Raw genomic sequence first — 72,089 nt, 5'->3', positions numbered from 1 at the left:
CACACGTAAGTAGCAAGTTAGTCACAAGTGAGAAGACCCGACCAAACAGAACTGAAGGACAAGGCTTATGTACAACAGATAATTGGGGAAACACAGGTGGATGGAATCATTAAATTAACAGGGACATGGAACACATGAGGAAGATAGACACCTGGGAACTAATCAAACTAAACACGGAAGACAGAAACTGGGTCACAGGCAAAAACAAGCTAAATGAGTCCAGGTGTGTGACAGAAATTTTGTTCAGTTGTATTTATTTATGATATTGCTAATTGATTTGTTTGTTCCTATCTTATTACTGACTGGTTACTTGTCTTTAACACTTTAATATTTTTATTAATTAGTTCTTTTTGCTATGGTATAATTCCTCTTGCAGTGTTTTGTAGGCTGCTGATTTTTGCTCATGTTATTCAGCTGCAGCAGAATGCTTTATAAAAAGACAGAAACATGTTTGACATCAAAATGTTTGACTTAATTTTTTTATATTGGATTTTTTATCTTATTGGAATTGAAACTAGGAATCAATAAGAATCGGAATCGATAAGCAGAATCGGAATTGGAATCAATAAAATTAAAATGATACCCAACCCTACCCACCGGATGCATCACATTTTATTTGCTGCTATTTTAGAAACACTGCATGATTATCTCAAAATATATATATATATATAAAAGAAAAGTTAACACACTTTGCAAAAGCACAGCGCAACGTCTTTGAGAAGTCACAGTTATCACACACACCGGACACATTCAACTATGTGAACTATGTGAACTATGTGGCATATGTGTTTGAAGTTCAGTGTTTAAAAAAAAAGAGCAAACGGAAAGAAAACGCGCAATCTGTATTACAGCTTTCTAGATGAAGCATACAGACTGTATTAGAGCCACAGAAAGACCAACGTTTTGCTGAAAAATGCACAATACATAATTTATAGTCTAGAGTAACGTCATTATGTAAATTTACAATGATTTGGGACAAATATAAAGTTATTTATTAGAAAACTATGTGAACGGTTGCATTTAAATTTGCGTTTGAAGTTTGAAGTGGCTTCTTTCATCAAAAGGGTAGCACCATCTGTAGTGCTGGCCATAGACTTTTTAAATGTAGGATATTCCAGGTCAACCTCAACTAAACTAATCACAGGCAATTTGAGTACATTACACAAATGAAAATGATACCTAAATAATCAATAAAAACATTTTTCACACAATTTTGTTTTTTATAGGGCCAGCAGAGAAAGCTCTGCTGCCCCTGACGGCCCAATACTGCTGGAACTAAAGGAAGTATAACTTTTTGGTATTTTACTTTGAAATAGCCATCCTAATAATATTTGGGGCTCGGACACACTTTTTTTTGTATTATTAGATTAAAAATACATAGTTTAGTATTTACACATCTAATAACCATGCACTCCAGTTATATGTGAGGAAATACATAATCTTTTGTCTGAAATTATATGAACAGCAGCAGCTAAGCTAAACTTTCTTCTTTTTATTTCCTCTTTCTATCTGAGGATGGACATCCCAAAGTTTCTAGAGTTACACCAGCTCCAGACTGAATCCAAACTCACTTGTGAAGACTTCAGATGACGCCAACGCTCACAAAGACTACAGACGACGGCGGCTGTAACATTAGACACACACAAAAAAAATTATCCTTATTTTGCCTATAAGGGTAAATTTAGGTGATTTTCAACCTTCTTTGTAATATTGCAACGTCTCTTATATCTGTAAATGAACAATATTTACTCTCTGAGTTATATGTATATGTCCCCTTTTATTTGTAAGCATCACTCTTTAGGATGATGCAAAATGAAATGACAAGTTTTGACAAAATGACAATGGATCATCTAAATGAAAACATGCTGTTTTGCATCAGTTTTGCAGGCAAATAAATGTTATCTTGGAGAAATAAACATTGTTCTTTTACAAATGTCACCTACAATATAACAATACAAAATGGATTGAACATTTTTTAACATACCCTTTAAAAATGTTGAAAGATAATGTTAATGTTAACTGAACACAAAACTAGAGACTTGTTTAGTAAGATTTTATCAGAAAATATTTTAGATTTTTTATCATGGAATTTAAAACATTTTACTTGCTTAATTATTGTTTGCCTGGATTTATTTTGTGTTTATGTAACTCTTTTTAAAAAGTTTTTGGCATAAAGTTGCTTTAATAAATGCTGACAGCACTGAACACATGACTTTTTATTATGAACTAGAAGATGGTCTTCCCAGTGAGTCTCAGTCATCTGGCTTTTTAAACTGTAACCTTGAAACATGCATTTCTGTAAACCTACTCTGAAATAAGTATTGTAAAAAAAAAAGTGCTATACTCATACAATATTTAACCATGCAAGTACTGTAGTAATGGTTATTTTTGTAGTTACTATGGTTTTACTGCAACAGTCATAGTTAAACCATGGTGATTGTAGTAATACTATGGTTGATTTTGTTTTTACTATGGTTTTACTGCAAAAGCTGTAGTAAAATCGTGGTTAATTTTCAAAAGACTACAAATAATCCTGAATTAATATCCACTTTTGATCAAAGCATCTTGTACATGTTAATGTATATGTGCATGTAATATGAAATAAAGGAAAATATTAATAAATACTAATAAAAGTTGCATCTGTTCTTGAGAGTGGTGGTTATTATAAACCAGCGGCGGTAGCCCCGGGTCCGTAACGATGAACAAAACACCGATGCATCGTCCCAGCATCGGTCGGAGAGCATTTTCGATCAGAGGCCGACGTCGCTGCGATATCTTCCCTATTAGCAAACGCTCTCTGAGCGATATCGTGCCGATTTAATTTTGTAGACCGGGTCGACGTCGGCCCAACGTATGCTGTCTGAATCATTTAAATGATTCGCGATCCCGCTTCGAACTCCCAAACTGATTCAAATGATCCGCGAAGCCGCTCCGAATTCCTAAACTGATTCGCGATCCCCAAACTGACTCAAATGATTCGCGAACCCGATTTGAACTCCCGAACTGACTCAAATGATTCGCGATCCTCAAATTGACTCGCATGATTCGCGATCCCGCTGCGAACTCCCGAACTGATTCAAATGATTCGCGATCCCCAAATTGACTCACATGATTCGCGATCCCGCTACGAACTCCCGAACTTATTCAAATGATTCGCGATCCCCAAATTGACTCAAATGATTCGCGATCCCGCTCCGAACTCCCGAACTGACTCAAATGATTCGCGATCCCCAAATTGACTCAAATGATTCGCGATCCCGCTCCGAACTCCCGAACTGACTCAAATGATTCGCGATCCCCAAATTGACTCACATGATTCGCGATCCCGCTACGAACTCCCGAACTTATTCAAATGATTCGCGATCCCCAAATTGACTCAAATGATTCGCGATCCCGCTCCGAACTCCCGAACTGACTCAAATGATTCGCGATCCCCAAATTGACTCACATGATTCGCGATCCCGCTACGAACTCCCGAACTTATTCAAATGATTCGCGATCCCCAAATTGACTCAAATGATTCGCGAACCCGCTACGAACTCCCGAACTTATTCAAATGATTCGCGAACCCGCTCCGAACACTCAAATTGATTCAAATGATTCGCGAACCCGCCTTTGTTTGTAGTAACTTAATATCACATTTTAATCATGCTGATTTTTGGAGAAAAACTGAAATGTCACTCTTCGTGTGATATTGATTAACTGCATAAAATGCAGTGAAAGAACGCACTCAAAATGCACACGCGCCACACGCACTAGTATGACTTCATCATGTAAGTTTACCTAAGCCTAGATGCCTGCACTTTTTAGGCACGATTTGTTTAGTTTTTGAATATAGGCTACTTGATACTGTTAAAAGGCACATCATTAAAACAAAAAATACAAGTTCACATATCACACATAAACACGCGTGGAAATCGTAATTAAAACTTGCTTCTAAATTAGTTTAAAATGCCTATCCATATACAGCTATGATCATCTGTTCCTTCATATGGGCTAGTTGCATATCTCCGCCATCTTGGATTTTTGTTTACAGGATTTATAATATCACTTCAAATGCAAATAAGATCTACACTGCTATTATTACCATTCTATAAATGTTAACTGAGACAGTGCATTTGAAACTGTGTATGTTTGGGTCCGGTGAATGAATTAAATAGACCCTACTGTTCACAAAATGAAAATTTAACTCTACTCACAGAAACATAATTTATTTTTACCTTACCAATTATGTAAATGTTAAAAATTACTTATTTATCGAAAATGTTTGTATTACATTGATCATTATTTTTTGTTTAATGAAATATTCACCTTGTGAGACATGGGCTGTGATTTATCTTCACATTTCTCAATTGTGCACATACATTAGTTTGTTTCATCATCATTAGGCCTGTATTTATGATATTATGAATGAAATGTGCGTTATTTGAAAGAAAGTCGAAGTGTGTGACTCCATTCCATTAGGGAGAGACCCAGAGGTGAAGCCCTTTCACCTCGCGCAGGTTCGATTTCCTTCGGACGCACTCGATCTTTCTCGCGCACGTTCGCTCTCTCTCGGACGCACTCGGTCTCTCTCTCGGCGATAGCATCACTTTTGTCCAGCCCTGCGCCAGTCAGCAAGCAGTGCGCAAATTTGCCAATTGCCACAGTGAAATGATAGATAATAGAAAACCACTTCGCTGCAGCGGCACAGATGATGATGATGATGATGATGATGATGATGATTATGATGATTATTATTATTTTAACTGCTCGTGCCGCCCCTTATGTATCATGAAAAAATGCCGCTACTGCTGGTGATCAATTTCACCCACCTGTGTAAATAAACAAAGAGAGACAAAGTTGTGCTGCTTTCAGTCATGAGCCCCTTTCACACTGCCATTCCGGCAAATACAGGGGTAAAGTGTTCCTGCAATTTTTCCCTGGTCGCTAGATTTGGCACTTTCACACTGCCAGTGATGACCCGGTATATGTGCGTGCTTTCACACACAACCCTTGAAGATCCCGTAACAACACGTGACATCAGCGCGTGACGTGTAATGTACGAGTCGACAACGCTTGGCACGTTATACTTTAACTGAAGCAAGCAAACGATCTCTGCGTCAGCGCGGAAAGTGAGGAACTAACTGATCTCTGCTTCATTACAGTTTGCACATATGTTTTCGTCCCGAATGTTGATCTTCCTTCAAAACAGCCGGTAAAAGAGTCGCGCGATAACGCGCGTCATCACTTCGATACGGAATTAGATCTGGCTTTTGGGGGGGGGTTTATTTTTTTTAAGCATCCCTGGGCGTCGCCATTAGCTAGCGGACCCCCACCTGCTGTTAGCATTCCATTGACTCCCATTCATTTTGGCGTCACTTTGACAGCGAATAACTTTACATCTGAGGCGTTTAAAGACTGCATTTGTCCATTAATTATTTCTAAAGAAACACGCAAATGTATAAAAAGGCTCCCTTACCTTGGATCTTACGTTGTGGTCCCATAGAAGCAGTTTTTGTAAAAATAGGCTAACGATTGCGTCATAACCAGCGACTCTCTGTCGCACAGTAGAGAAATTACCGTATGGACAGGAGGAGAAGCTCGCAGGCAATCTTTTACTGTCTATGAGGCTATCAGGGGGATGTGGAGGCATAACGTCAAGGGAGATTTGATAATTAATCAAAATACTTACCAAAATTTGCTCCTGTTCACGCTCGCCTTCTCTGCAAGACTCAGTGGGGGATTCAGATTTCTATTGGCACAGCGATTAGAAGATTTACAGATTCACGTGACATCTACATCATCAAGATCAGTCTGAGTCTGCGCAGTACGCTCGACCCCCAGGAAGTGTGTGCTTTTAATTACATTTACATTTATTCATTTAGCAGAAGCTTTTATCCAAAGCGACTTACAGATGAGGAAAGTGGAAGCAATCAAAAACAACAAAAAGAGCAATGATATAACAAGTCTCAGTTAGGTTAACAAAGTACACGTAGCATGGGATTTTAAATAATATAATACATATATAAAAAAGAAAACAGAATAAAAAAAGAATAGAGCAAGCTAGTGTTAGAGATCTTTACACACACACACACACACAATTGCATAATAAATGGGAAAAAAAGTAGAATAAAAAATTATTAGAAAAGGTAGTTAGATTAAAGAATAGAATTAGAATAGTGAGTTAAAAAAGTTAGAGGGTCAAATAAAGATGGAAGAGATGTGTTTTAAGCCGATTCTTGAAGATGGCTAAGGACTCAGCTGCTCGGATTGAGTTGGGGAGTTCATTCCACCAGGAGGAACATTTAATTTAAAAGTCCGTAAAAGTGACTTTGTGCTTCTTTGGGATTAACAATCAAGCGACGTTCACTTGCAGAACGCAAGCTTCTAGAGGACACGTAAGTCTGAAGTAACAAATTTAGGAAATGTTAAATTTTAATTGACTTCATTTTTCTCTGTTGAATCCAATGGGGTCGCTGTGTCCATTTCTTTTACTGTCTATGACTCCAAGTGGGTATAACTGCAGACCAGAGATTTCCAAAATGAGGCCTGATCTCCAAAATGGGTCGGAGTCTCCTTTCGCAAAGACTTTCATCATTGGCTGTGGCTTCAGCCTTTTGTTACCGACTCTAAAAAAAACTTTATAAATTAAACATTGTTTCTAGTTCATCTAAAATAAAATATGCTCTATAAATAACTATTCTCCATGAGAGCAGAGCCGTTAATCACACAGTCCCTAATCAGCACAGCGTCTCCCCCTACTGTCCACTGAGATTACTACACATCACCTTTAAACTGACTAACAGCAAACAATAGCCGCAGGAACTTTACCCAGGAGCTAGGGACTTTGGGCTGGTACTTGGTGTGTTTCCACCGCAAGAACCAATAACTAAATAAAGTTCCAGGTCAAAAAATGCCCCTCAGAAAGTCACTGCTGGCGAGGTGGTACTTTTTCAAAGTGCGGGAACTTTCGGGGGCGGGACTTCGGCGCTAAACATCCTGATTGGTTGAGTTCACACAGCATTGTGATTTCATTGCAAAGTGCTCCTGTGGTAAAGCATTGTATTAGCAAGCACAAAGTTGGGGGTTCGAATCCCAGGGAACGCATGAAGAAATTGTTAGCATGAATGCAATGTTAGTGCTTTGGATAAAAGCAACTGCAAGAAAAATAATTTTAAAGGGCACCTATGATGCAAAATGCACTTTTACAAGGTGTTTGGACAGAAATGTGTCTACACAACCATCTTAGTATGATAAGAATCCAACCAGTCTTTTTTTAAATCTTCATAAAACCATACCAGGTGAAAAGCAAGCGGTTTGGATCCTGTCTTCAATGTGAGGTGATACTGCAGTAGCCCCGCCCACCCCTATTGATTGACAGGTGCTTATAACCACATCCTCACCTCACTGATTTATTATATACATTATAATATATAACATTCTGCTGACTCGAATCCCTGAGCTTTCAAATAAAAGTCTGAGTATCTAACCACCATGCATGGTGCGTTTTCATATTTTAATATCTAAGAAAAAAATAACTGATATTCTGCGTTCATGTGAAGCTGAATCTGTCCAGCAGGGGGCAGCACATGATATTATCAGAGTGTGTTTATAATATTATAACAAAACATGATTCACAAACAATGAATGATTTATGATGTTTTATAAAGTTTTTAAACAAATGTATGCAATGATTATACACTGTATGCATAGGAAAATATGCTCATTTTCATGGCTTTTATACTTGCCTGGAAGATTTAGATCAACACTTATCGAAATCAATCTCTGCTCTGTAAGGCACGTGTGTAAAAGTCTGTAAAAGACGGTATTTTCACATTTAATAAACAAACAGCTTCACCTGAGAGTCTCAAATACAGCAGAATTCATATTTGGATAATCTTTGGCTCACATCTTCTGTATCTGTCTTTAATAAACACTTAAATCAGCTGGATTCGGTCTGATTTATCGCTCATAATCATCTTGGGGATTTATAATACTGTCTCTTTACTTGGTCTCTTGATGCACGTCCCAGAATCCTTTGCGTCAGGACTCATGTTCCTCTCTGTCTTTGACTGTTTCACGTGAGCGAAGCAGATTTTCCCTGAAGCTTATAATGATGATAACGAGCGACTGGCATCATACACGCGCTCTGGATATTGAGTATGAGTTCATAGCTGAATAAACGTCACCTGTGCCGGACACAAGCATGTTTTTGGTGTTCAGTTGTTCCTGTAAAGTGCAAATGTCACAGGTCGGGGGTCTGCGGTTCGGATCTATTTCTCATCGTTCCCAGAATCCTGTGCGCTCTTGTCGTCGGAGCTGACTGAGATCACGGTGCTGCTGATTTCACTGAATCGCTCCACGATGCACTGCGCCGTCAGACGCGCCTCAGGCTCGTGATCCCAGCACTCCTCTATACTGGAGCACAGCAGCTGGACGCCCTGGGGACGAGCGTAAAATACATTCATTTATGCATTTAGCAGACGCTTTTATCCAAAGCGACTTACATTGCATGGAGAAGTTTAGAGTGTAAAAATAGATAAATAATAAAAAGATTCCACTGAATACATAAATAACGATTCAATAATATATAATAATAAATAATGATAAAAAAATAATAATAACGAAGATTAAATTTTTAAATTATATTAAAAAGGATAATAAAAACAATGGATTAAAATAAAATAAATAATAAAAATGAGTTTAAAAACTGATTTAAATAAATATAAATACAAATAAGATTAAACTAAATATATTAATGATTAAAATGAATTAATAAATGATTATAATAAATGAAATTACTTTAAATAAATAAATAATAAAAACTATAGATTTAAATATACAATACAAATTAAATTTAAATAATTAAATTGATTAATAAATAAATAATTAATCTACCAGTTTAGTACTAGAGTGAGTATAATATATATATAATAATATATTTCATTAAAATCAATAAAAATTTATTTAAATAAATAATACAATTTAGATTTTAAAAATACATAATATACAATAATATACAATATACAATACACAAAATCCATACAAATAAAATGAATAATAAAATGTATATTTAAATAATAAAGTAGTTTAATAAATATTAAATCTGCCAGCACAATACTTTAGTAAGTAGATATTTAATATTATAGTTTTTGTTAATATTTCTTAAATTAAAATTGATTTTGATATATTTTTCGCTTTTATACTGATTTTAGTGAGTTTTATTAATTTTGTGGCATTTTTTTTTTTTTTTAGAATAGGTCTATATTGTTTTATTTAAGTCTAAGTTATTTTAGTTATGCATTAGTTATATGCTAAACTAAATTAAGATGAGAAATGTAGCTTTGGAAACTAGATGAAAAAAAAAAAAGTTTAATACTTATATTTTATTTCAGTTAACACTCATTTTATTTCAAGTAGAAAGTTTCAGTTCTAGTTAACTATTATAACCCTGCTGTAAATAAAAAGGTCTGAATCTGATCAGTTTTGTCGTTCCAGCAGCAGAAGGTTCTTGGCGTCTGTGGGGCGCTGGTTTAGTGAAGCGTCAGGCTCTGTGAGACTAGTTTAGCTAGTTACCGTGTGGTTAGTCCAGCTGGACGGGATCTCGGGTCTCAGTCGGTCTCTGATGATGTCATCCTTCATGCTCTCCACACACAGATGATCCTTCAGCTTCCCGAACGGAGGCTCGTACTCCCGCACATCTGCACACACACACACACACACACACACACACACCAGCATGAGCTCTGTGCTCAGAGCGGCGGGGAATCACTGGAGAGATGCATTGTGGGAAGTGAGTCAGCAGGGTTTTAACCAGCCATTCACAACAAGCAACACAAATCTGGTAGATTCCCACCGCAAATACTCTTGAATCTGAAAGACCCTTAAATAACAACAACAACAACAAAGAGGAAGTGCATGGTTCAGGTACAGGAAGTGGGCTGTGGGACATGACACGTGTAATGTTTCATGACAGCGGTGCTTCCTGTTTCTGACGCATGCATTTCCTGGGAACTTCTGAACAAAGCTTGACTGGTGCTTTTCAATAATTATATATGTTAAAGACAAAAAAAATGTATAACACATTTATTAATATTATAACAATATGATATAATTACAACTATTTAAAATACACAAATATAACCTTTTTTTATTTTTCTATTATAAAATAATTTATTATATTTTATGTAATTATTATAATTAATCAAATATACAGAAGTTATAATATCATCATATAAATGGTATATATAAAATACATGTAATATAATTATGTACACACATATATATATATATATATAATATAATATTTAATGCATTTGCTTAATATAATATATCTGATTTATATAATTATTATAATTGTATTTTTATATTCTCTTTCTCTCTCTCTCTCTCTCTCTCTCTCCCTATATATATATATATATATATATATATATATATATATATATATATATATATATATATATATATATATATATATATAAATTATTTGTAAAATAATATTTTTAGGTATTAAATTAATATTCAACTATATATATTTATTATATATATATATTTATATATATATATATAAATATAAATATATATATATATATATATATATATATATATATATATATATATTACATATTTATGTATTTTATTTTAATATAAATATATTAAGATATTTTAAAGGTTTAAATATTATATTAAATATTACATTAAGATTGTATATATAAATAGAAATGTTATTAAATATTTAAATATTCAATATTTAAATTTTACAGTGTTTAATTATGGATTATTCTATTTTATAACATTATATAGTTATAATATATTTACAAAAAAAATCATATTTAATACTGTATAATATAATATAATATAATATAAATTTTGTATACAATTTTATTAAAAAGAACTACATCTTTTTCTTATGACTACGTATTTATTTTTATTTGTAAATCCGACAGGGGAAGGGGTGTTTTTTTTTTTTTTTTAAGATTTATACATAATTTCTATGACAAATTCTCTGTGGAGACCATGAGGAGGATCTGCTGTGGTCTGTGGACTGGGATCAGGTGAGATGGACGGAGATTTGTCGTTCAGTGTGTGTGTGTGTGTGTGTGTGTGTGTGTGTGTGTGTGTGTGTGTAACCACTGAAGGACGTGTCTCACCGCCGATGGCGCTGCATCTGGACGTGATTTCCCACAGAACCAGAGCCATGGAGTAAACGTCGGCCTGTTTGAAGGACTCGATGTTCTCCAGGTCCATCCTGGACTCCAGCACCTCAGGAGCCATATATCTGGCCGTTCCCACCTGAGAAAGACAGACAACACGTCCTGAAAACACTCCCAACTTATTTAAACACTCAACTTATCTAATGAGAACTTACACTCAACTTAAACACATTAAGATAGATTTAATATGTTTAAGACGTAATGTAAAATACAGACTTTTATTTTGAAATGCTTGTTTTTCCATCTGTACAATGAGTTACACAGAACTAAAAACAAATTCTATTGCTTTAAATTAAATGCTTTCATTTTAAAAAAATTCTAGACTGGACTTCGAGAAAATATGAGCATTTGTGGTGCACTTTCAGTTCATTTCAGCTTCCTCTTTAAATATAATGCTTTAATTCCTCCAGAATCATCATCATCATCATCATTATTATTGAGTGTGTGGTTCAAACAGACATTACTTTCTCTTTCAGTTTTGGTGTTGTTTTATTATTTTTACACTTACACTGACCTCATCACGCTCAGTAATCGTCATAACTAACCGTAAACCATCACTAAAAACAAACTATGGCATAAAACCAAACACTGATTGTAATTAATGCGTAAACTGTTTTGTATCTGCTAGCTATGAATTTTATTAGAAATTTAGCACTGACATTTTCATAACACAAATATTTGAATAGAGAAATGCAATGAATTACTAATACTATATAAAAAAACAAATACATAATAATTATTTTATATATATATATATATATATTATATAAGAATAATTAAATTTTTTGTTTTAAAAGTAAATTTCTATGAAATTTCTATAATATTATATATATATATATATATATAATATTACATTTAAATATTTTAATAATCATATATAATTAATAATATATTTATATTTATATATATTATATATATATATATATATATATATATATATATAAATTAGTTATTATGATTATAATTATAAACTAATACAGTTTTTGTACATTGTATATTTTTTTAAACAACTTTTTAAAATGAAAAAAAATGTAATGGAATAGTATTATTAAATAAATAAAAGACTAACAATTAAAATCTTTACTTATAAACTATATATATATATATATATATATATATATATATATATATATATATATATATATATATATATATATATATATAAACAATTTGATATATAATGTATTATTATTATTATGATTATAATTATATAATAAGACCACATACTATGTAAAAAGTTTTATGATTTCATATATATAAACTACATATTAAACATATAAATTACATTATTATATTAAGTTATAATATAACAATACATTTATATCTAGTTTTTATCGATTTGTTGAAAAACTGAGCTGTATTAGCATAATTCTGGTGGGCTGAGGTGGCAAGATTCCTTATCATTTCCTGAAGTTTTCCTGAAGACGCCGCAGGGTTGCTAGCACTACACTGATTAGCTTCTCACCTGTCCGCTGTTGGCCAGTTCTTCAGGAGACATGGAGTTATGGAGTCTCAGACTGAGACCGAAGTCGCACAGACAGCAGCTGAGGTCTGCTTTCACCAGGACGTTCGCGCTCTTCAGGTCCCGGTGTGCGATGGGCACTTTGGAGTGTCCGCACGGCGTCCGGTCAGCATGGAGATGAGCCACGCCCCTCGCCAGAGACCCGCCCAATCGGCACAGCTCGTCCCAGCCAATCACGTGCTGCGTCAGGAACTCCTGCAGGTTTCCTCGCTCGTGATAGGCTGTTATCAACCAATAGCGTCGCTCGGCCTTCCGGTCCTCGGCGGTTAGAAACTGAAGCACGTTCTCGTGCCGTAGCTCAGTGTCCGAGAAAATCTCCCACTCGGTTTTCCACGAGGCGTATTCTTCGTACGGAAATATCTTCACCGCTACCTTCTGGAAGGATTCGTCCGTCGCTCCCTGCTTGAGTTTGGCTCTGTAGACTTCAGCGAAGCGGCCGTTCCCCACAATAGCGTCCAGCTGGATCGGGAGTAACTCGGTGTTGTGGTTCAGGCTGTTGGCCGAGCTGCTGGCGGATCGGTTGTCGTCGCTCACGATGATCGCGCAGGTCTCGCTGTCGATGCCGCTGGATTTGGGCGCTTTGAGGTTGTGTTGGTCAAACACGTGAAAGCAGTAGAAGGCCGAGAGGAGAACGACGACAGCGATCAGGACGGGGAACAGACTGACCAACAGCATCGACGGGAGAGTCCTCTTACTGAGAGAAGATTCGGTTCCTGGAGGAGGTGAAACTGGAAAATGACCACACACCTGGGTTATTACCGCTAACTTAAAACTATTACATGTTGCCTGAAATGAAGTTAAAATTAAATATAAATATTAGATGAAATACTCAAAGTAACGGAACATTATGAACGTCGGCTTGGCAAAAAAAATAAAAAAATAAAATACGTTAAGCTGTAGCTCTTAAATCACCAACTTAAAATTAAAATGTGAAAAAAATAAAAATAAAATAGCAATATACAAAAATCATCAGCAATACAAATAATACAATTAAAAACATTAACAAAAATGTAATTAGTATACAAATAATAATAATAATAATTTATTTCAGAGGAAAATTATAAGAATGTTAGTCATTAAATGTTATAATTTTGAACACAATTATTTCCATTTCTTATTGTTTATTTCCAGCGTTTGGAAGCAACTAAACTAGATATTCACATATATATATATATATATATAAAAAAATACATTACATTTTCCCAAATTAATTCAGTGTTTTGATCTTGTTTTCCAGTACCAATATATAAACATTATTAAAACAGGAAACTGATCCAAATGAAGTAAGTTTATGCTTAAAATGAGAACAAATATCTGTCAGTGGAGTCAGAGAAAATGTAAGAATTAAGTTGATTTTTCTCACTCCACTGACCGTAATCTGTTATCGCTTCATTCTGAATAATTTCTCAGAAAACCAAACCTTTTATATCACCGTGCTTTTATATATTTAGATATACTGGAAAGCAAGACCAAAATAGACTCTTAATGTCACATTTGCAGTGTTTGCATTCAGACGAACAGATATTTTCTGCACCAAAAGTTTCCTTCCAGAATCACATGATGCAGCTTCCTGTTTAACCTCGTCTAAAACCAGATTCTGAAGCAGAAATAAACACGAGTGGTGCTTTCCTTGTGCAAAACCACATAATGTTATGCATTACAGTTAACAGAGTGATGTGCGGTCCGAGACAAACTGCACACGTGCACACGCAGAAATAACACACGACTATAAAAACAGCATTTCGGCCAGCGATGATCTATAAACACAGACAGGAAACCACACGTCTGAAGGCTCCAGCACCTCTACAGAGACGTTTTAGGAAACCACTTACACAATTTAACCAACTATTGCTTTCAAAAGGACTTACAAACAGTGTGAAAGAGACAAAACTGTGACGTGAGGGTCTTAATATTCTCATTCTGTTTGAGAACGACACACTTGTTTTTGAAAGAGTCTCCTCTGCTCACAAAGGATGCATTTATTTAATCAAAAATACTGTAAAATTGTGAAATATTATTATAATTAGAATAGCTGTTGTCTGTGTGAGTATCTGTTAAACTGTAATTTATTTTGGTGATGCACTGCAGTATTTTCAGCATCATTCCTCCAGTCTTCAGTGCTAACAGTTGTGCCGTTTAATATTTTCGTGGAAACTGATGCATTTAATTTTTCAGGATTCACAGATTAATAGAATGTTCTCAAAAGAGCAGCATTTATTTGAAATAGAAATCCGTTGTAACATGCATCCTTGATTAATTAGTATTGAGCGTCTCACCGTCAGTGAAGAAGAGCCGATCGTTGCACTCTTCCTCATTGCAGGAGCAGATGTAAACCTCCTCCTCCGTGTCCTCCACCTGCTTCATCTGACAGACGGTGTTGTTGTAGTCCGTCAGATACTGGCCGTAAAACGGGAGCGCCGGATTGTGACACAGCGTTTCGATGATGGCGTTCCCTTCGTTTCTCCTCCTGAAACACAACATGCACACTGTGAGCGGATCGGCTGTTTCTCAGCTATGTTCACTTCAATCAGAAGTTTTTAAAGTCTAATAAATGTTCAAATTGAGATGTACGAAGAGTTGAACGGCTGTGCTACTGGACAGTGATATTTCAGCACCGTTGAGATTCAGATTTGCAGATCGAGTCTGTAAACAGAGACACAGATGTAAAACACGTACCAGGCGCTGACGCACACCTCGTCGGGACTCTCGCAGATAGAGGCGATGTTACACGAGGTTTCGCAGACGCCGGTGGCGGCACACGCCGTGGATTCAGCGTCACAGAACTTACAGAGCTGAGAGAGTCTGAAGACCTTCGTTTCTGAAGTACGCACTGCAAAACACAGAGAGAGATGTTTCCATATTATTCATCCCCTGCATTACAATCACTTCTAATCAATTACACTTACACTATTCACTCAAACTGGAAACCAGCATGTAGAAAAAGCTGACACTTTTGACAAATCTTTACCCAGCTCTATAAAACTAGCCGTTTTATAAACATATTTATCTGGTAACACTTTACAATAAGGTTTCGTTTTTTAAACACTAGTCATGTTATGTTAGTTAACATTAATAACCAACAAATAGAATTTTACAGCATCTTAATGAATGCCCACTTCAACATTTACTGTTACATTTCAGAATCCAAAACAATATTGGTTGATTTTAGTTTAATTTAATATGGTATTTTTTTATTTTATTACACACACACACACATTCATACATACACACACACATATATTCATACACACATACACACACATTCATACACACATACACACACATTCATATACACACACATATTCACACACACACACACACACATTCATATACACACACATTCATATACACACACATATTCACACACACACACACATTCATATACACACACATTCATACACACACAAACTCACACACACATTCATACACGCATACACACACATTCATATACACACACACACATTCATATACACACACATATTCATACACACATATACACACACACACACACACACATATTTATACACACACACACACATAAATATACACACACAAATATTCATACACACACACACACCCACACACACACACATTCATACACACACACATACACTCACACACACACACACACACAAATATTCATACACACACCCACACACACACATATTCACACACACACACATATATATATATATTTGGGGTGTAAGAGGTCATGTTTCGGGATGCACCTCGGTTTTGGAGTAGTGCTACACACACACACACACACAAGCAGTTGTTTTTGTTTTGTTTCGAATTAGATTGTATCAATTCAGGACTGAAATTCGGTCTGAATGAAAATGCACATGCACTCTCTGCCAGCAGGTGGCGCTAATGTAACAGCAGCGATACAGCGTTTGCTCGGTCACATATCCACCTTATTTTTCAACGCAGAAGTAAGCTGTTTTCTGTGAATGTGTGAGATTTCCAGTTCTTTAGCAGCTGTACAGGAATCAGGGGAAGAATAAACACGTGCAGTAAATGCTTAACCTGTAAATGCACTTCAAACCAGTGTGTTCATAGTCAAGATAATACAATGCAATAATATGGTGAGACACAAGTGTGTCATGTAAAGCAGCAAAATGAGCTAAACTGAGCAGCTGACAACAGAAGCAAGACACAAATGGCTTACAAAATAATACCAGACCTACACCTAATGAAGACCTCAAACACCCATTCAATGTCAAACGATGCATGAGAAACCACACTCACATAGAACGAGGTCGGAGCTGTGATCAGGTTTGTTGAGCAGCATGCGCTCGTTGCACTCGTGTCCCGTACAGGCACACAGACGGACGATACGCCCTTTCACGAATCTGATGGTCAGCACACAGTCCGAGCTGCTGAAGTCGTCTAGACTCACGCCGTACAGCGGCTCCATCGGGTCATGACACATCGTCTCCACCATCACAACTCCATCCTCCCTCCACCTGGAACAGAGAGATCAAGCTCATGCAGTACTTACTGTAGCATGCTGCTCATACTTATTCTGCACTATATCCTGATGCTTTATTACATTTGTCAAATTGTGTAGAATTATAACAGAACTCATTGTGATTAATACACTATCCCAAAATGCAATGAGCTCAACCTATTATTTCCAGAGCTACAAATAAACCGTGAATTATATGGTCAAAAGGAACAATCTCATCTCGACTGTCAAAAGTAGATTAAAAATTAAATATATTTTATATGCATCCGTTATATATAAAAAAATATTCAAAATATTTTCATACATAAATGCAGATTGAAGTAACGAAAAAGTATTATGGTTATTATAGTTAGCTAAAACTACTTGAAATAAAATATTTTTTTTTACTTTATAATTTATATTGTTTCGGTTAGATGCAATCTGCAAATGTTTTTCATCTACTAAATACTAAATAAAGTATTTTAATGAGAACTGTATGGACATATTTACAAAATATATAAATTAGTGCTGTCAAACTATTAATCGCGATTAATTGCATCCAAAATAAAAGTGTTGTTTACATAATATATGTTTGTGTACTGTGTGTATTTAATATAATATTAAATATATTATTATTTTATATATTTAATATATAAATACAAACATATTCAGTATATATTTTGAAAATATTTACATGCATTCATGTTCATATAATTCATATTCATATAATTTATATTATGCATAAATATATTTAATATATAAACATATTTTTCTTAAATATATACATGCATGTGTGTGTATTTATATAAACATAATAAATATACACAGTACACACATATATATAATGTAAGCGAACACTGATTTTTAATGATGCTATTAATTGCTATTAATAATTTGACAGCACTAATACAAACATAAAAAACTAAAACTATCTATATACAAAAAAGGCAAAAACAACAAATGATTAAAACTTTAAAATGTAAATGTAAAAAAAAAAATATTATCACAATTTAGGAGAGAAAAAAACCTTTAGCTTCATTTATAGTTTTCATTTAGTTTAGCTTGATGTACTAAAATAACTACAACTGACATAAAATGAATAAAAAAATATATATACATAGTTAAAAACTATGAAATTAAAAAATAAAAGCTATAATAGTATATCAATCATTCAATAGTAAATATATGAGTTGTGAATTATTGCCATGACATGTTTATCATTAAATAGTGCATGCGCCTTCACAATGTTATTTTAAAAACATAGTAGGCAGTGCACAGTATATAGTACAGTTTTAAAACTAGTATGTGAAATAGTGTCCAGTAATCGTGCAGTGAGAGTAACAGGAAGTCAGTCAGCTGATTTACACCAGGGTTTGTATATTTTGGGTTCTCGTTCCTTTATCATCTGCTGCATGGAGAATGAAACAAGCTAATGTTGTGCTTTCTCTTTTCATGTAATAATCACAAACCAAACTACAACACCCATAATGCATCAGTGTACAGGTCTGTTTGCATCTATCATGCATCTATATCTATCAAATACGGTTTAGAAAAATAGTTATTGTAGTTAGGTTTTGGAAAAAATGAAATGAAAATTTGCTAAAAATATACTCACACTCAGTCAATTCATGATGTAGATTAGTTAGTTTTTTTTTTAATCAGACTTGGAGAAATGTAGCATTGCATCACTTGCTCACTAGTGAATGGGTGCCGTCAGAATGAGAGTCTAAACAGCTGATAAAAACATCACAGTAATCCACAGCACTCCAGTCTATCAGTTAATATCTGGAGAAACCAAAAACTGAAACAAATACATCATAAAGACGTTTTTTGACCAATTTTTGGCTTGTAAACGTGCTCGTTCTGTGCAGATTTCTCTCCTAGTTCATACCAAACCACTTTTTCACTGAAGGAAGCAATATTATGGATAGAGGACTGCTGTTTTAGCAAAAAACAACAGTTTAAAGTTTAAAAAAATGATGGATTTGTTTCAGTTTTCGGTTTCTCCAGATATTAACTGATGGAGTGGAGTGCTGTGGATTATTGTGATGTTTTTATCAGCTGTTTAGACTCTCATTCTGACGGCACCCATTCACTGCAGAGCAAGTGATGCCATGCTACATTTCTCCAAACCTGATGAAGAAACAAACTCATCTTGAATGATCTCAAGAGTGAGTTAATCTTCAGCTAATGTTGATCTGTAGTGAACTATTGCTGTGAAGAAGTGAAGAATGCTGCATCACGTCTGAGAGCGTGTTGGAACAGACCCCAGCGTGATTCATGCTCACGAGTGCATCATACCAGACGGCGGCGCAGACGTCATCTGGATTCGGGCAGACCTTTGGAACGCTGCAGTTCGCCAAGCACTGATACGACTTGCAGCTCGCCGGCTGAGGGTCACATGACTTACACACAGCGTGCGGATTGGCTGTGTGGAGCAGAGCTGATGCACCTGAGATCAGAACAGTATTTAGATACCATTATAGAATTTGTTTTTACTTTATATGTTCTTTTGTAGTAATGTTATGCAATTTCTATAATTTTATTAAATGTCTATATAATTTTTGTGAAATAAAATAACTGAAATTAGTATTTTTTTATCAGTCAATGTTTTTATTTTAGGTTACTTTCCATCAATTTTATTTTTAATGAACTATAACAACCCTGGATCAGGCAAAAGTATTGTGTTTTAAGAGGTTAGTCAATGGATGGTTGATATTTAATGTGATTTGTCAAAAGCTGACTTCATAAATCCACTGAAAAACACCAGCTGATTCATAGACATTCTACAAACTGCACAAACTTTTCTACAGCAACAAGCATGTGATGACGTAACCGTCTCAACATTCGGCTGGACGTTGCTTCAGTATCTGCGTCTGCCAGGGAAATAAACGCAAACACATGCTGTGCATCACTGTTAGCTGCGGGAAATGGACACAGCTTTTTTTACCGCAGGTTTAAGTTGGTACATGCTAAACCTGAGAAACATCTGTGTGGACGTACACTATGTTTGACTTCAGTGATGGACAGTGATGAAGATACAGGACGATTTTAATCTAAATACAAATCTACTACAAGTTGCATTAAATTAATAAACACCTCTGTATTTTTCTTTTAAATAGGCCTCTCTCTCTCTCTCTCTCTCTCTCTATATATATATATGTGTGTGTACTATTATAAACATTATGTTTTAATACAATTAATTATATTATTATAATTGTAAAATATCATCAGGGTAAATAATTAGTGCAGATACTATTAGAGTTTATATTAATATTTTGAATGTTTTTATTTTATACTTTTTTTTTGCAATCTTTGGTGTTTTTCTCATTTCTGTTAGTTTTTATTAAATATGTCCATACAGTTTTTATTTGCTTTATTTAATTTTTAGTTTCAGTTATTTTAGTTCATCCAGTTAAACTAAATTGTATTATTTATTATACAATTCATACAATAATAAATATAATTGATTGTTTATTTGTTTTTAATTGTTATTATTGTTTTATTAACGATTTTGGTTACAATTAATTTTAAGGTGTACTTGTTACAGTATAATTATTCATATAAGTACTGAGTAATATAAATTGCATGGTTAGGGTTAGGATTCGGCTTAGGTTTACTTGCATGTAATTATGCACAATTCATTGTTATTATAATAGTAAGTACATGTAACATGTAACAAGGACACATCACAATAAAGTGTTACCGAATATTTTTTTGGTTTTAATTTCAGTATAATGGGGAAGAATGGTGATGTTAATAATTCAAATCCTTTTATCATTATTATTTTTTTAAATTATCCTAATATCATAATGTTAAATCCCTGGCTATATTACAACTAACCCGGACTATGGGGTAAATTATAAAATTTTACTCCCTAAACCATACATATTCCGTTTGTACTGCATCATGTGATAGCAGACACTTCTAACTATTGTGTATCACATTTTGAACGCACTGGCTTAAAATAACTCCAAGATACAGATAGAACTGTCAAAAATGATCCAATAGTTATGTAATATAGTTTTACGGTCGTAACAAAACATTGGCATGATTTTAAAGCATGCATAAATAAAACAATGACAAAATTGGATTCGTTTCAAACAAACACACATGCAGATACACACGCACGCACGAGGAAACGTGTGTGAGCCTTGTTTTTCCGAAAGTTTCAGAAACTGAAAGAGGAACTCATAATTAATCTATTTAGACACCATAAACAGTGAGTTTGACGCGACGCGACTCGCTGACGCTCCCGTGAAGCGCTCGCGCTCACTGTGATCATAACTGCGTCAGAGTCAGCGCGTCACGTCGCGTCGCGTCGTAGTAATGAGACTAAAGCGGAAACTCACCAGACACCAGACACACGAGAAGAACCGACCCAAAAGCGACGCGCTCCATCTCCCGCTCCATCGCGTCTGACGCCCGGATCGATGCTCTTATATCGGCTCTGTCTCATTCTCCTCCCTCAGCTGAGAGGAGCGCGCGGTGATGCACGTGAAACACGGAAACGTGCGCGAGGAGCGAGCTCTGCCTCGGAGGGAGGCGTCTTTCTAAAAACCAGTCCATACTGCGCTCACTCACTAGACAACACCTTAGGACAGCTCTAAAGCTGCTGTGCACCACATAGACAGCATTATAGGCATCATATAGTCCTATACATAGACAACATTTTAAGGCATATCAAACGACTTTCCTATTAATTTGTCTCTTATTCTCAAAACCTAGATAAACAACATTTCTGGGTGTCATTAGTCTCCACACTACAGGATTTCCCATGCATGCACATAAATACGCAGCATTACAACTAGTTGAGTTTACGTCTGGGCATCACAGTTTCAAATCCTTGAGAGTTTTCTACATAAGATGGCATTTTTAGTCATCAAAGTCTCAAAACAGACAGCTGCCTAGTACACAGACAGCATTTCTTTGCTTTCTCTAAACCTATTGAGGTGCCTATATATACACCGCATTTTTTGTGCGTTATTGTCTCAAAACCTATTGAGTTTCCTACATAGACAGCATTTTAAGCATTATAGTCTCAAAACATCTGCTTACATACACAGCATTTCTGAGCATTAGTCTCTAGTGAAGTGCCTACACAGAAAACATGTTTAGGCTTTACAGTCTCAAAAACTAGTGAGTTTCCTGCATTTCTGGGCGTCAACAGAGCTGACTATATAGTACAGTATTTCTGAGCATTCTCAAAAACTAGTGAAGTGTCTACATAATGAAGTAGAAAACAGTTTTAGGCAAAATAGTCTCAAAACCTGTTGATTTAATTACATAGACAGCATTTCCTTACTTCATATTCTCAAAACCTAGTGAGATGCCTACGTTTTTTTAAACATCATAGTCTCAAAACTTAGGGAGTTTGATACATATACACCATTACTAGGAATCAGTTTCTAATCTGAGAGTTGTCAACATATAATACAATTTAGGCACCATAATCTTAAACTGCCTACACAGACTGCATTTTTAGGCATTATAGTAAAAAAACAATCTATATAGACAGCCTTTGGCACATGCCCTTTAACATAAAGTGCTGTTTACCTAGACATATTTTTTTGCCAACTCTAAAAACTATAAGAACCCTACATAGATAGCATTTACGGTCAATGTCTCAAAAACCTAGTGAGTTGCCTACACAGACAGCATTTTAAGGCATGTCATAACCTAATGAGCAGTCATAGGAACAGGTTTCGGGCATTTTACAACATATCAAGCTGCCTACATAGCATTTGCATATATACATTTGCTCTCAAAAGTGACCTGTATGCGTGTGTAGACTGCATTTCTGAGCATGTGCGTCACATGTGATCTTCACACCTACACAACATTGTTGAGCTTCCCAAACCTTGCAAACCGCCTACCTAAGACATCATAAGCATTCTGTGAGCCGCCTAACTAAACAGCATTTCTGAGCATCATAGGCTCTTAAAGATGTGTTTGTTCAGTCAAAGTCTATTATCTCATTGTTTAGGGCAAAATATGTTGTCTGTCTAGGTGGCACAAAAGGTTTTGAGACACATGCATTACCTAAACAAGTCACGAGTGAGAAAAACAAATCTAGAGCAAAGAAAGAAAACAGCGCTAAACAACTGATGCACATGAAGTAACATTAAGAGAAGTCTTGCTTTGTTTTTTTGAGAAATCGATCAATGTTAAGATGAATGTTTAAAATGAGAAAAATCTGCTAATGGGATCAGACAAATAAGCTTGATTCAAACGGGAAACAAGTTTATTAGCATGCATAACACTTTTTATCTCATGCAGTTCTGATTTTCAAGTGAATGCATTCAGGTTTAATGATCTTAAGACCATTAATTAAGACGAAAACGATTAAGAAGGATTGTTGTAGTGTAAGAAAATGTGAAAGTAAGAAAGTGCAGTGTCGGGGGTTTTCATGACGAGATGATCTGCATTCCTGGAAATCAGTGCAATGCTTGCGAAACATGCTTTATTCCATGGAAAGGGTCGATTTTGAGAGCCAGAGGCTGGCTGATCTGTTGGTCTAGACAACTGTCTGTCTCTTTACAACCTTTAACTGGAAGTGAAGCAGTGCAAAAAATAAAAATGCACATTTTTCTACATCTGTGTCACATACAGTAGCTTTCGCTGGAGAAACAAATTCATGTCTTCATAATAAATAACTGTCTAGAACATAATTAAACCCAGCTGCTTTTGTTTATGAACTCACACTGGGCTTTGAGTTTTTCATGAAGCTGCATCTCTCATAAATACATCAAAACTGCAGTTTCCTACATATACAGCATTTCTGAGCATTTTGAGCACATAGACAGCATTTTTAAGCATCATAGTCTCAAAAACTATTGAGTTTTCTAGATATATCATTTTTAGGCAGTTTTATATCATTTTAATGCAATGATTATAAACTTGAGTTTAACTGCATTGCACGGCTATATTTATCCCAAACACAACTGGAAATATATTTCCAAAACAAAGCTGCAAAAAGCCACTGACTTGTTAAATTAATGCAGTATGTGATTTTGCATATATATTTTGTAACGGAATCATTCTTTTAAACCCCGCATACATGTTTTTTTTATGTTTGTAGGCACACATTGTAATCGTCATCACTTGCACTAGGTTTAATGTTCAGTGTTTGTCGTTCTGAATGATTCCTCAAGCCATGTGTCTTTAGGTGTTATTGAACCGATGCTTGTGTTGACTTGCAGTAAATCTGTCACTTGTTTTTTTTACTGTAAGAGGCTTCATTAGCTGTTCTAAACACAGCGTCTGTCGTCTCGAGATGTCTATAAATCAGACAGACTGTCTGCAGACTGATCAAAGTTCCCTAAACGCTCTCTGAACAGCGAGATGTGTGCTAAGACAGAGACAGTGCATCAGATCTTTGAAAGACATTCACCGACTGACGTGCCAATACTCACTTTTTTATTTCTTTTTTTGCACACTGTTCTCTTATTGTAGTATGTACTGACTATGAATGATTTCACATCACATTGAAAAAGTTTTGGTTAATCACATTCATGACACACCAAGTCATAACTGTTAGATTAAAAAGTTATAAATGACACATTTCGTCATATAACTTAAAAAGTCAATAATGACATAAAAAGTCAAAATTATGCCTTTTATTTGCATTTTTTATGCATTTTTAATCATAATTAAGACTTAATGTCATGATTTCCTATTTCAGACATAATTATGACTTTTTAAATCAGAATTGTAAGTTTTTATCTCATAATTTTTTTAATTTCATCGACTTAATATATGATTTCTTGTGTGGCATAAATAGGCATCCATATAAAAAAACAGTGACCTTTGAATAATATATTTTCTTATTTATTTAGATTTTGGGGTGAAATACATCATATCTTCATGATATCTATCCAGTTACTAAGGAAGGACATCAAAGAAACTTAAAAATAGAGCAGAAAAAAAACAAACAAAGCAGAAATAGATATTAATGGGATATCTGATGAAAACAGAGATCCTAAAGACATGTTTCATGGCACATAAACCTGCTAAAATAATTAAAGTTTGAGTGAATAAAAAGTATGATAGTGGATAAATAAAACTAACATAGCACTGGTTGCTCTCAACGATCAGCATTACCTGGTCACAATGCAATGTAAGTGGTTTTGTATAAAAGCATCTGCCGGATACATTAACGTGAACAGACTGCCTTGGCATTGTTCATGCATGTATGTAATAACCACAAAGCAATCTGAATCCTGACGATGGGGCGATTAGTAATAACCCAACCTGCCGTTAACATCCGTCACATCAGCACAATGCTCCTGCCGTGGTTTTACTTCCTATAAAGCAGTGCTGTGTGTTAATTGTGGTGGATGTTCAGACTGTCTTCCATCCACATCAATTATGAATCATTGGGCATTTTCAAAACAGTGCTAGAAATAGCTGCAGACTATTGGTCACACATTAGTCCTGCATACAGCTCCCATTCTTACCTCTGACCAAGATCACATGCATCTCAATGTGTTTTTCTACAACATCCACAACTTATAAAACACGTCTTAAAAATAAAACTTCTGTCCAGTATCAGTTCATCATCATAATGAGCAATGCAAATGTTTATAACAATCATTAAAACTAATTTAAGTTGCACTAACATCCAATCTGATGGTGTTTTATACTGTACATATGCAAAGTATAGCATTTAATGAGAAATGATGCAGAAATGAAGAGAAAACATTCCCTCTCACTCTCGGTTCTAGAATTGAATCACAACGAGATTCGAGATTACATATGTTTATGAATCAGGAGATCGTTTCAGATCGCATCATTTGTTTAAAAATCAATTCCTTCTTAATGTTTGAGTATGTGGGCGTTTCCCCTCACAGACACTTAAACATTTGATCAAGTGTTCATGTAAATGTGTGCTGTGATATGTGTTCCTGTAATGACACATACATCTTCATGCTCTTTTACCATGTGACTGTAGTCTCTCTCTCTCTCTCTCATTCCCTCTCTCTCTCTCCTTCCTACATTTCCTGTATTTTGATGTCTGCTGCCATGGAAACCAGAACATGTAGTTTTGGAATGTCTAGAAACAGTGAGAGAGAGAGAGAGAATTTAATAGGAGAAAACTGCTGGTCATCCAATCTTTTAAATTTTTAACACACTCTGTTAGCTTAGATAATTGAGAAGTTTCATCTGATCTCATTGAAATATATAGCTGAGTATCATCAGCATAACAGTGGAAGCGAATTCCGTATTTTCTAATAAGGGGCAACATGTATATTGAGAATAGAAGGGGACCTAGGACGGATCCTTGTGGCACTCCATATTTTACTGGTGATAAATGAGATGCCTCTCCATTTAAATAAACAAAATGGTAGCGATCGGACAGGTAGGATCTAAAACATCTTAGAGCCTGCCCTTGAATACCTGTATAGTTTTGTAATCGATCTATGAGTATGTCATGATCTATGGTGTCGAACGCAGCACTAAGATCAAGTAAGACTAGAAATGAGATGCAGATAATTGAGATGTTTCATCTGGTCTCATTGAAATATATAGCTGAGTATCATCAGCATAACAGTGGAAGCTAATTCCGTATGGTCTCATTGAAATATATAGCTGAGTATCATCAGCATAACAGTGGAAGCTAATTCCGTATTTTCTAATAAGGGGCAACATGTATATTGAGAATAGAAGGGGACCTAGGACGGATCCTTGTGGCACTCCATATTTTACTGGTGATAAATGAGATGCCTCTCCATTTAAATAAACAAAATGGTAGCGATCGGACAGGTAGGATCTAAACCATCTTAGAGCCTGCCCTTGAATACCTGTATAGTTTTGTAATCGATCTATGAGTATGTCATGATCTATGGTGTCGAACGCAGCACTTAGATCAAGTAAGACTAGAAATGAGATGCAGATAATTGAGAAGTTTCATCTGGTCTCATTGAAATATATAGCTGAGTATCATCAGCATAACAGTGGAAGCTAATTCCGTATTTTCTAATAAGGGGCAACATGTATATTGAGAATAGAAGGGGACCTAGGACGGATCCTTGTGGCACTCCATATTTTACTGGTGATAAATGAGATGCCTCTCCATTTAAATAAACAAAATGGTAGCGATCTGACAGGTAGGATCTAAACCATCTTAGAGCCTGCCCTTGAATACCTGTATAGTTTTGTAATCGATCTATGAGTATGTCATGATCTATGGTGTCGAACGCAGCACTAAGATCAAGTAAGACTAGAAATGAGATGCAGCCTTGATCTGACACCTAAAGCAGGTCATTTGTGTTTCCAGGAAGGAATAAAATTGAGTGGACACAACATGAACAGAAGATTTGAAATTGGTCTGGAATTTGCCAGATCACTAGAATCTAGTTTCTTAATAAGAGGCTTAACCGCCAGCTTAAATAGTTTTGGGACGTGAGCTAAAGATAACGACGAGTTGCTACAGGTAACAACTCGTTCAGTAATTCAGTGGGTACAGTTTCTAACAGGCAAGTTGTTGGTTTAGATACAGGGATATGTTTATTTAGCTCTTCCTGTCCTATAGCTGTAAAGCACTACGATTTTTCTTTGGGTGCAATGAATGAAGCTGAATTACAAGATGCTGTTGATTCTACATTTGTTATGTATTTCTAATGCTATCTATTTTATCAGTGAATAAATTCCTAGAATCATTACTAATTAACTGTGAGGGAATATTTCGTTTGTGGGACGTCTGATTACTGTTTAATCTAGCCACTGTGCTAAATAAAAACCTTATATTGTTTTGGTTATTTTCTATATGCTCTGCCCTAGCAGTTTTTAGAGCCTGTCTATAGCGGGACATACTGTTTTTCCATGCAATTCTAAATACCTCCAAGTGAGTTTTTCTCCATTTGCGTTCAAGACTACGAGTTACTTTCTTGAGAGAGTGAGTATTACTATTGTACCATGGAAGAGTACATTTCTCTCCAACCTTTTTCAATTTAATGGGGGCAACAGCTTCTAATGTATTAGAGAATATAGTACCCATATTTCATTATTTCATCTAGTTCATATGTATTTATGAGTACACAGTATAGAGCAGTATTCATGAATCTATCTTTAGAGGTTGAAACAATAGATCTTCATGGATGATAACGCAGAGCCATATAGTTATTATCAGTAATACGCAGCATGCATGATACAAGGAAATGGTCAGTAACATTATGACTTTGAGGTATGATATCTATATCAGTAAGATCGATTCCATGTGATATAATTAAATCTAGTGTATAATTGAAACAAAGAGTGGGTCCTGATGGCATTTTGCATGACCCTTAAAAGAATGTGAGTGTAAAAGTATCCCATAATTAGTGCTTTATAAACATTAACCAATACTTCTGATTCATTCAGGAAATCTGCATATGGCTCTGGTGGTCTATACATGGTTAACAGAGCAATAGATAAGAGAGATGTGTTTTCTGTATATCTGATGGTGTAACATTAAGCAGAAGTACTTAAACCTGTATCCTGCTGTCTGAGTAATATTGAGAATATCTCTGGATTTTGTTTCAACACTGATCTGAAGGGGCTTAAGCTTATCGTTTGGTGGAGTAGACTCATTTAGACCAACATAGTCATTTGTTTTGAGCATTTTTCTGGAGTAACCACTACCAGATTTTTTATATAGACCCTGCAATGAATGTATATTTTTTTATAGATTTATCTTTATAGATCGTTCAACGTAGCGTCTTTGTAATTCTTTCAACATGTCGTTCTGACAGCTGAGAGAAACAACAAATAATGAGAATCATTACAACAGAGGAAATGTTGTGCAACTACAGTATATTGAGAAATTTGACACACATAAATAATAATCCAGTTTCAATATCAGATCAGCTAAAAACAGATGTTTTACAGAAAACGGAGAGGGGGTTATATCACTTCCCAAAAATAAGAGGGAGATCTGCTTACATCATTTTAACACACGCACACACACACACACACCTGGTTAAGTTTAATAAACAGTCAAAAGTCATCAAGGCTGCATTTATTTAACGAAAAACTAATGTAAAATTGTGAAATATTGCAATTCAAAATACCTGGGTTCTATGTGAATATACTGTGATTGTATGTTAAAATGTAATCAAAGGTGAACGTTTCTCCAGTCTTCTGCTAAAAAGGGTGAATCATCTACCAATAACACTTCCTCTGAGAACTTTGTCATTATATCAGTGGTGAACGGCGATCCTGTGGGATAAACTCAAATCCTGAATAATAAACAGGGGAAAAAAAATCAGTATTTTAAGAATGCAATAGTTCACTATTTTGGTCACACATTATTTTAGCTTCAAGTCTCATTATTAACAAACCATTACTTTTGCATCAATAAACTTCTAGTTTGCTGCTTATTAATAGTTAGTAAGATATTGTTAAGGGTAGGGTGTATAATATGCTCATGTATAATAAATGTTTTAAGTACTAATAAACAGCTAATATGGTTAATAATATGCATGATATAATGAAAAATATTCGTTTTGTTGGATTTTTTGTCATTTTTCTTAGTTATGCTTTATAGTTTTTATTAATTTTTTATACAATTTTATTACTTAACTAAACCAAAATGGGACATTATTCTTTGGCAGTGTCCTGAAGTGAATTCATTTTAAGCATTATACGCCAATAAAACTTCCGCTAAAGGGTCAAATGACACAATGTGACCCAGGTTGGGTTTTTGACCCCTGGAAATGTGTACAATAGCCATATACCTAATATCTCTGGAATCAAACTATATAGGGTCTGGCAAATGAGAATATAAAAAGTAAAGTTTATTAAGACCCAAAATCTAAAAGGGCATTAATATATCTTTAATTCTTCTTGAGTTACAAGCCTGCAAACTCTGGAGAGAAAAAAAAAACTTGAAAAGTGCTCTTTTCCCATTTTTTGAATAGTCACTATTGACAGAAAATTCAACAAAAATGGATAAAATTTGGATAATAGATTTACTAATCTCTGTGTTATAACCATTGATAATAATTTTACCTCCCTGTAATTTGGCTCTGAAACTCAGGTGAAAATTGTCATTTTAACCCCCCTCTTCAAAATAGTGGATTACTCTGTAAATGTTCAACCATGAAATTTCGTATTTAACTTTCTCCTTTATTGATGTATTCCTTTTAACTGATATGGAATGACCCTATATTAACCCTGGGTTGGATCCGGGACATACCGTCTTGTTTTTGTGATTCTGAAGCTCCAGATGAACTGAGACCGAACTGAACACACACTATACATATGCAATACAAGCTGGTTCTGATTTTCAATATTTATGTCTGTTGTTTGAGTTACACAACACAAACCCAGACAAAACATTCACAACAAACCCACATGTTGGAGATTAGAGCTGTCTGTGATCCAGAAAACAAGTCAAACGAGAACATGTCTGACATTCATTAAACCCAGTTAGTTGTATTTTATGTGTAGAGCTCTTTCACAACACATACTGATCTGAAGATCTACAAAAAATCCCCTCACAGAGCATAACAAGACAAAAGAGATGTTTGTGTGGTTTGAAATAATAAACCATAACAATAATAAATGCAGGGATGAAAGTGAAGTTTCACTCCTTGGTTTGAACAGCTTCGGATGTCCTTCCATAATGTTGGGTAGTAGTCATCAACTAACTCAACTTCTGAACATTTGCATTACATTTTTAACCCAAAAGTTGGGTTAGTCCATGTTTGACCAAAAGTCGAGTTGAAACAAGGCAGAATTTTTTAGAGTGTGGTTACTACACTTTTATTACTGTAAAAACCCGGTTAATTTTCTTAAGGGGTTTGTAGACTATTTATACTTTCTTTACTTCTTTTTTATTTGCTTTATTTTTATAACCGCACTGCCTTAATGTTGTATTGTTTTCTACTGTATAATAATGATAATAATAAAGAAATCAGAGAAAAAGATTTGCGGACCCGCTCCCGAAGTCCCGATCTGAATCAAATGATTCGCGATCCACTTTCCGAAGTCCCGATCTGAATCAAATGATTCGCGATCCACTTTCCGAAGTCCCGATCTGAATCAAATGATTCGCGATCCTGATCTGAATCAAATGATTCGCGATCCACTTTCCAAGTCCCGATCTGAATCAAATGATTCTTGATCAAATGATCTTCCACATAGAAACATAACTCACGAACATCAGCTGATCAGAGTCCTCCTTTACTGAAACTGTGGATTTAACTCATGACTGTACATAAAGAGATGATCAATGATCAACCGGCTAACACAATAAAAACAATACTGTTATACAATAATAATGAAAACAACAACAGCAGCAGCTGTAAAAAAAAAAACATCAACATATTAAGAGAACGTTTCCTCTTTGGTTTAGAAATGGACACCATTCATTCTCAGGAACGACTTCTATTGCTTTAGACTGAGTGAGTTCAGAATCACACATACTTCATACACGTCTATGCTTTCATTTAGCTTTTGAAGTTATTTTAATTATTCGTGATGTTAATTTACATAAAGGTTTAGCAGCAAATTAAATGTTTAAATTGATCAAATTAGATCTTAATTTAAAATTAAAAAGAGTTCATTTAAAGCAGATAAAATCAAGCAGAATAAAATTTAATACAAATTTAAATAAAAAAATTCAAAATTGAAATACACGATTTTAAATTAAAACATTTTAAAAAACCAAACTTAATAAAAAATCTTACTAAAAATAATTAAATCATAAAATTTTTAAAACAATCAAAATAAAACACATTATTATTACAAAACAGCCTTTAATTGAATTTAAAATTAAAGGTTTCAGAGCAAGTATATTATCAATAATGAAATATATATTTATAAAAAAAAATCTAATGTATGCGATAAAGCAAGCAAAAATAAAATTAATTTTAAGATATAGACGGTTTCAACGGCATCACCATAAACAAACGTTACTGCGCGTGCACGCTTTTGTGGACCTAACTTAACTTCCGGTAGACTCTAAATAGAATCGATAACAACAGCAAGTCCCTCTAGAGTAGATATTTTTTGATAACAAACAAAATATGTTTGCTGCGTGGATCAGGCGGTCTTAATGAAAATGCAAATTCATTCTTTGCCAGCAGGAGATGTTTTAAAACATAGACATAAAGCGCGAGAAATAGAGGTTTCCCCAGTAACAGCTGTAAACAAAGCAGAGCTACGCTCACACGCTGCTTTATCACGCATATAACATGCAAGTCTTCCTTCAGAAATACAGCGATATAAAAACACCTGTGCCTCGTTTTGATATTTAAACATATAAATGTAAGGAATTATTATTATTAAACGTGCAGTACGTAACCTTACGTTACTCATGTTTATTTAACGAAGTCTTTTTAAAAATCGATCAGTTTTAAAATTGTTGCAAGTCTCCAAAAATAAATAAATGTATGGGAAACACATCCCGCAGCACAACCACCCGAGCCCAACTTTAGTCTACTCATCACCTTGGCTTTAACTGCGTTTGTAGATGGCACTGCAGCCAGACCGATATACACAACACAGACCGGAAGTTAACTTAGGTCCAGGCGCGTGCTCCCGATGAAACCGTCTATATAAAAATAAAAAAATTGCAGCAAACTGCTGTACTGTATTTCCCTCTTAGTGAAAATTAATGTTCTGTAAAATGCAATCCATTCAGGAAAAATATATTTACTTTTCTTCAGGAGAAGAAGAGGTGATATCAGGATTCAGTCCCGTCATGATGTAGAACCAGATATTAAACAAAATTCAGATGTATTCAAAATTAAGGCAACTGAGATTTATGTAAATTCCTGTAAAACCAACATTTGACAGAAGAAAATGTGAAAGCTTAATATCGGAGGAAGATAATCCGTGCTCTTCTGATCATTTATATATCCACACAGTGTTTTCATATTTATGAACTCTCTGAAGAAGATTCAGTCCAACAGACATAAAAAACAACAGAGAAATAAAGCTGATCAGCTCGTGAAGAGTCCTTCAGTCCAGGAGGGAGATAACGAAGTCAAGTCAGTGTTTTTGGTGCAGATGTCACCTGGAAGTTCATAATGAGTGAGTGTGTACAGTGCAGACCGTCAGATCTCCATCAGAAGACAACGCTGACGTACATCCACCTCTTCAGGATGCTATCTGAGAACAACACACAGAATCATCCATCAGTGCATCTACAGTGCACAAACCAAACTCTGAATGCAAATGCAACTGCAAAACATGAGCATTTTTTTACTAAAATTAATTAAATGCATCAATATGAATTTATATGAATGCATTAAAGAAAGAATATTAACAGCACACACACACACACACACACACAAATGTTACTATATTAACATTAATATTATAAATACATTGTATATATCATATTAAATTAAATTGAGTTTAATGACTTTACATGCCTGTATTCATTTATAATATTAATATCTACATATAGCAACATTTGTCACTTGTCATTTAACTAATTTACTAGTATATTCTTATACCTAGATGCCCAATGCATTTAATGACTCATTAGCTAATGCTAACAGTTTTATTTCAGTTTTGACTATTAAACAATATACATAAAAAGCATGAAAGGTCACGAGGTTGTTAATATATAATATAGCATTTATTTTACTAATATATAATATTAGTGTTAATTTCTACATTAAATATAAAAAATATATGAAATGTATATGTAAAATAATTTAGCAGTATATTTTTTAAACCTATAATAATGATTACCAATGCATTAAATCTGTTAATTTTATTTGAGTTTTGAAGATTTAAAAAAATAAATAAATACAAATAAAAAGGATGTAAGGTGTTCAGGTCGAATGGTGGATTAAATGAATGAATTAATAAATAGATGGATGCTGTTTATGTAAGGTTGTAAGGTGATGTGAAGTATGTAGGGTGCAGTGCACAGGACGTAGTGCGCACTTGGACTGGTTGACTGGGCAGGGTTGAATACAGTCACTAGTTTCCACAGGGATCTGTTGCTGTGTTAAATGCATGTCCTGTGACGAGGGAGCCACCGTCTGGAGAGGAACGTCTGTTACTACACCCTGAGAACAGGAAGTGACATCATGCAGGAAATCATCATAAAGGCTGCAATTTAATTAAATTAAATTTCAGTTTCAGAGCAAAGCATGGAACTGTGCCTGTTTTTTATTTGACAGTGAAATATTGAAATAGTAAATTTGTTATTTTGGGAATTATTCAGAGGCAAAAATAATAATAATACTTTATTTATTTATTTATTATTTGTTTATCATCATTATCATCATCATCATATTGATATACGTTTATATTTTGGCAATATTGTGCATTTCTAAAACGCATGAAATATGCATGGCTTACTTCTACAGGAAGCGCTGACGTTAACTGATGGATGAATGTTCCCTGCACAGGGGCCACAGGAGCCGGAGCCGTGATGTACTGAAACACACACACACACACACACACAGATCAGCACTAGATAACACACACATGAAGACATCGACGGATCAAGAACTGCAGATCACACGGTCTTGTGTGTGTGTGTGTGTGTGAGAGAGTGTTTTTTTTTCTTGTATAGTCCAGTATATATGGTATATAACAAGGCTGGACATTTGAGGGGACAAACTTACAGTAAACACACACAGACACACACATACATGTGTGCATTAAACCTTTTAAAGTGCCCCGATTATGGATTATTGAAAATGATCTCTGATGCGGTGTATAATGTAGCTGTATGTGAATGTAAACAGTGTGCAAAGTTGTAAAGCTGAAAGAGCGTCTCTAAAAAAGAAAGAGTCGACCCTGACTCACTGAAAAGAGTCATTTTAAATTAAAACCCCATTTCTGTGAAGTTCACACCTCACAAATTCTAACATTTGCGTAAACTTGTCTAGGCGAAAACAAACCGGAAAAACTGTAGCTGGTTCATGTGGATAACAGAATGATGAGAAGACACTGTGAAAGTGAATTTGATCTATCATCACTTCCAGAATGAGGCTGTGTAGTCCAGAATACAGTCATAACACACATGAACTGCTCTCATTCAGGTCGTGTAGTGTATATGCATCAACATTCAAGTGAGCTGGGCTCATCTGCATTTTACATCTGACATACTGAGTCTCTGATGCTGTTTGTGGTCTGAAAGGAAAGTGTGTGTTGTAGTTTATTTACACACTCAGAGAGACGGGCAGATGGGATGTGTTTCTAAATCATCTAGTACACACACACACACACACACACACACCTTCCAAGTATTAACCCTTAACACTATAAACTATTTCTAGATGCAGGAATTGTTGTGAAGCAGATTTTCAATCCTGTATATAGTTGAGTAGTCATACTGTATTCGTAGTCTGGTATACAGTATAGTCTGGCGTATAGTTGGGTATATAATCTGGTATACAGTCCAGTACATAGTTGGTTTATATTTGAGTAGATAGTCTAGAATATAATGCAGTTTATAGTCTGATATAGGGTTTTGTATATAGGTTTTAATCTGGTATATAGTCAGGTTTAGTCTGGTGTGCAGTCTGGATTTTAGTCCAATATAGCTTTAGAATAGAATATAGAATCCAATATAGATCGGTGTATAGTCGTTATATAGGCTGGAATATAGTTTAATATATAGTCTGTTATATATTCTAGAATATAGTTCAGTATATAGCCTATAGACCAGTGTATAGTCTGTTATATAGGCTGGTACAGTATATAGTTCAGCATATAGTCTTCCTTTTAGTCCATTATGTAGTTGAGTATATAGTCCGGTACATAGTCGGGTAAATAGTCTAGTATTTAAGGGGTCATCGGATGCCCGTTTCCACAAGTTGATATGCTCTTTAGGGTCTTAATGAAAAGTATATTACATACTTTGGTTAAAATTTCTCAATGGTAGTGTAAAAAACACCCTTTTTACCCTGTGAAAATAAGCTCTGGTTTCAGCAAGCTGTTTTTTTAGTGCATGTTGCTTTAAATGCTAATGAGCTCTCTGACCCCGCCCCTCTCTTCCATGAGGTGATGATCAAACTGTACTTCAGCCGGGAAACTTGCTAATTAGCACATATTAGGAAAGTTTATTAGCAGAGATTGATAAAAAGCCCTTATACTCACTTCTTCTGTAGATGAAGCTGGATCACTAATGATTTGTGCGAACATAGACTAATTTAGGCAGATCGAGATCGGTGCATTCTCTTCAAAAAAGACAGTAACATTAATCCTCTGCATCTTCAGCGGCTCAGATGTCGGGAGTGAATTGATGACTGCAATGTTCATTATCCAACACCAAAACACCTCAAACGATTAATCAGAGACTGATGACAGCTCGCTCAGGGCGGGTCTAATGTAAGACGGCCTTGTCAATCAACTATCGTGGGAGGGGCCTGTGCAGAACTACGTCAGAACAGCTTGATTTGATAAACAGGATTTTAAAAGAGGGATTTAAAAATGGTGCATTTGGTGGAATGTTGGAAATTAGGTGGATATTTATCATTACAGGTTGGATGTATACACACACTTCCAACACACATTTATGTTCAAACAAACTTGTAAAGTGAATTCTGCATCCGATGATCCCTTTAAGTATTACACATATATTTTTCTGACCAAAGACCACTTATGCCATCTGACCGCACACTACAGTGACCATGCAGTTGATGTTTTTGTGACATTTTGTGTTCAGTAACTGTGAGATGACACTGTAAACTCACATTAGCAGGAGATCCCAGTGTGATCTGACTCATCTGTTGTGTTAGTGGAGTCATTACGGCCGCTGCGCTGTGATCTAGAGCTCCCTGCAGACACACAGAGGCACAAAACACACACATTTATCATTAATTATTTACTCGCTGCAAAATAATTCAGTACTTGATCAGTCTTTTTTTGTCTTGGTTTCTTTTTTTTCATGTTGATGATAGTGTGTTCTTCCTGTAGAAATAAAGGACGTCTATGTTCACACAAACCCGGTTTTCAGAATGTGTTACGGTCAAGTCGATGAGTTTGTGTTGTGTAAAAAATAAATGAGACTTCAGCTCAGTGATATTGATTTAGTGAATGTCTTATAACCGTGGGTTATGGTTGGCTGATTCTATATTGTGCGGCCGATCTGTCGACTTTCATTTCAGTGCTGACCTCAATCAATGACTTTAACATGGCAAACATTTGAGAAACAGCATGAGGAACATGTTCTAGGAGTTCATATGAGAATAAAACTGAGTCAGCAGAGAGTGAGTTTTATTGCATGTAACTCGTATGAAACACAGAAACAACCTTCATGTCTGAAACTACACACGTGCTTTCAGAAAGCTGCATTCTTATCCGATGCCCACTGCGTGAAACACACTTATAACAGGCGGTTTTCTTTTGAGTATCACTGAAATATTAATCACACATTGCCTCTGTGAAACTTTTAGCATTTAGCAATTCATGTCTTCTGAGAATCATGAGCAAGAAACATTTTACCACAGTCATAATTTATTTTTTCATAATCATATAGCATCTCCAGTGCTTGCAAATAAAGAATCTGTTTCTGCTAGGCTTGTGTATGTGAGCAGTCATAGAAACAGGGAAGGTCAGGGGTCAGAGGTCACTTACTGTGGGCTGCATCACAAACTGCTGCGGAGGAATCCACGCTGTGCTCTGAATCTGTGAGGAACAACAAACAGCTTCATCCAGCATTCATAAACCATAAACACCATCCACAAACAGCATGATAAAGGGCTGTTATAGCTAAATAAAACTACATAGATACATTCTTGTTACTTGAAATAAACATGAACTGAAATGAAAATATATATATAAAAAAACATATTTCGACTAGTAGCAATATCTTGTATTTTCATTCAGTGTAGCCTAATGCACCTTGAAGTATTAAATTAAATTAATAAAAACAATATAGAAATATATTGTTAATTAGAAAGCTAATTAATAAATATTATACATAGTAACTAAAATTAAAAAGGAAACTTAAAAAAATAATGAAATGAAAACATGAGACAAACTGTGTCATTATCTCAATGCTAAAATATAACAGAATTTAATTTATTAATGATCGTTTGCATTACTTACACTTTTCAGTTTTTATTCAATTCGTTTACAGTGTGGATTATAAATGAGTTGTTTTAAATATGCTGTAGAAATAAATGTAAATGAAATTAAAATCAAAACTTTTTTTCAAGAATGTGTGATGCGTGTTTTCTAAATTCTTGCTACTAAAAATTAACAAAACTACTGTATTTTTCGGACTATAAGTCGCACCTGAGTATAAGTCGCATCAGTCCAAAAAAACATCATGATGAGGAAAAAAAAACATCTGTAAGTCGCACTGGACTATAAGTCGCATTTATTTAGAACTAAGAGAAAACATTACCGTCTCCAGCCGCGAGAGGGCGCTCTATGTCTTCAGTGTAGACTACAGGAGAACTGAGCAGCATAGAGCGCCCTCTGGCGACTGGAGACGGTAATGTTTTCTATTGGTTCATGTCAAATTAATTTTGATAAATAAGTCGCACCTGACTATAAGTCGCAGTACCAGCCAAACTATGAAAAAAAGTGCGACTTATAGTCCGGAAAATACGGTATTCAAAAGTAGTTCACAAAATATTAAAAAGATTTTACTCTGAACTGATGACGGAAAATGCAAAAGCAAATCGCACTGCAGTAATTCAGTCACTGACTTACAGTAGAACCATATTAGAGGTACAGTACAAATATTCATATTTGCACAGACATTTTCATGCAAAGCCACAGAAAAGGGATTCATATTGGTGCTTAATCTGTGCTTGGTGTGAACAGAAGAACTCTGGCTCTGATCCTCTGCTCTGATGCTAATACATCAATCTCAGAGTGATGGATCACACACACACACACCTGATATGCAGAGACGGGTGAAGCAGTGATGAATGGAGTGATGGATGCTTGCGAGATCATCCGGTTAGCAGTGATACTGTACGGAGGAGAGTAGAACCTAAAAAGAGAGAGTTTACATAATACTGATATTCATAACTGATACAGTATATACATTTAATTTAGTTTATTAATTCACCGAGCATATTTCAAAACAGAAGGAACTGCAACCTAAGTGCTAGTCAAACCCAGGTAAAAAGAGTTGCAATAATGAAACTTTGAGGAAATAAAAGCATGAATAACAGTTTCAAGATCTTTCTTAGAGAGCATCATCTTGATTTTGGCAATAGATCTTAGCTGAAAGAAACTACTTTTAACAATACCACTAATCTTCTTATCGAAACTCGAATTAGATAAAAAAAATTACACCAATGTTTTTGACACAGTCATGAAGATTTGAGGATAAAGAACCAAAATGATTAACTATGTCAGAGGTCCTATCTGGTAAATATTTCAGATTTGTCATTGTTTAATTGTGGGAAGTTCCTGTCCATCCAACATTTTATGTCACACAGGAAGTCAAACAGGCCAGACAAAGAACCATTATTATTTTTAATAGGAAAGTAGATCAGAGTGTCATCAGCATAAAAGTGGTAATATAAATTGTGTGTCTGTAAAATATGACCAAGTTGAAGCATATATAATGCAAACAAAAGAGGACCCAGGATTGAGCCCTGTGGTACACCGTGATATATTGGGGCATGGGAAGAAAAACAGTTCCCTACTTTGACAGAAAACATTCTACCTGTGAGATAAAGGCAAACCACTCCAGCACAGAGCCTCAAAGCCCAGCTACATCTTCTAGTCTGTGTAAAATAATATTGTAATATCTACAGTCAAATTCTGCACTCAAATCAAGCAAAACTAAAATTCAGCCAGAACCTGCATCCAGAGTGAGTAAGATATCATTCAAAAACCTCTCTTTTCATTTCTGCTTAGCTGGATTTCTTATTATTGTGGAATAAAAATTCAAGGGTGACAAACAAACCTGTGAATGATGTGTTTCTATATTAGATCCAGACCACCAATATATTCAACATCAAATGACTGATTGCATGTTTAAATGAGGTGTGTCCAGCACACATGACAGTGTGTGTGTGTGTGTGTGTGTGTGTGTGTGTGTGTGTGTGTCTGTCCTGTAGGTGGCGCTGTGATGAGACTGTAAATAATCAGGGCTGTGTTGTTCTGATCTCTTATCATACAGGATGTTTTATTAGGAGACAGACACAGGAAACAGGAAGTGAGGGATTTCCTGTGAGCAAAACACACTAGGAGAGACGCTCTTTCCTCCTCTGTGTGTGTGTGTGTGTGTGTGTGAGTGTGAGAGAGAGAGAGAGAGAGAGAGACGTACCCATTCTGCATGATGGCAGGGTCATATGCGAGTGTCATTCCCATCTGCAGAGACACAGAGAGAGAAGAGTTAAACACAGATTTCATCAGATCTAAGTGTCCAAACTCTCCATCACTCCATCACACAGAGAGAGACACTGATACTTAGTTATTATGGATATGATGCAAAATATAATCTGATGCAAAATATAAAATATTTAAGAAAATGTCACCTATGCTGCAACTAAATGCTCTGCTCATATGAAATATACAATACAAATTTGAACATTTTAAGAACACATGCACTGAATATGTTAACATTAAACAATGCTAAAACATTGCAGGATTCAAAATGACTGCAAAGTGAAGTATTGCTGTTGGCAGCTATTGGCATAATGTATTTGGCATATCTGATGAAAAACTAAATATGCTTTCAGTTTAACTGTTCTATTGTAATAAAAGAAGAGGACTTGCTCCTGTGGTCATCTGATATTCTGTTTCCTCGCAGTTTTACACATGTCCATATCACTTCGCTAAATTATTTCAGTTATTTCAAAAGGTCTTTCCAGGAAAATTTCCAACTGGATTATTAATTTTCTAATAATTCAATGGCCCATCGTCAATTATTCCTTACTAAAATTAAACCATTGTAATCCTGATAGATTCCCCATATTTTACAAACTGTAACTAATTACAGTTACCAGTTTTTTTGCATCGATTAAGTAATGGCGTTACATGTATTTCGTTACTCTTTTAAAAAATGCAACTGCGTATTTTTCATTTTTTTTAGGTTCAAATACTAAAACAAATGAAATTTTATTGAAACTGCATAAAACCCCTGTGAGACCAACACAATTACCCCAAACGTTGCCCCTACCAGTTAAACACAGTTGTCTGAACAGAGAATTTCATATTGCTGAACGTTAACGCTTGCGAGTTCCCAGCATGCACTGCAGCATGAATAAATTATGCCCTTACTGTTATAAGATTATTGTTTTGCTGTTTTCTGACTTCATGTAAACTTTTTTATTGTTGTTTTGTCTTTATTGTTACTATTTTGTTGTGCTGCGATGTAAAGAGCTAAACTTTTCAACATTTATCGACTGCCACCGTTCTTGAGGTTTTAAGGCATAGTTTTGTTCAACCATTTAAACCCACTGCTGTGTAAGATGTTTTACAATCAAACACAATGTTGTCGATATGTTAGACCTAAGTTATCCATTTAAGTTTCTATCAAGTTTTCTCGGATTGTTATTCATTAAAAAAAAAAAAATTCTTTTGGGGATGAAAAAAATATATTATCTCAACAACAGTAACTGCTGTTTCAGTCTAAAGTCTTACTACATCAAGTTGTCTTTTTATGGTGTACTCCCCAGCCCTGGTTCCTCTAAAGTCCAGAAGCACAGTGCTGATGAACAGCAGGCGTCTGCAGATGTTCACATGTGGCTGTGGATCATTAGTGTAACATGCAGCAGGTGCATCAGCTGCGCCTCAAGACATGATGATGAAGATGAAGATGAAGATGAAGATGAGAGAGAGATTTTACCTCTCCTTCTCTCCATGCTCGGCCGTTCTGTGGATATTTACTCTGAGTTTGTCTTTTCTTCTGACCGCCGTCAGCAAACTTGCACAGCAGCGGTTCAGACGGACCTACAGACAGACACGACAGACTGCTCAGTTCTGATAAAACTGAAACTAGTCTCAATCCAACAAATCACACTAAACACTGAAGGGAGAAAACGCGTCTCTAAAGTCACAGCTCTAGCAACTCATTTGGGTCTCATTTTTATTCCTAACAAAGAAGCATCTGTTTGTGATCTTGAGTTGAGCAGTAGTGAACTGAAAGCGGTCACAGCAGTACCTGGGATTCCTGCTGGAGCTTTGAGATATTTTCCATTGAAATGCTGTATGACAACTTCACATTTCTCTGTGGACTCCATCCTGAAGAACAACACACACACACACACACGCGACTGGAATAAAGCACACACAAACACAAGGAAACCCCACCAGGAGAACACAGCAGTGTGTTTGTGTTGTGTTTCAAAGATTTACAGTAGAGTTTTCATTTCATTAGCTGGCTTCTGTGATTTTTTCACACACACACACACACACACACACACACACACACACACACACACACACAAACAACTTATTTAAAGTCTATGTAACACTCTGAGGGTTTAATATATGAACACACACACACACACACACCTAGCGAAGCCGACACCTCTGCTCATGCCGCTGGCGTCCCGTAATATCCGTGTGGAGATCACATGACCGAAGGGTCTGAGCTGCGCCTCCAGCTCCTGTTCATCCACAGAGACGGGCAGATTAGACAGGTACAGGTTAGTGGGGTCCTGCTCCTGCTGCTACACACACACACACACACAGAGACACACACAGAGACACAGACAGATCATTCAGGTTACTGAAACACTTCAGTCTATGATGAAACTGTCAGTTTAGAAGAAGAAACTTCATCAAACCAGTGTTATTTTGGTATGTACTATAATAGTGTTTGTTTTTAATCTTTATATAGAAACCAAATTAAAATGATAAATGTTGTCTTAGCAATTTTATTTTTTATAATTTGTATATAAAGTAAAGTTTCTTATGTTTTTAATATACTGTATATATATATATATAATTTTATTTTATATTAAAATGCATTATGGTTTTAAAATAATAATAAACTATTATAATTGTATTAATTTTATAAGAATTTTTACATTAGACTAAATGACAACTTCATAACTGTGATGCTACCTCCTTTGGATAGATCCGATCATAGCATTGTTAATCTTCGACCCAAGTGTCAAAGACTTCTTGAAAGAGAAAAGTCTCAGATTAAGACTGTAAAGATTTGGATTCAAGAGAGTATTGTGTGTCTTCAAGGATGTTTTGAGTCTACTTTGTGGGATAAATTTGAATCCCGTGATCTGGACACAGATGTGGTATCAGATTACATACAATTTTGTGTGGAGTCAGTTCTATCCACGAAAACGTATAAATTATTTCCAGATAATAAACCATGGGTATCAAAGAAACTTAAACAACTGCTAAATAAGAAGAAGGTAGCATATTATAATAATGAGGTTTTAGCTAAAAGAGACATTCAAAGGGAAATTAAAAGACAAATTAAGGTAAATAAGGCCCTATATAAACAAACAATTGAAGATAAAATGACACAGGGAAATTCAAAACAGGCATGGCAAGGTGTTAGGACGATGGTTAGTGTACAACACAAAAGTCAAGGAAATTATAACACAAATATGTCAATCAAAGATGGCAAAAGCGAGAATCTTGAGCTACATACATTTTAAATCAGCTTTTAATACTATATTGCCAACTTTGTTGGTCGAAAGATTACCCACAAAGTTCAATGGGGATGGGGGACTGATTATGTGGTTGTGGGACTTTTTAAGGAACAGAGTACAGCGATTGAGTGAATCAACATCAAATAAACAAATTACTAATGTCGGAGCACCACAAGGCTGTGTCCTCTCACCCCTACTGTTTATATTCTACACAAATAACTTTATAAGTGCCCACTCAGGTAGATTTCTTATCAAATGTGCAGATGATACTGCATTAGTTAGCCTACTAAAGGGGGACGAGGACAGTCACGGACCCATTTTAGATGAATTTATCTCTTGGTGTGACACGTCAAATCTTAAGTTAAATATTTAAAAAACAAGGGAGATGTGTTTTGATTTTAGAAAGGAGTCTTCAGTGGGTGTAACAAATATCAAAGGGGAGTCCATCCAGAGTGTTGAGGAGTATAAATATCTTGGATATTTAACTGAGGTGGGATAAATGGACTGAGACTGTGTACAAAAAAAAAGGACAGCAAAGACTCTACTTCCTTAGGATGAGGCCATTTAATGTAAGCATCTCAATCCTTAGAGTTTTTTTTATTTCTATTTTTACATTTTGTATCACCTGTTGGTTTGGAAATGCCACAGTGAAACAAAAGAGTTCGATTAGGAAAGTTTTGAGTACAGCAAGCAAAATAATTGGCATCCCTTTGAGAGGTCTTGAACAAATTCATCAAAACAGATGCCTTAGTAAAGCAACAAAAATCGCAGCAGACAGTAGGCATCCCCTGTTTGTTAACTGAGACATTACCTTCGGGGTGAAGATTCAGGATGCCAGCGATTTTTAAAAACAGGGGGAAAAACTACTTCCTGCCACAGACAAGGTCATGCTAGGTGCTTACTGAGTGGGTCTCGGGGATGATTGTGTGTATCTTATCTAGTTTTATTTTATTATGTTGTATTATGTGTATTGTCGGTGCTGTAAGTGTGCTTGTGAAATGCAAGCAACAAAATTTCCCCAAGGGGATAATAAAGTAAATCATCATCATCACGTTGCATGCAACTCATTGACAGCATCTCATCTGACCGCGGTTCACTGTTGTTCACTGTTGAAGCTTCTCATCACCTGTAGCTTTTAATTTGGAGTCCACATGTGAAATTCTCCCATTTACTGTAGTCGTAAAGATGTTCTGTGTCTGAATAAATGCAATTCTTGTCAAGAGTTAGAAGCAGCAGTGGTCAAACCTAGCTCCACCTCAACGTTAATTGAGATGAATATTTTGAATGAGTTAAACTGAAAAAAAGATATAATTGCATGCATTTATTCAGTGGTTTCTAAACTTTTTCTGCCCCCCTCCCTCCTTTGTAGAGAAAAATATTTTCATAAATTAGAATTGCATTATATTATTTTTAAGGAAATATAATTCAAATACAAGCCTTCTGCATCTTTCACATGTGTATTATTGTCATTATAATCTATGAAATCACACAGACACAGCTTATTGTATGCATGTATATATACGTGTGTGTGTCTGTGTGTGTGTGTGTGTGTATACAGTATCTCCGTCTGTGCCTGGCATGAATGTTTACAATGTGATCTGGTGTGACTGGCACTGGAAACAGACGTCTCTGGCAGTGTGTGTGTGTGTGATTTTTCATCTTGTTGTGTAAACAGACATAAACACACACTTGGTCTCCACTCATTTGGGCTTTCAGATGCTCTGATGATTGTGTTTGTGTTTGTCTCTTGATGAATATGACATCAATAAAGAGTGAAGTCTATTCTAATCAAGAGGTAAATGTGAGTTCAAATGCTCCTCGTTTCATTTCATCTCCTTCCCTCTTTATTAAACTCTCCCTGTTCTTCTCATGAAGAGACGCTCCTGTAAACACCTTCAGAAGCTTCTACATCTGTCTCCGTCTCAGATTAGTGTCTCAGTTTCCCAGAAACCCCTGCTGCTGTACTTACACTAATTGGAGTCAGACAGCAGCAGTTATTTGGAGAGGAATGGAGATGCTTCAGACTATGTTAATGTGCTCTTTACTGTCTTTACTTTAATACTGAGATTCACTAATAACTACAAATGATCGCAGTTATGGTTTAGTACTTCATGCTACATGCTGATTGTTTACAGTCTGTTACAGTGAAACATGTGATATTCACACAAAGCATCATGGGAATAAGTTCAAAACTCTATTCCTAAGGAAAACCTGTAAAATGTAAACAAATATAAAAAAGATAAAGATAAAATTAAAACTACAGAACAGATCTCATGAGCCCTAGAAAATGAATGACTTTGACTACCTCTGAAACCACTGATGTCATTTGGTCCTGGAACAGATTTTAAGTTTTGAAGGGGAAGCAGAGGGAGTTGTGCGTCCCAGAGGAGACAGGTGCATTGTGGGATGGTCCCCCTGCGTCGCTGGTCTAATTACAGCTTATGCACAGTTTGAGGCCTAATACACGATGCACAAACAGACTCTGACTCACAGAATCACCAGACTGTCCCGATCTGACTGCAGATTCAGAGAGTATCTGGATAAAGCCTCACGAGTGTCACGTACATCACAAACTAAAGCTCGTGCATGTGAAGAGACAGCGTGAGAACCAGATCTCAACACATCTGAATCTTCCTTTAGAGTCACTCATGTCACCTGATTGTGTGTGTGTTTCAGAGAATCTGTTAGACCAACTAATTAACACCTGACTCGTCTGCTGAAAGACGAGGAACAGAGAGAGAGAGAGAGAGAGAGGAAGTGCAGAGGAAAGAGGAAAAGGAAAGACAGGAGGCACTTCACATGAATACTGAACTACAATGACTTAAGCTTTAGAGGACTAACCTAATGGTTTTCATTGAGGGAGCTAGTAGAAAAACATACACTAGTATACACGTCATTATAAAACATTAAAATCATAAGAAATTTGCTACATTAATGAAGCATAAACCAAAATAAAATTAAATATAAAGACGTTCTTATTTATTTTTCATCGAGTTGCCAAGACAGCATTTCTCATTTTCATTTAGTTTAACTTGTGGTACAAAAAAAATAAAATAATAAAAATAATCTAATTGAAAATATATAGTAGTATCTCAATGATACTAAAATAACACTGTAAACATCTATCTTTTATCCACTGCATTCATGCTATTTTATATATTATCAAATCATACAAGCATTACCTGGGAATCAAACCATAACCTTGACATTGATGCATGAGAAATATCTGTTTCAAAACACATCAAGTGGTAGAGCATTGCGTTAACAAGCGCAAGGTTGGGGGTTAGGTAAAAATTGATAGCCTGAATGCACTGTAAGTTGCTTTGGATAAAAGCATTTGTTAAATGCATACATGTACAAAATTGTATTTGAAATTGACAACCAACATTTTCTGAATCCCAAGCGCCTCTGACTGTTTAAAAGTAAAAAATAATGTGTTTTCAACGTTGATAATAATCCTAAATGTTTCTTGAGCAGTAAATCAGTATATTTTCATGATTTCTGAAGATCATGTGACTCATTCTCTCTTGAGGAATGATGCTGAAAATACAGCTGCGCATCACAGAATATAAATTAGGTTTTACAATATATTCACACAGAAAACAAATATTTTACATTACAATAATATTTCACATTTTTACTGTATTTTTGATCAAATAAATGCAGCCTTGCTTAGCATAAGAAACTTCTTTCAGAAACACTGGTATGTATCTGTTACATAATAAAAGACGTTCACATGCTCTGAAGGAGAAAACAACTGTTTAGTCACAAACATACTCACTCTGACTGATCAGTGACTCATCAGTGACTCATGTTCAGTACTCAGAACGTGATTTGGTCACGCATGGTTTAAACAGCCCTGAGGATGATGAAGGGATGGGGATGTCTTACCTTTGCCATCTGCGCCTGCACCCCGGTGGTCTTCAGAGATGAAACAGCCTTCTGTGCTGCTGACGGACAGTCAAAGTCCACAAAACCATAACCTACAGACACAGCAGAACACTAATGTGACATCACATGATTAAGATTATCCAGTCCATGTATTTAACCACCCCTTTACACTGGAAAACACAAACATGTGACTGACATGTAAACAGCGACCAATCACTTCACATGGAATTTGATTCTTTGCAACAATTATGCATGTATCGATGTCACAAATCATTTTTATTTTCCTGCTCCTACATCCCCCAAAATATTGACATTTAATGTACTTAAGGATATTTTTCTTAAGGCTGTTCTTAAAATAAAATTATTTTTCTTAAAAATCATTGTACATAGCTATTTAAAATATAACATCCAACTTGTTTTAAATATTTTAAGGTAAGATGTTAAATTAATTTATTGGGTTGTTTCATATTACAGTATAAGCATTACAACATAACACTAGCTATGAATGCATACCAGTATTATTAGCAATGTGCACGATTTCTCTGAAGTTACACCAATATAAACAATGATCGTAATTATTATGAGTGATGTGACTTCTTGTTGATTTTAAAATCTAGGAACAATTTAGACAGGGTGTTTAAAAATAACTAAAAGGGCTTAACAGCCGTCAAACACAGAACCACAGATGTTTTTTATTGATTTGATCAGTGAGTCTTCAACAACAACTGCAATACAATTAGACAATGCCAAAGCCTCTCCTTTTATTCTAAAGAAAAAAAGAAATATCTGATAATGTCTTATTAAAAAAATTCAAGAATTGCACACTTACATTATTACCAGGAATTTCTTAATTTCTTTCTCAAGGCAATACATCCCCAAAAAATATAAAACAACTAAAAGATTTAGACTAATAGATTTCACCATACTTGCCCAAATGGCAAAAATCTTTTGAATTACCTAATTATATATGCAAACAATTGCATACATTTTCAGAACATAAATTCTTGTTTGGTTTTGTTGTCATATTTGAGTTAAAGGTTTTCATAGAGGAGATTTCTCTTTATCACTCCAAAAGTCAGAAAATACAGACAAGAGACAGAAAACAAGATTTTCACAACATTTTTAGGAATAAAATGTTGTATAAATCAGTGTGAATCAAAACAAACCCCTTATTTGAAAGCATCAGAATACAGATTGCAATACAATTTAAAATTTTGATGTAAGAGCAGCTGAAGTGGAGAAACAAGCTCATTTTGAGAAAACGGCCTTTAAAGAAAATGCTATTGAAATCTACAGACATAATTAGATAAAGTGCAAAAATAAAATCATTCAATGATATATGAACAAACCCATAACCTTAATAATATAGAGAGGAATAAAACTGTAAATTTTGGTGTTTGTAAGTGCAGCTGAAGTGGAGAAAAAAAAAAACTTCTTAAAGAAATATTATTAAAATCTACAGACGCAAATAGATAAAGTGCAAAAATAAAATCATGCAATGATATATGAACAAACCCCTTGGTAAAAACCTTCAGAATATAGAGAGTAATAAAACTGTAAATTTTGGTGTTTGTAAGTACTGCTGAAGTGGAGAAAAAACTTCTTAAAGAAATGTACTGTAATTAAAATCCACAGATGCAAATATATAAAAAGTGCAAAAATAAAATCATGCAATGATGTATGAACAAACCCCTCAGTAAAAACCTTCAGAATGTAGAGAGTAATAAAACTGTAAATGTTGGTGTTTGTAAGTATTGCTGAAGTGGAGAAAAAACTTCTTAAAGAAATTTACTGTAATTAAAATCTAACAGACGCAAATAGATAAAGTGCACAAAAAACAAACAAAAAAAATAAACACTTTTTTCCCTATAAGTCTGAAACAGCATGTCATGAAAAGCCAAATTGGCTAAAACCTAAAAAACTGACTAGTGCATGAAAAATAATAGTTTTGCTGAGCCTTGAGCAGATCATGTCTAAATGCAGTCAAACTTTGTTATCCACATTCAGGAAAACCAAGACCCATCAGAATCTATTCCACTGCACTTTTTTAAAGATAGGAATTATAAATTAGACTAACTAAAAGTGTTTTTCATTATCAGATCACCTTTAACCAATCAGTGTTCGAGAAACACCTTTAGGACCCTGAGGAATCATCTTTTATAAACCCTTCATCTCCATGGCATCAACCGTTCGAATTCACTTTCCTCTGCGTTCTCCTCTTTTCCTGACCTCATCCATCAGCACGCGAGCGGAGAGAAAACCTGCAAACCTGATTAATGAGTTATGAGATATTTATGAGCAATCGCCTCTTTCTCACAATCCCTCACTCGTCCTTTATTTTCCATCACACCTTCATTCTCGGGGCTGTATCAACAGATAAGGGTCACACTGGTGTTAATTAAAATCTCATTGCAGATTAAATGAGTACACACACACACACACACACACACATATGCAGTCTTTGGATTAAAGCATGTTAGTGCTGCCTGGTATCCAGAAGAGATTAAGGTTTAATTAGAGAGAAAATAGGTTATAAGACTTTCTTCACAGATCAAACCCTCAAATCCTTCCTCACTGACACACTGGTAAGAAATCATACTGCATGAGTGGAAAGTTTTAAGAGTGAAACAATTTGTAAAAAGAGTTGTAAAAGGGCTAGTTAAAAAAAAAAACAGAAATGGGGAAACATGGGTTAGTTGGAGTTGTGATGCATTTTAATTTCATACATTTTCACAATGTTTTTAGAAAGAAAATACATTTTTAGGCTTTTTATACTTCAAAATATCATGTTTAATTCAGTAAGTTACTTGCCCTTTCTTTATAATAATTGACTAACAATTTCTGAGTGAAAATTAGTTTATTATTAGAAGTTGATTTTATTTTGTGTAGCAATGATTTTTATGGTTTAAGTTAACTATAATGAACCTGATTTACACAGGACGTGTTCAAACAAGAGCACAACATCATAAAAACTCAATTCACGACGCGAGACGCTGAAGAAACAGATAAAACATCTCTTCGATATTGTAACGGACAGATGATCAATTCATAAACATCTACACAAAAGTTAAACCTACAGACGATCATGCATCTGTAACATGTAACAGAATAACGCTATTTAATTACAAAATAAATGTAACTGTAATCAGTTGTTGAAAAAAAAAGTAACTAATTTACAGTTACTTATGAAAATGTTAAAGATTACAAGAATGATTAAATCTGATTATTTACACACACACACGATTGAATTGAGTTATTTTATAAATTGCATTGAATGGTCTAAAATATGAGACATCAATGGCCACGTGCTTATCCCATAACTGTTTTATTTGCAATTTGGTTTATTTATATGCTTTATTTTTTCAAGATTAACTTTTTTTCCCCTAAGCATTGTTAGATTCTAGTGTTTCCTTTCATTTGCAAAGATTCGATTTCAATAGCAATATTACAGCTATTAAACTGTTTCTTTATTGTGATTTTAAATCTGTATTTAATCCCAGAATCATCTCAAAGTAAAAAGAGGTGCTGAAGTCTGATATTGTGGGGGCTGTGTTCAGGGGCGGATCTAGAAAAATATTGATGGGGTGGCGAGAAGGGGGCAGGAATTTTTGAGGGGTGGCTACATTTGGCAGACATATATATACTGGATTTAGTCAAAGTTATCACAGTTTGATGATAAATATATGTGCACACTACAAAAGGACACAGGCTATCATTTACAAACTTAATCTCATGCAATCAATGTCTTGCATTTGAAACAGTTCATATAAGGAATAAGTGAACATACCCCATGAACACCACCACACTCACTAATGCATACAGTATGCATCAACATGTCATTAAGAGCATTATAAAAGGTTCAGTGTTATCAAAATGTCAATTTATTATAAGAAACACAAGATTTTAACAGCCAATGACATTTCCAGCTGGGGAGACTCAACTGATTTTCTACTGTTTAGTGTTAATCATCATCTAACTCAACCAGTCAAGAGCTACATTTAACCTTAGATGTGATATGAATATGGTCCCTGAAGCATAGGTTTTATTAGCTGACAATAATAATAAATACATAAACATTATAGCCACAAATACAAATTTACTTTTAGAAATTGTTTTTGAAAAATATGGTGTTATTGTTTTGGCAAGTTTAAGTTTTTCCTAGTCGCTTTGGTACATTTCTCGAATCAAACTCACAATTTGTAAAACAGTAAGTGCATTTCTCAAAACAATTTGTACAAATAGCAAAACACCATGGATTACCTGCAAAAACCAATCTCTTACTCAAAATCATTAGTTCATCTCTCAAAAATAAATATCTGTGTCAATGAACATGTCAGTGCCATCGAATGACAAGTCCTTGTGTCATAGTTTATGGATAAGACAGTTAAATCGCTTAGTCATGTTGTAAATATAACGGTGTGCTCTGGAAGGATGTTCCGATGTAAACTATGGCAACATTTTGGATGACAGTTACTGTATTGAACAGTATGCCATATGCTTATGTATTCCATATAATCATTTCAAAAGTACACATTTACACATTACTGTATGTGGGGTATTGACTGAAAGAGACTGGATTGAATTCCCAGTTATACTTTTACTAGTGGTCTGGCCAAAAAAAAAACCTTTACAATTTCATTGTGATATAGAGAAGGAAAAAGAAATATGGGCACAAAGATGAAAATAAGTCAATTGTCAGAATGTGTAACTCTTGTGTTGTCCTCTGTCTATACAGTATAAACTTTCTAACTGAAGATTGATGAGATGAACCTTTGAGCTGTTTCAGAGAAATGTTTTATCATTGGTTTATCATCTACATTCTGTTCATTAGTAAATATTCACTTGCACAATTCATGCCAAATTGACAAAAAGTCTAATAATAATAATAATGTGTAAAAAAAAAAAAAAAAAGTGTGCTTGGCAGTTTTTGACAACTAGATTAACCATTTTGCATTTAATGACTTATACGATGAACTAAAGACTAGGGGCCCTATTTTAACTATCTGAAACGCAAGTGTCAAAGCGCGAAGCGCAAGTAAGTTTGTGGGCGGGTCTCGGCGCTGTTGCTATTTTCCCGGCGGGATAAATGGCTCTTGCGCCCAGCGCAAATCTAAAGTGGGTTGGTCTGAAGTAGCTTCATTATTCATAGGTGTGGTTTGGGCGTAACGTGAAATAAACCAATCAGAGCGTCATCCAACATTCCCTTTAAAAGCAGGTGCGCAAGTTCCATTATGGATTGCTATTATTATGGTGTGTTTACCAGGCGCACGCCAGGAGCGGTTCACAGCCGAGGAGACTGATGTTCTTGTAAGAGCAGTGAAAGACGGAGATGTTGTGTTGTGTGGGGATGGGAGAAACCCACCCAAAATACACCACAATGATTTCCGTCATCTCATGTGTTAATATTTTTTTTAGTGTAACAATTTATGATTTGCAAAAATAACTGTTGCATCTGTGTAGATTACATGAGCAAAGTGTTTGCGCGTTGTGCACGCTATACATTATGGTCAAGCATGCGCCCTTAAAATAGCATAATGAACAACGCGCAACGCGCCACTGACTCTAGACAAGGTTTTTTTATGGTCAGTGGCGCAATTGTTTAATGGAACAGCAAAATAGCACCAGGGATTGTTTGCGCCGGAACACGCCTCCTTTTTTGCGCTGAACCACCCAGGGAGCGCAAGTTCATTCACTAGTTTAGCGACGTGCTTCTGCGGAGGGAAAAGCGCGCTTTTCGCGGGTGCAAAATAGGAATGACACATGCCTCGGTGTACAAAGTCAATTGCGCTGGGTGCAAGATAGGGCCCTAGATGTTTTGAGGGGTAAGACTATTGCACAGAAAACTATATAATAAATTTTGAGAAACATGACATTAGCAACTGATAATGTAGGAAACAACAGAGAATTGTACAAAATCATTTGCATGGATGTACCAAAGCATTTGCAACTTGTTCAAAGAAATGAGAAACTGCTTTTTTGATGTGCAAAAGTGACACAATGATGTGAGAATTGAACAGGTAGTTTTGAGAATTTCAATTCTGATCTGAGAAATGTACCAAAGTGACTGAGAAAAACTGTAAATTAAAACATCTATGAAAACTTGTGTGATATGTCTTTCAAAATTATGTTTTAGTATATATTTTTTAAAGTATATTTTACTAAGCAATTTCTTACATAATTTCTTTGAGTTAGACCAAACTTTTATTTTGGTGAGTTGTAACCTGAGTTTGTGTTTTTTTAATAAACTATTATTATTAGCTAATAGGCCTACTTGAAGTATAGCATACTCTACTGTGCAATAGTACTATATTTATGTTTGAGTTACTTCAAGTTATACCGAGATTTTATTTTCACAGGTTTTCGTAAAGACATTGCCGTTTCTGTCAGTCTGTGTATATGATACGAATGAATGATGATAGTTTTATCAAATTAAATGGTGAAATCCTCTCATAGCGCGCTGACGTGCACATGTGTAGCTTACATCATGTGTCAATATAGCAAAGAGCTGAAAACACCTACTATAGGGGTGAAAAAAGAACTTTAATCAAATAAAAAACTAAATTAATAAATTGTATTATTTACAAATCACAATTGTAGCTCTCGACATTTACCTGTGGCTATAACTTTATTATGACTCTAATTTATTTTATAGTCTCAAGCATTCAGAAATCATGCAAAGGGAGATTAAGCAGTTTTACTATGATAAAAACATGGTTTATTTTTGTAAGGGTTGTGATATGCATGTTTTTTGTTGAAGAAATTATAAAGTCTGTGTCAGCTATAGCAAAAAGGTGTCCAAAAATGAAACATTAAGTGAATATGAATGAAATGTTTGGTCAGTCGCCTAAACAAGGATTTGATCGTCCTGTAAGTGTAACAGCATCACATGGCATTTGTAATAACGTACATAAATTGTTTATTTTGTATCATTATTTTTTTTTTATATAATGCATTTTAAGTCATTTCAAAGGCTATTTATGGCGTATGTCTATTTTTTTTTCATAGCAACAACAACAAAAAATATTAAAGTATATTAATGCTTTGTAAATTATTATTTTCTTTTCTCTTCGCTGGATTGGATTCATCCATCAATTATGAACATTCAGCCGCAAACATGAGGTGAGAGCGGGGATGGGAGAATGGAGGAAGTTTTTTTTTTTTTTTTTTTGGAGCAACTGGGATGGTGCCCCCTCTGGGAGTTGGTGCCCCAGATCGAGTCAGTTCGGGAGTTCGTAGCGGGATCGCGAATCATTTGAGTCAGTTTGGGGATCGCGAATCATTAGAATCAGTTCGGGAGGTCGTAGCGGGATCGCGAATCATTTGAGTCAGTTTGGGGATCGCGAATCATTAGAATCAGTTCGGGAGGTCGTAGCGGGATCGCAAATCATTTGAGTCAGTTTGGGGATCGCGAATCATTAGAATCAGTTCGGGAGGTCGTAGCGGGATCGCAAATCATTTGAGTCAGTTATGGGGATCGCAAATCATTTGAGTTGGTTCGGGAGTTCGGAGCGGGTTCGCGAATCATTTGAATCAATTCGAGAGTTCGGAGCGGGATCGCGAATCTTTTGAATCAGTTTGGGAGTTCGTACTGGGTTCGCGAATCATTTGAGTCAGTTCGGGAGTTCAAAGCGGGTTCGCGAATCATTTGATTCAGTTTGGGGATCGCATATCATTTGAATCAGTTCGGGAGTTCGGATCGGGATCGCGAATCATTTGATTCAGTTCGGGAGTTCGGAGCGGGATCACGAATCACGAAAGATTCGCGCTCGTAAATTTTCAAATTGCTACCAACTGGGGTGGCAGCAGGGGTGGCAATGCTTTCTTTTAGGGTGGCATTTGCCACCCTATGCCACCCCGGTAGATCCGCCCCTGGCTGTGTTTTACATTACATTATTGAAATCTTAGTTCAAGTGATGAAGGATTAAAAAAAATGTCTGACACTAATCAGTGTTGACTTTAACTGTAAGGTTAACCCTTTCTGCTTCAAAAGTTTCAAACTTAACTTAACTATTCAGTTACATTACATTAATAAAGTAATAAAAATAGTACACTACTTATTTTCAAAGTTTATTAAGAGGATAGGCACCTTGTATGTAATTCCTAATCATAAGCTTGTTCAGAAATGGTTGTCTCAGACTTGATTATTATAATGTAATGTCTTAATAATTTATATAAATGAACATTCAATTTTTTTTTAGGGGGAGGGAATTATTTAAATACAATATTTCAGAAAAATGTCCATTACTATATTAAAGCGAAAACAACCAGAAAAAAAAACAAATGTTCACTAGTGCAATTACCACATTAGCAATTTAATATTATATAATAAAACCATGAAAACAGGTCTTTACCTTTGCACTGGTTTGTGTTCTTGTCCAGGATGGCCTTAGTAGACACAATTTTCCCATATCTGTGAAGATAGAAATGATTAACAATTAGATCAAAAAAATTAATAAATAAACAGTTTATAAGTTTGATATGTTTGTATATTATATTTGTGTAGCAAAAGTTCTTATTTTAGTATGATTGATTTACTATAATAGTTTGTTAATATTCTGAACTCAAATTTATTTTTATATTTTCTGTTTCCACTTAGTTCAAGTTTTAGTCTTGTTTGTTTTGACATTTTTATTAGTTTTTTTAAACGTGTATATATATATTTTTTCAATATAATAATTGCTCTTTAACACGAATAGTAAAAGTTGTGTAAATATGGTTTGTGTAGTTCAGTCAGAGAGTTAATTTCATGTGTGTAAAAACTGGTGTGTGTGTATAAATAAACTCAGAGTCAGTGCATCTGTCATCTTTTCTCCAGCAGAGATAATTGTTTCCCACAGAACACTATTTACAGAACAGTGTGTGTGTGTGTGTGTGTGTGTGTGTGTGTGTGTGTGTGTGTGTGTGTGTGTGTGTGTGTGTGTGTGTGTGTGTGTGTGTGAGATGAGCTTACATATTTTCACACTGCTCACTAACCTTTTACTATTTTAAAATCAGCATAAAAATCAAAACTGACCTTATTTATTTTCTTAATGCATGTGCATTTATAGTTTTTTTTCTTCATATAATATGCTCATTTGACATCATACAGATCTGCCTTTATTTCATTTCACAATCCAATCAAAAACCAACAGGGTTATTATCCTTAACTAAAAGAGAGATAAAAAATATAATAAAATTTAATTGAAATAAATGCTTAAATGAAAAGTAATATTAGATGAAAGTAACATTAATACTAAGTATTTTTAAAGTACAATTATAAATTAAAGTGAGGTAAAAGTAAAAAGTAACATTAGAAAATAAATAAAACTGAAAAAAAGACAAAAGTACAAAATAATTTCAGTGAAAACTGAAAACAAAAGAAAAGCCAATTCAAAATATTAAATATATTGAATATCATGAAAACACAATATATCACAAATATACCCATCTACATCATGCTATAGAAATAATATTTCCAAATGTTTGAGTTAGTTGTTTGTGAACATGCCTTCAAGCTCCAAACACACAGCTCGTCCTCATGGGGGATTGTGATTGCCATAAGCACATCTCATTACAGACATACTGTTTGTGTCCGCTGGGAAAATGTGTGTGTGTGTGTGTGTGTGTGTGTGTGTGTGTGTGTGTGTGTGTGTGTGTGTGTTCTGTGGGGACAGTGAGACAGTGCGTTTTACAGCATCATCACTCTTGGTCTCATTAAAAGTTGAAAAGTTAACTTTACTTACACAAACATAACATACAGAACTTCCTGTTTCTATGATCTAAAAACACTGAAGCATGACATGAGACCCTATAAAACTGCTGAAGCAGACTGCAGCGTGTTTGTGTGTGAAGTGCTCAGCATTACCGAACACATCCTGCGATTCAATTCAAATCACGTTTGAAATCATCCTCGCTGTCACATTGAAACGGAAGGTCAAGCTGAGCGCACTGCATTGTGGGATACGGTACACAGCGTGCTTTAGTTGAAAACTATGGAGGCCTGTTTCTGTCACCGGAAAAAAAATCTGAGTTACGAGAAAATAATTAGATACTTATGGTTAATGTTAAGTGATTTTCTTCCTTTTTTATTTATTGTGATTGTTTTGTTTTCAGAATTTGAATTGCCATATTGAGGAGTGGAATGCCTTTGAAAGTGTTGGCTTTGTTTCTCTCTTTATTGATTTGTTTATGGCTTTCAGAAACCAAAAACGGTGTGTGTGTGTGTGTGTGTGTGCACTCACGGTTGGCAGAGTTTGATGAGGTCCTGGTCTGTGGTCCCAGGTGGAAGTCCTCGTATGTACAGGTTGGTTTTACTGAGTTGATCCAATCCACTGTGACTACAACTGCTGCTTCCTGGACTGGGCGGGGCCATCGGCTGAGGGGGTGGGGCATATGGCTGATAGACAGAGAGAGGGCGTGGTTAAAACAGGTTCTAAATAAGGTTCTAAAGAATATTAGGTTGTTCCACTTAAAGCAGCGCTGCACAGACCAATCAGTGTTTGACAAAGTAAATAAATAAATATCAATGCTCTAGTTCACATTTAATGCCATTTTATATTCATTTACCTTTTCTGATAATATGAAAATAAATAAATTAATAAATGAAAAAACAAATATTGATGTAAAAAGAAATAAAGATATTATATAGAAATAAAATGTAAATATTACCTTGGCTAACTAAAATGACATACATTTAAGTTTAAGCAATAAAATTCAGAAATGAGTGGAAATAAAAACTTAGACACAAAATAATTAGTATAACTTTGAACAATATACAAAAATTCTTAATGATGCTGAAAAACTAAAATAGAAATTTTGGTTGAGGGCAATATTGTGCATGCTAAACTGTGAAGAGTGTTTCTGGATCTGCACACATACAGACTGAACTAGACTTCTTCTGATTGCTCTCCCACGATCCTTTGCTCTCTCTTGGCTGCCGTCTGTCTATGGGAATGTGAACGTCCCGCCCTTGTGATCAGCTCGGTGTTAAAGGTCACGAGTTTTACACACAGAAAGGATCAAACCGCACACTTTACATGCTGAAACAGATGCAAAATACACACAGAATACACCAGATGCTGCCGAGGGAGGAAAAGAGATGATGAATGACCCTCTGTGAGACGTTAAAGTGGCTCAGTGTGTCAGGAGAGGACAGTAAAGCTGAGACACAGAAGATCAAGCAGTAATGTCCCATAGTCAGACTTCTGATCCGCTGCCCAAGCTGATACTGACCAATTAGACAGGAAGAGACCGTCTGATTACATGCAAATAATATAACAGTGCAAACATGGGAAGTGCATCATTTATTTCTGCATCATTTAAAACCATTGAAATTAGGGGGAAAGTCATTACGAAATAAATGTTTTTCTCCAATGCATGTTGGCCACAACTATATTCCTATTCAGCTTTTTTCTGTGATCATGCTGTTTTGGGATAAGGGGAAAAAGTCGGGCTCGGGCCAGTAATTCTGCTAAACTGTCGGACACAGGCCTAAATTTGAACCTCTGCAGGGCTCTACCTCAACTGTCCTTAAAGAGAGATTTAGCGCACATTATCTACAAGCTACAGCTGATCACACACAGTGAATGCATAGAGAGCGAGCAGGACGACCCTCATTCAGCATCATCAACGACTCAGAGTCTGGAGAGGACTTGGACTGAATCTCCAAATGTTGACATTCATTTGAGTCCTGAGCACATCTCATCACACACACACACACACACACACACACACTGTAATAGCATTTAAAAGCACACACACAGGAGATTGGATTGGTTTCTCTAAATCTTCACTCGGGAGGTCTGGGTCACTCCTCAATCTGTGCAGGTCAAGGCAACAGCAGCAAACACACACACACACACACACACACACACACGCGCGCGCACACACACACACACACTCTATATCATTAACTACTCATTTCTTGTTTCTAATGTCTGATCTGGTGAAATGTTTATGCAGTGTCTTTAATTTAATCAAAAATAAAGTACAATTTGTAAAATTGTGAAATATTAAAATGTAAAACAGATGTTTTCTGTGTGAATCTCTGTTAAAAATATAATTTATTCCTGTGATGCTCCGCTGTATCTTCAGCATCATTCCTCCAGTCTTCAGTGTCACACGATCTTCAGAAATCAGAATAATATGATCATTTACTGCTCAAAAAACATTGATTATTATAAATATTGAGCTGCCCAGAATTTGTGGAAACTGTGATACATTTTATTTTTCAGGATTCACAGTTGAATAGAAAGTTCAAAAGAACAGCATTTATTTTAAATTTAAATATTTTGTAACATTATAAATATCTTTACGGTCACTTTTGATCAATTTAATGCATCCCTGATTAATAAATAAAAAATTAATAAAAATAGATAAATAAAAAAACTTACTGACCCCAAACACTTGATTGTTAATGTATATATTTTAATCATTAATATTTTAATTCATGTTCTCTGCTGTTTTCACATCAAACCTGTTTTTCACAAACTGATAATGTCTTCAAAATTAAGTAAACAAATAAATAAATAATAATAATACGTTAACGCTGCTGTGAGGGTTTTTCTAATGCATCTGTTGAGAGAATGACTGTAAATGTGACATTTCTCTCTCATATGATGACTGTAATAAATCTCTTTTGGAAATTCCTGGAAATGTTGTTGTGGATTTTTTCTTTCACTACTGTAGAAAATTAAATGGGAAAATCATATCTGAGAAACGTGGAAAGGGCCCACTACATGTTTTCATGATGACGAGGTCTTTGTTAAATCTGCACAGATGTGAATGTGAACATCTGCTAGCGCTCCTGCTGTTATCATGGAAATCAGAACACAGCTGTGTGTGTGTGTGTGTGTGTGTGTGTGTGTTTCATCCACAGCTCTCAGATGAACCTATTCTTATATAAAACCACACAAACTAGACAAGCTCTTACTGGAACTCTACAAATGTACAGCCAAGACACACAAGAGTAAACTGAGATCATTAAACACGGCCAAACATGAGCTCAGCGACCCCAACACACACACACACACACACACACACACACACACACACACTAATATGTGTTTTTTCATGAATGATTGTGGGGTTTCTCTTGAGTAGAAATTAAGATAAAATAAAATACCAAAATTTTACAAATTTAAATTTAAATTTACAAATTTACAAAAAAAAAAAAAACTGTTTTAAAAATTTAATATTGAAATATTTAATTGAAATAAATCTAAAAGAAAATATAAAATATTGGAAAACTGAACCCAAATGGAAATTAGAAATGTGGTAACATTTTTAATATGCATTTAGTTAAAGTTTTTGTCTAATATTTACATTATTATAAATAATAATATTATATATGTATATATTTTATTATATATATATATTATATATATATATATATATATATATATATATATATATATATATATATATATATATATATAAATAATATAAATTAACATAATCTTTCTGGAAACTAACTTAAGTTGAAGTTGAAGTACTAAAAAGAATAAATAAAATAAATTAATAATAATAAACAAACTGAAAAATAATAACTATGAATATAAAAAAAAGAACAAAAGCAAAAACAAACTAAAAATGAGAAGTGAAAATATAAAAATAAAACCCAATTCAAAATATTAATAATACATTTCTAAATATATAAAATATAATAATAATAACAATAACAAGTAAACAATACTAAGATAACCCTGGATCTCATCCGTTCTCTCTCAATAAGGGATGTGAAACTATTTTTAGTGGTTTGTTTTTGTCCGGTTTGTCTGGATGGTGACTGTAACTTCCTGAAGAATGAGACTCAATCTGATTGGCTGAGGATGAAGCTCGCTCTGCTAAACACGTGTCCCTCATTAGCATATGCATATATAATGACTTCATAACTGATCTTTTACTACGCCGTTTTATTACAGGAATATTCTGTGCCTGATCCCAAACTAGTTAACACATGAAGACTAAGTAAATGAAGTACACAGTAAATTAATGCTTATTTAATAGCACTTTTTAATCTCATTCCTGTGATTTAATGTTGGGGGGCAGTAAGAATTTTTCCAGTTATTTTTATACAACAAGGATGCATTAAACTGATCAAAAGTGACAGTGAAGATATAAAAATATCACCAACCCTACACGTCTGAACAGTAGTGTATATAACTAGGTTTATATTGAAATAAGTCAATGTAAGGCACCATAACAGATTAAGTAATGTGTGTGTTGTGTGTGTGTGTGTGTTTGGTCTCAGAGGGGAATCATGGGAAATCTAACTTTCGCAGAGCTGCGGTCCTCTATTGATCAGATACTAAAGGTCAGAGGTCAGTGTCACAGTTTGTGTGTTCGACTGAATGCTCAGAGACGCTGGGTGAATTCATAACAATCTTAAACACAAACAGAATAAAGAAGAAGAATCTGCACATGATACCAGGGTATTACCTTACTATATTAATATGCCAGTCATAGTTTAGCATGACCATGATATTTTACCCTTGTTCAGTTGACAATCGTCATCTCGTAACATCTGCTGTGTGTTTACAGGCCGTGTTTAACAGCACACAGATGTGCAGGATTTCATATGTGCTTCATTAAAACCTCTTCAGGAACATGAGCAAACACACACACACACAGTGATATCCAGAGCATGAAGATGCATTGTAAGTATGTTGTGTGAGTCTACTGAACCATAATTTGGGGACAAATGCATACCCTAAAATTAGATCGTCCATTAAAAACGTCCATTTAGGGACGTCCTCATTTAAAAAAAAAAATATATATATATTGTGACATGCGTCCCGAGCGCTCGTCAGCGTCGCCCTGGCAACACACGGGAATCACCGGCACGAGCTCATCACGGGCTGAGCGGCCGCACCTGCAGCTCATCAAGCGGAGCCTTCTTAAGCAGAGGAAGAAGACAGAGTGGTGAGGAATGTCTCCCAACAAGGACGCTAACCCTTTCCTCCTCTGTTACAGAGAGCAGCGTGTGACCGTCAGCCCCACTAAGGAGAGCACAGCACGGGATCCACCACTCAGGACACAGCGAGCACGAAGGACTTGAAGCGCCACAGGAGAGCACCGCCTTCACCAAGAGCACTATTTTACTAAATAAATCCACCCTTCGGGGACTTTCTCTGTCCATCGGTTGTCGTGTAGTTCCTCACCCCGCCACACTGGTGGAGAATGCGGGCAAGAGTGTGAGGTGGACACCGACAACCGACCCCTGAGGAGACCGTTAAAGCCACCCGTTTGTTATTTTTTTTTCTGTTTCCTTTTTGTTCCCCCTGTCATTTGTTCTGCTCTGTTTTCACAGGCGGCCGCTCCTCCCCCGGCATGGAAGAACTGCTAAAGCACCTCACCGAGGTGAGCATCCGCCAGCAACAAATAGTGGAGCACATGGCCTCACGTCAAGGAGACGCCGAACGTGAGCTCGCCGCCCTCCGCTCCGCCGCCCACCGCACGCCACTGCCTGACCCCCGTGTCCAAGCCGTTCAGCTGATGCCAAGAATGACGTCACATGACGACGTGGAGATGTATCTTCGGATGTTTGAGGCCACCGCAGTCCGGGAGGCGTGGCCAGAGGACGAGTGGGCCCGTCTCCTCGCGCCGCTGCTGACCGGGGAAGCGCAGCGGGCGTATTTCACCATGACGGCCGAGAGAAGCCGGAACTATGGAGAGGTGAAAAAGGAGATCCTGGGCCGAGTAGGCCTTTCCCCAATCTGTGCGGCGCAGCAGTTCCATGACTGGGAATATCGAGCTCGACAGCCCGCTCGCGCCCAGGCGGCCGAACTATCCCGGTTGGCCCAACATTGGCTGTTGGCCGGGGGTCCCTCCGTACACCAGGTAGCTGAGCGTGTGGTGATCGACCGACTCCTCCGCGCCCTTCCCCGCGCGTTGAGGCAGGCGGCTGGCATGAGGAACCCCACCGATCTTGACGGGCTCGTGGAGGCCATTGAGCTGGCGGAGGCCGCCCAACACCGGGAGATAGGGGAGCGAGCGCCGCCTTTTCCCCGAAGGGTGGTCCAGAGGGCACCCAGCGACCCGTGAGCAGGCCTGCGGTTCCCGGCCCCCAGGACGAGCCAATGCCCACCGAGCCGCCGCGTTCCCCCGGACGGACATGGCTAGCAGGCTGTTCAGTCCACGGTCCCGCGCCGAAGGCACCACGGGCCAAGGTGCGCATCAACGGCCGGCCATTCGTCGCCGTCCTCGACTCGGGCAGCGGGGTAAGCCTGATACAACCGACTGTCCTTCCACCCTGAGCAGGTTCCAGGGCCCGGCTGGCGATAACGTGCGTGCACGGAGATACCAGGCATGTGCCGGCCCGGAGAGTGACCATCACCGCGACACCTGGTTCCTGGCCCGTCGAAGTGGGAATCTTAAGGAACCTACCGGTACCCGTTCTCCTCGGCCGGGATTGGCCGGGGTTCGATCAGCTCCTCACCTCCAACACACAGCCTGCTAGCCCGGCCGGGAACCGCCGACGCCGGAATCCAGCAAGGCGCCCTCGACGAGGCCCCGCGCTGCTGACGTCGGACAGCCCTCGAGGAGGTGAGTCCCCCTCCCAAAACTCTAACCTGTTCTTCGATGTCTTCCAGCAGATAGCGGGAGGGGGGACGCTCGCCAAAGAGCAGCGTGGGGACGAGCGCCTCAAGCATTGCTGGTCTCAAGTGCGGGTGGCGGAAGGAGAGGATCTACAACCAGCTCCCCACCCCACACCCCACTTCGTCATCCAAAACGGCCTGCTCTATTATGTCGGCCAGCGGAGGGGGGAGGAAAAGACGCTGTTGGTGGTACCGCGGAGCAAAGTCCCGGCGGTCTTGGAACTCGCCCACGCCCACCCGATGGCTGGCCACCTCGGCGCCCAAAACACTGTGCAACGGATCCGGGAACGCTTCCACTGGCCAGGACTCGAGGCGGATGTCAAGCGGTACTGCCAAGCGTGCCCGACGTGCCAACGGACCTCGCCACATACTCCTCCCCCTAGCCTGCCGATCATTGAGGTGCCCTTCGAGCGCATCGGGATGGACCTGGTGGGGCCGCTGCCGAAGTCCGCCCGGGGGCATGAACATATCCTGGTTATCGTGGATTATGCCACCCGCTACCCAGAGGCCATTCCCCTCTGCAAGGCCACCGCCAAAAACATCGCCCAGGAGCTCTTCCTACTGAGTAGTCGGGTTGGCCTACCAGCGGAAATCCTGACCGACCAGGGCACCCCTTTCATGTCCCGGATCATGGCTGACCTCTGCAAACTCCTCAAAGTCCGACAGATCCGGACCAGCGTATACCATCCGCAAACCGATGGGCTCGTGGAACGCTTTAACCAGACCCTCAAACAGATGCTGCGGCGTGTCGTGGCCGAGGACCGACGCGACTGGGACCAGATGATCCCGTATGTACTGTTCGGGGTCCGGGAGGTACCCCAGGCGTCCACCGGCTTCACGCCCTTCGAGCTCCTCTTCGGCCGCCAGCCCCGAGGGCTCCTAGATGTCGCCCGGGAAGCCTGGGAACAACAGCCTGTGGTATGTCGGACCACCGTCGAGCACGTCAAGGCCATGAGAGAGCGGATCGACAGGGTCATGCCATTGGTCCGGGAGCATCTGACCAAGGCCCAGCAAGACCAGCAGCGCCTCTTCAATCGGGCTGCCCAACCCCGGGAGTTCCAGCCGGGAGATCACGTCATGGTACTGGTCCCCACCTCAGCCTGTAAGTTCCTGGCCCGCTGGCAGGGCCCATATACGGTCACCGAACGGGTGGGACCTGTCACCTACAAAGTGCGCCAACCCGGTCGCCGAAGGGAAGAACAGCTCTATCATATAAACCTGTTGAAGCGCTGGGTGGGGACCGGACCCCAGCTCTCGGCCCTCGCCGCCACCTCTCCCGTGGTTGTGGACATGGATCCCCATCTCTCCGCAGCCCAGAAGACGCAACTGCAGCACCTGGTCGGTCAGTTCTCGGATGTGTTCTCCCCTCTGCCAGGGCGGACGACCGTCATCCAGCACGAAGTCCGAACACCACCAGGAGTCATCGTCCGGCAGCGGCCCTATCGTGTCCCGGAGGCTCGGCAACACGCAATCGAGACAGAGGTGCAGGAGATGTTGAAGTTGGGGGTAATTGAGCCCTCGCGGAGTCCATGGTCCAGCCCCATCGTCATGGTCCCGAAGCCCGACGGCACCCTAAGGTTTTGCAACGACTTCCGCCGCCTAAATGAGGTCTCTGAATTCGATGGCTACCCCATGCCCCGCGTCGATGAGCTCCTGGATCGACTAGGAAGGGCCCGGTTCATCTCGACTCTCGACCTCACCAAAGGGTATTGGCAAGTCCCCCTGTCTAAGGATGCCAAGCCTAAGACAGCCTTCTCGACCCCCAGTGGCCACTGGCAGTACCGGGTCCTTCCCTTCGGCCTGCACAGGGCCCCCGCCACATTCCAGAGGCTCATGGATGTCCTGCTGAGGCCCCATATGGCCTACGCCGCGGCCTACATCGACGACGTGGTCATCCATTCAGAGACCTGGGGGGAACATTTAGAGCGGCTCCGGAGGGTGCTGCTGGACCTCCGCCGGGCGGGGCTCACCGCCAACCCCCGGAAATGTCACCTGGCTCTCTCCGAAGCCAAGTACCTGGGCTTCTGCGTGGGACGTGGCCTCATCCGCCCCCAGGAAAAGAAGGTGACAGCTGTCCAGGTACGAGCCTTTTTGGGGTTGGCAGGATACTACCGTTGTTTTATCCCTAACTTCTCCTCCTTAGCCTCTCCCCTGACAGATCTGACCAGGAAGGGGCAACCGGAGAAGATAGCCTGGAGTCTAGAAGCGGAAGAGGCGTTCCAGCAGGTGAAGTCAGCCCTCACCACGGAGCCAGTCCTGCGAGCCCCCGACTTCAACTGCCCCTTCCTGGTGCAAACCGACGCCTCGGACACCGGGTTGGGAGCCGTTCTCTCCCAGGTCCAGGACGGCGAGGAACACCCGGTGATCTTTATTAGCCGGAAGCTGACCCCGACCGAACAACAGTATGCCGCCGTGGAGAAGGAAGCACTGGCCGTCAAGTGGGCAGTCCTGGAGCTCCGCTATTACCTCCTCGGACGCCGGTTCACCCTGCTGACAGATCATGCGCCACTGCAGTGGATGGCCCGCGCAAAGGACACCAACCCCAGGGTAACCCGCTGGTTCCTTGCGCTCCAGGATTTCCACTTCACCATACAACATCGGGCGGGGACGGCCAACGCCAACGCGGACGGTCTCTCCAGGATAGGGGCAGCTTTCGCAGGTCTGTCAGGCTCCACTCCCCACCCTCCCCATATCTCCCCATTGTACCGCAGGCGCAGGTCGACGCTTAGGGGGGGGGGGGGAGTGTGACATGCGTCCCGAGCGCTCGTCAGCGTCGCCCTGGCAACACACGGGAATCACCGGCACGAGGTCATCACGGGCTGAGCGGCCGCACCTGCAGCTCATCAAGCGGAGCCTTCTTAAGCAGAGGAAGAAGACAGAGTGGTGAGGAATGTCTCCCAACAAGGACGCTAACCCTTTCCTCCTCTGTTACAGAGAGCAGCGTGTGACCGTCAGCCCCACTAAGGAGAGCACAGCACGGGATCCACCACTCAGGACACAGCGAGCACGAGGGACTTGAAGCGCCACAGGAGAGCACCGCCTTCACCAAGAGCACTATTTTACTAAATAAATCCACCCTTCGGGGACTTTCTCTGTCCATCGGTTGTCGTGTAGTTCCTCACCCCGCCACAATATATATATATATATATATATTAACTGCAAATAATTTAATATATTTTAGAAAACCTTTTTGGGGACATCTTCAAATGTAAATATAGTTCAAAAATAAAGTAAATAAATATTTATTAATGTATTAAAATATTTACAAAAATCTTGTGGGGATGCCCTAATTTGTAAAAACAGCAAAAAATTAAAATGAAAAAAAAAAAATAATAATAATAATAATAAATATATATATATATATATACATATATATATAAAATTTTCTGTATGTCTTGTAAAAAGAGTATAAAAGGAAGATATATATTTACAAATTCATATATTTTATAGAACCTTTTCTGGACATCTTTATAAAACAACATGAAAAAGACTAAATAGTCAAAGATAAATTGATATTTATAAAAACCTTTTGAGACTATCCTCATTTACAAAAATAATATAAAAACAGATTTACAGTAAATACATTTTTTTTAAAATTGAAAAAAAAAATGCTAAAAGTTGTGTTATTGTTAGGTTCTAGTGTTTGTAACTAGCGGTGTATAAAAGCAGCGCTCTTTCCACATTTATAGCCCTAACTGATCATGTATGTGATGCTCTTCTGATCCTGACACTGTGAGGTGTGTGTGTGTGTGTGTGTGTGTGTGTGTGTGTGTGTGTGAGAGAACATATGCCAGCAGCACAGATGTAGAAGATGGTAAATCATACTGATTCTCTCTTTCTCTCTCTCTCTCTCTCTCTAAAAATAAAATAAACTGAAATGCCTCATTGAAGTCAATTTATGTTTCTTTGCATTTAATTGAATAAGGGAACTATTGTTTTTGAAGCTGGTTTATTGACACGTCATTGAACTGAATCCACAAACTAAACTAAACAGAGTTGAATAATGACACTGTCTTCTGTAGAGCTGCTTTACAGCTGAAACAATTCATTTCAGAATTGAATTTCTAAACGTTGACACGGTTATTGAAGTAAAGTGAATACACATAACTAAATTAAGTTGAATAATGGCACTACCGCCTTCTATAAAGGTGCTTTATTGGAAATTAAATTAATTTCAATTTTTTTTACCAAATGACACTTTTCGTCTCTTTCTATAGAAATACTATAAATACTAAACTAAAGAAATACTATAAATGTGACTTGAGAGCGGTCATCTCATCCTAATGGTGCCGAGTGAGTTAATGCATCACTGTCAGAGAGAGACGGAGCTGAAGACCGAACAAAGAGAGTGGAGCGTCTCTGTACCTTGCTGTGAGCGCAGGGTGGAAAGTAGCAGGTGTAGTGTGGGAACATCTGGAGCTGCTCCAGCGCTTTTCCCATCCAGCTGCAGTCAGGAGTCCGGATGAGGGTCTCCTTCTCCACTGAGATACTCCAACACGATAATCCAGCACAGATGCAGAGCGGAGCGAGAGAGCATGTGCTCCGTCTGTTAGAGGAGGAGAGAAGAGGAGCGTCTGTGGTCCAGTAACAGCATCTCACAGGAGAGAGAGAGAGAGAGAGAGAGAGAGAGAGAGAGAGAGAGAGACAGAGAGAGCAGGGTTTGGTCCCTCTACTGGTGATAAATGAACCAACAGGACAGAAGCGTCAATTAAACTGGTTCTGTCTCAAAATCAAACTAGTATTTTAGGGTTACACTTTTGCATGCATGTGTTTAGCAGACACTGGCTACATTTATACATGCAACCTTTAACCTTAATGTAAACCGACTGGGATTTCTATCAAGCCATTAAATTGTTTTCGTTAACTGACACAACTGGAATAAGGTAAAATAGAATAACACAGAAACCTAACAAAAAAATGTAAATGCTGCATTTGCAACTATTTTTTTAATATACTAAAATTAAATTAGAAAAAAAAAACGAATAAACGTGACGTAATTGAACTGAAGTCAAAAATTAGAAACGTTGCGATAGCCAAAAAAAAAAAAAACTAAAATGTATAAATTAAAACCGAAATGAAGTTAAAACTACTACAAATTATTAAAAAAAAACAATGTTGTTGAACCTCAATCAAATTATAAAATTATAATAATAAAAAAAAACGTAATAAATATAAAGCTAAATTGTCAGGTACGAAATCGCTGTATCGAATTACGAAGAGAAAGGTTTATTAGAATTCAAGAGAACAAGACAAGGCCAGATGGGAAGTAGAAAGTTTCTGGTCGACAGCGCAGGAAGTGCAGTGGGCGGAATCTCCTCGAAGACCGGAAACGATATAGAAATATGGCGGGAAGCAGTCCAAGGCACTATTACTGGCGGCAGAGATGGCCAAACAAAACAGGAACTGGAACGGGCCGTGAACTATACGGAGCAAGACTAACAGAGAACCAGTAATAACGACCTGACAGTGAACATGACAAACACAGGACTATCTGTAGGACTCATAAACAAGACGCACCTGCGCTGAATCTGATCTGATTACTCGTCAGCACACCTGAGACTGATACACAAACCCGCGAACCGTGACATAAATAGAAATTAAATACTGAAACTAATAAAAGTGACAGAAGCACATACAATTACTGGAACTTACACTTAAATTAAAGTGAAAGATGAAAATGTATAAAATCAAATCAAAACTGAAACGGAAATAAATATAATGCAAAACAGAAAACAATAAAAGCTAAAAATAAATAAACAAAAATGAAAACTGAAAATACAATATAAAAAGGCTAATTAATTTTTTTTTTTAAATACTAAACAAAACTCGAATTGGATTAATTTGGACCGACAGAAATCAGTGCATGAAGACTTTTCCAGTCTTCAAAGAGCCTTTAAATGAGCCATGCTTGTTTTCTTAAAGCTACTGTACATGTTGATGTTATTTATTGTGCTAAATAGTGAATTAGCTGATTGAAATATAAGTCTGGAGGGAATTAACTGCTTAAATTAGACTGGAAAAGTTTACACACATTATGGATCCACAAGTGCCAGTAAAGAAGCCTTATTTTATTAACTTCATTTATTTATTCCTTCTTCTTGTGTTGACAACTATCAGATATTTTAAATAAAATATTATCTTAATTTCTAAAGCTTTAAACATCAAAAATATGAATTCCCCAGTTAATTATATTCTCAATTTTACTGTTGATGTCCTTCACAAAGTTCGATTATCCAAACAAACATTTTTCTTTCAATTCAAAGAAGGCACACTTAAGGTGAATACAAAACAAGATCTCATCTAATATTTAGTTACAGTCTCCTGAGCTGGACGATCAAATGAAGGTTACGCATCTATTCACTGCATTTATCAGACACAAACAGTACTGTATTCAGGCCAAATGCTGTATCCTTTTGGAGAACAGTGAGACAAAAGCACAAGCATGTGGAGCTGTGACACACACACACACACACACACACACACACACACACACACACACACACACACACACACACACATAGCTCTTGTTTTGAAGATCCAGTCAGATATGATAGTGAAAAAGAGAGGAGACCTGATGGAAATAGAGCAGAACGGATTCATCACTCCTCCTCTGTGTCTCTATTCGCTGCAGTTTAACACAACTGAGTGTGTGTGTGTGTGTGTGTGTGTGTGTTTCCCATGAGATGTTACCAACAAATCAGGTGTGTTTAATTTGTGGTTTAAACACGGCCTGAGCTCCATTTACTCCCAGTCATTTGTGCATAAACGTGGACAAACAGAAACACAAACACATGCAGAGAATTTGCATCTTTTACTGTGTACAGCACAGGGTTTTTATACTTCATAAAAAAATTAAGTTAAAATTTTTTTTTTTTAAATGCATGTAAAATATAATTAGAATTAAAACAAATATTTAAAAAATATACATCAACTGAAATTTAAAAACTCATTTTATTTCATCTAGTTGCTGAGTAACATTTCTCATTTTCATTTTTCAGTTTCATTATAAGTAAATAAATAAAATGAAATAAAATAAAACTACATAAAACTAATAATACAAAAATATATAAAATGATATCGACATTTAAAAAAAATATTAAATTGATTAAAATGACAGAAAAACTAAAATTAAAGTAAAACAGTAAATATAAAAATAAGATAAATTTCAAAAACTAACAAAAACAATAAATCAATGAAACACTGGTGGTGAAGTTTGGTGAACTCTGATCTCTGAATTCATAAAGTATCGTAGAGATGTGTCTCTGTACAAAGACTGAAAATATCTACTGTACATGATTGAGCGGGACACGGTCTAGAATATCCTAATGCAGGAGGGACTTCAAATATAAAGGACCACAAATTAAATTTGATTTAGGGCCGTGGTCTGAAAGTTAAATTGCATTATGTATTTAAAAATATTTTATATTAAGATGCACATTTAAAAAAAACTATTTCATTTGTATTCTCATATATATCAATGCAAAAAAAGCTAAACAAAATCAAATTAAGCTTCAGTGGCATGTTGTCATTGTTCCTGGTGATACAGCAAAGGTTATCTTGGGCCACCTTTGGATCTGGTTTGAGGTCTACTGTTTTCACATGATTATGAGAAGTCCTAGAACATGACATCGTATCATATTTGTGTGTTATTAAGGCAAAACCATTTTTTAATGCACTTTTTCATGCAATTTTGCTTCCATAATGTCTTCTTTCAGACATGCGTAAAGAAAGCATCCAAAATACACATTTAAGCATTTATTTAATTAAATTTTAACTATTTGCATCCGCAGATTTCAATGCATATACACATCTTTAAATGCATAGTGTTTCTTTTTTTCTTTCTCCTGGACGTCAGCAGCACTTACAAACACTTACAATCATCCGGAGACACACAGACGATTGTGTTCTGGGGAAGAAGGTAATCAGATGCTCATTAATAATTAACACGGTAAAGTGGCATAA

At 36.7% G+C, this 72,089-nt stretch overlaps 2 protein-coding genes across 4 annotated transcripts; both read right to left on the bottom strand.

Moving 5' to 3' along the window:
- Window positions 1–7,626: 7,626 nt before the first annotated feature.
- LOC113062545 (TGF-beta receptor type-2-like) lies at window positions 7,627–21,690 on the bottom strand. Its single transcript, XM_026232455.1, has 9 exons — window positions 21,517–21,690; window positions 19,466–19,616; window positions 16,966–17,183; window positions 15,394–15,547; window positions 14,994–15,184; window positions 12,661–13,445; window positions 11,133–11,274; window positions 9,559–9,683; window positions 7,627–8,423 (listed from the first exon to the last, which is right to left on the bottom strand). Exons 1-9 carry the CDS (start codon window positions 21,575–21,577, stop codon window positions 8,256–8,258), a joined length of 1,995 nt encoding a protein of 664 aa, XP_026088240.1. The 5' UTR covers window positions 21,578–21,690; the 3' UTR covers window positions 7,627–8,255.
- A 10,927-nt stretch (window positions 21,691–32,617) lies between these two features.
- LOC113062544 (RNA-binding motif, single-stranded-interacting protein 3-like) lies at window positions 32,618–69,089 on the bottom strand. 3 transcript variants are annotated; one of them, XM_026232453.1, is made up of 14 exons: window positions 68,493–69,089; window positions 57,771–57,925; window positions 55,902–55,960; window positions 47,551–47,642; window positions 42,554–42,708; window positions 42,201–42,280; window positions 41,886–41,989; window positions 40,362–40,405; window positions 38,975–39,071; window positions 37,700–37,750; window positions 36,817–36,900; window positions 34,472–34,549; window positions 34,052–34,176; window positions 32,618–33,258 (listed from the first exon to the last, which is right to left on the bottom strand). In XM_026232453.1, the coding sequence occupies exons 1-14, from the start codon at window positions 68,565–68,567 to the stop codon at window positions 33,219–33,221; spliced, it is 1,239 nt and encodes a 412-aa protein (XP_026088238.1). In that variant the 5' UTR covers window positions 68,568–69,089; the 3' UTR covers window positions 32,618–33,218. The 3 variants fall into 3 exon arrangements, with proteins under 3 accessions (XP_026088238.1, XP_026088237.1, XP_026088239.1); XM_026232452.1 differs by having other exon boundaries at window positions 42,554–42,711; window positions 68,493–69,088; XM_026232454.1 differs by having other exon boundaries at window positions 32,618–33,262; window positions 42,554–42,711; window positions 68,493–69,086.
- Window positions 69,090–72,089: the final 3,000 nt, after the last annotated feature.

Source organism: Carassius auratus, chromosome 44 (genome assembly GCF_003368295.1).
Source record: "Carassius auratus strain Wakin chromosome 44, ASM336829v1, whole genome shotgun sequence".
NCBI lineage: Eukaryota > Metazoa > Chordata > Actinopteri > Cypriniformes > Cyprinidae > Carassius > Carassius auratus.
This window is presented reverse-complemented; position numbering and strand designations above follow the sequence as displayed.

Bases quoted from the DNA above. Each gene is read 5' to 3' on its own strand.
- LOC113062545 (XM_026232455.1), bottom strand. From the start codon at position 21,577: ATGGAGCGGGAGATGGAGCGCGTCGCTTTTGGGTCGGTTCTTCTCGTG. The intron at 15,185-15,393 runs GTACGTGTTTTA...GTTGTGTTTCAG, and splicing joins GAGGTGTGCGTCAGCGCCTG to GAGGAGAAACGAAGGGAACG. The intron at 9,684-11,132 runs GTGAGACACGTC...GTGTGTGTGCAG, and splicing joins CAGATGCAGCGCCATCGGCG to ATGTGCGGGAGTACGAGCCT.
- LOC113062544 (XM_026232452.1), bottom strand. From the start codon at position 68,567: ATGGGAAAAGCGCTGGAGCAGCTCCAGATGTTCCCACACTACACCTGC. The intron at 42,281-42,553 runs GTGTGTGTGTGT...GTTGTTCTTCAG, and splicing joins AGAGGTGTCGGCTTCGCTAG to GATGGAGTCCACAGAGAAAT. The intron at 33,259-34,051 runs GTGCGCACTACG...GTTCTCAGATAG, and splicing joins TGCCCAGTCAACCAGTCCAA to CATCCTGAAGAGGTGGATGT.